A 72,089-nucleotide genomic window follows, 5' to 3' on the forward strand; every position below is an offset into this window, starting at 1 on the left:
ATTGTATAGAAAATTACATGTTAACATCGATAAGAAGAGGGAGGCAGATACGCATATTGCAATTACGTGAATCTGATTCTGCACATAGCTCTGACAAGCGATGCACTATTCTATGAATACAAGGTGCAGTAGCTGTTAGAAACAGGTTGATCGCTCGAATTCATCCTTCACCCTCCGTATCACAGTCCAATGGTATATGACATGAGCTTCATAATAACGGCAACATTTACAAGGTTACTAGTAAAGATGCGCATAATAATTTACGCTTCGCGCTCTTGAAGTATCACCAAACTTCATTTATCGATGAAAAGTCCCTTTGTAGTCAGGTACTACGGCTGTCCAAGGATAAATGTTCCACGAGTAGGTCTTCAGAGGACAATATTGTAGTACTAAGTTGCTGCACATGTGAACTTAAGCTGTACAGTCCTCTGTACAAGAGAAGAACCTCTGATCAACTCAGTGACTGTTTAGGTCTTCCGAGCAACGTATCTGATATACGTAGAAGGAGACAAGGACCTGCTCAGTTTACTTACTGTTTGTTCTTCACTCTGTGTGACACTCTATTATGTGACTGAAAAGTAAAATGCCTTTGGTTGATATTCATGAACACAGCAAGATATTGCGATTCTTCTTTTGATGGTCAGAGATGAGATCAACGTAAGTTCGAGCGAAAAGAACTAATAACCACAGTGACCCAAGACAAAAAGTTCTGTCAATATTTTGTTGACGGCTGTGAAGTTGAATCCGGGAATAACAACTGTTTTGCAAACTAGAAATATAAGAATGGGAAACCTTCAGGGGGACCTGACGTGTAAAGCATGCAATACGACTGGTAGCTACGCAGTCTTTTAATAGGAAAGGAAGCTATCCTTTACAAGAGCGGTTGTGCTGTTAGTATTAGAATCGGAATTTAAAAGAGCTTTGGAGTACTTACGGTCAAATAAGGCAGAAGGGATAGATAACATTCCATCAGAATTTCTAAAATCATTGGGGGAAGTGGCAACAAAACGCCGGCCGGTGTGGCTGTGCGGTTAAAGGCGCTTCAGTCTGGAACCGCGTGACCGCTACGGTCGCAGGTTCGAATCCTGCCTCGGGCATGGATGTGTGTGATGTCCTTCGGTTAGTTAGGTTTAATTAGTTCTAAGTTCTAGGCGACTGATGACCTCAGAAGTTAAGTCGCATAGTGCTCAGAGCCATTTGAACCATTTTATTTGGCAACAAAACGACTATTCACATTGGTGTGTAGAATATATGAGTCTGGCGATGCACAATCTGACGCCGGAGACGTCGACTAGGTACTGTATCCGTAAAACGACGTGACCAACAGTTGCTCGCAGAGGTTCCAGTAGAAACTGGACAACGTGTATTTGTTTATTCGCCTTCAGACCAGATAGGTATCGGACGAGTACCAGCGAACGCGCTCTTTTAGGTATCTCCAAATGCAAAAGTCATGTATATTCAGGTCAGGTGGTCTTGCAGGCCACGCATCTGATATACCACTGATGATAACACGTTCGTCGAAGGTTCCTTTAACTAGATCTTCCAACAGAAACGGGCTCTTCTAAAGCGGGACACAATGTTGTAGAAGGATGTCTCGATATCGTTCAGCACGGTATACCTGAAAGGACCTATGGGTGTGCTCTCTTCAAGGAAAAGCGGACCGTGAATGAAAGTGCTTGTGGATCCACACCACACAGTCACAAACGGCGTGTGCAGTGGCTCTTCAAGCACAACACGCGGTTCAGCAGCACTCCAGATTTGGCAGTTACGTGTATTCACTGCACCCTGTAGTGTAAAATGTGCCTCATCACACCACAGAATATGTCATCAACGTGGAATCATGGCAGAAACCGAAGAACAAATTCAGAACGTTGCCGCGAATCATGATATTTCAGTTTCTGTACCTTTTAGATCGTGTTTGGTCAGCAAGGTAAAATAGGCCTCTAAACTTTCCGTAATGTTGACAGTAGGATGGTCACTTCTTGTGATACTACATGAGCACTAATACTATCTGGGGCACTTGGTGATGGGTCACTTACAGCAACCTCAATCTCGTGAATAACTTCCATAGATATCGGAAGCCTGCTTCTTCTAGGTGTCACACCAAGCTCTACAGTGTTTTAAAATTTCATTATCGTCATCTGTAAATCATTTAATGATATCGGGCGTCTCCTCAGATTTTTCACTTGGCGATACTCTAAACGCGCGCTGTAATTGCTTCCGTTCACATAAAACAGTTTCAATAACAGGCGCAAGGTCTCTCTTCTTGACACACAAGTCTTCAGTCCGTAGATAACAGGTGGTCATAGTCAAAGTACGGCTACCCACTGAGGACCAGTGTGAATGACTGTGTGACATCCTTCATGTCATCTGACAAGCCATAACACGAGTGAACATTAGGCTGCTGCGTAGAGTTTTGATTAAATTTCAGAGAACAACTTTAAGTAATTGAAAATCTTCGCTTTCACGTAATGTAAGCGGTGTAAGCAGCGCACGACAGGAACGTCATCTGCAGGCAAGAATGTTATGTGTTTCATACTGAATCAACGTTTGAGTGATATCTCATGGTAATGGCGGGAGGCCATCGTGGTTTAAGTAGTATGTTTACAAAAACACGCGAGACATACACGTTCAGCTCGTGCTACAATACATATCTTGTGAACTTTAGAACGAACTCTGGCAAACTGTTGACGCTCATTGCCGCAATTCTTTGTCTCGGTCCCTTTTTGGCCGGCCTCTCCGACATGTCACTCAATGTTTGGTGTCTTTACCTAGGTTTGTTTCAAGGAAAAGCTCAAAGTTGAGTCATTTGCTGCGCTGCTGAAGGAACGTACTGCGTGTACACGAAGCGAAGTTGTTGAAGTAGTTTTTGGGAAACGGTTACATCTAGTATAAAAATAAAACAACGCAGATTACGGCTCCACGTGTTTTTTTACTAAGGAATTGTTCTCAAACAATCGCGGGGAAGCTATAGATCAAAAATACACTCCTGGAAATGGAAAAAAGAACACATTGACACCGGTGTGTCAGACCCACCATACTTGCTCCGGACACTGCGAGAGGGCTGTACAAGCAATGATCACACGCACGGCACAGCGGACACACCAGGAACCGCGGTGTCGGCCGTCGAATGGCGCTAGCTGCGCAGCATTTGTGCACCGCCGCCGTCAGTGTCAGCCAGTTTGCCGTGGCATACGGAGCTCCATCGCAGTCTTTAACACTGGTAGCATGCCGCGACAGCGTGGACGTGAACCGTATGTGCAGTTGACGGACTTTGAGCGAGGGCGTATAGTGGGCATGCGGGAGGCCGGGTGGACGTACCGCCGAATTGCTCAACACGTGGGGCGTGAGGTCTCCACAGTACATCGATGTTGTCGCCAGTGGTCGGCGGAAGGTGCACGTGCCCGTCGACCTGGAACCGGACCGCAGCGACGCACGGATGCACGCCAAGACCGTAGGATCCTACGCAGTGCCGCAGGGGACCGCACCGCCACTTCCCAGCAAATTAGGGACACTGTTGCTCCAGGGGTATCGGCGAGGACCATTCGCAACCGTCTCCATGAAGCTGGGCTACGGTCCCGCACACCGTTAGGCCGTCTTCCGCTCACGCCCCAACATCGTGCAGCACGCCTCCAGTGGTGTCGCGACAGGCGTGAATGGAGGGACGAATGGAGACGTGTCGTCTTCAGCGATGAGAGTCGCTTCTGCCTTGGTGCCAATGATGGTCGTATGCGTGTTTGGCGCCGTGCAGGTGAGCGCCACAATCAGGACTGCATACGACCGAGGCACACAGGGCCAACACCCAGCATCATGGTGTGGGGAGCGATCTCCTACACTGGCCGTACACCACTGGTGATCGTCGAGGGGACACTGAATAGTGCACGGTACATCCAAACCGTCATCGAACCCATCGTTCTACCATTCCTAGACCGGCAAGGGAACTTGAGTTCCAACAGGACAATGCACGTCCGCATGTATCCCGTATCACCCAACGTGCTCTAGAAGGTGTAAGTCAACTACCCTGGCCAGCAAAATCTCCGGATCTGTCCCCCATTGAGCATGTTTGGGACTGGATGAAGCGTCGTCTCACGCGGTCTGCACGTCCAGCACGAACGCTGGTCCAACTGAGGCGCCAGGTGGAAATGGCATGGCAAGCCGTTCCACAGGACTACATCCAGCATCTCTACGATCGTCTCCATGGGAGAATAGCAGCCTGCATTGCTGCGAAAGGTGGATATACACTGTACTAGTGCCGACATTGTGCATGCTCTGTTGCCTGTGTCTATGTGCCTGTGGTTCTGTCAGTGTGATCATGTGATGTATCTGACCCCAGGAATGTGTCAATAAAGTTTCCCCTTCCTGGGACAATGAATTCACGGTGTTCTTATTTCAATTCCCAGGAGTGTATTTTATTATTTCAAATTCCAAGTCTCATATCACAGCCTGATGATGAAGTGATTATCTTTCGTTATTGGTCGTACGTATTACGATATTTCGAAGTTGAATAACGTACTGCCCGTTATTCGAAGAATTTGCAGTGAATTTAGAGTGGAAATAGCGATTGCTGTTCCGAGGGACGCTGAAACTGGCAATCTGAAATTGTCGCCATATTCCGAAATGTGTATCGCCCAGGATTTGATCGCACGATCTTTCGTTTTCCAGCTACGCCTTTCACCACCGGAACATCACACAACACGCAAATTACATCCCAGCTTCTGCGTTCTTAAGGCACTGGTAAAGCCACTGTTCGCCAGGCATCTTAACTTCAATTCATTGTAATTCAGACAATTTGCACGAAATATATATATATATATATATATATATATATATATATATATATATATATATATATATATATATATATATATATATTCCTCGTGAGTCTATGAGTCTATCTTGTACGTATTAGTGGTTAGTCCGCATATCCAGATGGAGGCAAGCAAGCAACTGCAGTTTACATACATATAGAATATTAAAACAGATATTAGAATATGTGAGAATTTGGAAGTATCTTGGGACAGGTGCATCAAACGTGCCAACCTACCATATAGTTTATTGATAGATAACCCAGTAGTTACTAAAGCGTAATTCGTGAGAGAATTTTCGCTTTAAGAATAATTAATGTGCTGTGCTATGTGATGTCTTTCTCAATTTATGGGAATCACTTGACTCATCTACGCAGTACTGATCAAAATAAATTACTTGTTTACGGATGTCGTAGCATATACGGAGAGGACGGAAAGCATCATAGAATAAAGCAGACGGATAAAAGGCATCCGGTTAAAACAGGTGTTAAGTGCGTATAGCATGTATGATAAGATAGCCACTATTCGTAATATACTGCATAAATATATAATAAATAGGATATCTAGGCCTCTGACATTGTCTACAGACGACGCAGCTATCGGCCTACTCAGAGAGCTGGAGTTGGTGCGTAAACGAAACGAAACGAGAGACACCCGCAGAGCATAAATTCCGGAATAGAAACAAGCACAGATTCTCGTAAAATAAGTGTTAACAATGTGCGTACAAATTACCGAAAAGAAACTACGCTCACTATGCCACGCGGGTCATTGTAATGTCGCAGCGGTGAAATATATTCATAAATTTTACTAGCAACAACTTAACAGAGGACGAATAGGGAACTTTGTTCACCAAACTTCTGTTAAAATGCATTTCATTGGTTTCACGCGAAATGTATTGTTTAACTCAGTACTTTGCCATCGCAGCTGTTAGAGGCTGAGGTCTGTAAATTATTAAACGCCAAATTCAGTGCAGATATGTGATACACCAGACGGAAAATACTATTTATCTCTGAAATCTAATGAGGTGTAGTCAGTTTGGAACCGTTTGAAAAAATGTCTCTGCTGAAAATATAAACCAGCGTGAAAAATGTTGGAGTTACATCCGTTGTTGTCGTGGCCACTAGAGAATGTGGAATATCTCAGCTGCAAAGAAACGTGAAAGAACTCAGTAATGGTTTTGGTGGAGAAAGCATCTCGGATTCGGTTGATATGAACGACACAAACGCACTGCCTACAGGAGCAAGCAATTCTTGTAAAACATTTGACTTGTAGTTTCATTTTTTGTGTATGTGAGTAGAAATATTATCAACTATCTTTTTAATAATCACATAAACTGCGTGCAGTGTTAATAAATCTAGAAGCCGTATAATCATATGTGATATGGAAGTTTGGTGTTTTATTTGCCACTCATGGCTTACACTGCGGTATGAAATGTCATCATTTTTTAACGACGTAATTACCCTCCTTGTTGGAGACTATATTCAATACATGGAAGGTTATCTATCATTTAGGTAATTGTCATGTTCACTTTGTTTATATTATATAACTAGGATCGAAGAGCAGCAGAGGGGACTAAATTAATCATCCACTGAATGCTTTAATGTGAATTGATAATTCAGAACTTTCGTCTCTGGCTGCAAATGTTCCAAACTGCTGTCATATGCATATATAAAGAACATCTTCCACTTCGATGAAGTTAAAAGGTCGAGGAGAATGTTGAATCGTTCAGTCCTTCTGTGCCGTCAGCTTGTCCCACTTCTCTTAGTTACGGAAGGTATCTGATTAGGATCCCAGCTGCCTGAAGGCTACATCGTCGTTGAAGATCACGTATAGTCGAATATAAGCATGCGCTACCTGTTTTCTATTTGTGCTGCTAACCAGATACAAACCTATCGACGAGAAGGTGTGGAAAAACCGCTGTCTTGGACAGAAAGCGGACATTCAGTACTAAAACTGAACATCCGCCACCTGTGGCTTATGGGAATGTGGCCGTTGGGTCATTCTTCAGTGTTCAAACTTTACACCGCCTTCGCATTCACACTGGGCTTGTGGAGCGTTGTGGAGTCTCTGCTAGCAGTTTACTGCACTTTGGGGAAGCTTGAGGAAACCACTCTGCAGTTGATGATCACTTCGACATTGATCTGTGGCTTCATGAAGATGGTTCTCTTTGTGAGCGACCCACATAGTTACAACTCGATGGTACGGGATATGGCTGGTCTCATAGCGGGACAGGACGAAGATAGCTCCAAGGATGCTGCGCTGGCGGCAATCCTGCACGACTCTCGCAGACGTGCGTTCCGCATTACTATGGGAATGCTGCTGTTTATGCTCTCACAGTGCTTCATCTGGTATCCCATTCCCCTTGTTGTGCATGCAGAGGATCGGCGGCTGCCACTTTCGCAGCACGCATGGGACAACAACAGCAACTACTACGCACTCTCGTACACTGTCCAGTGCGTATGTGGCCTGTATGTGAGCCAGATCAGCTTCGCTCTGGACTGCCTGTTTGCGTCCATCTTGATCCTTGTAGTTGCTCAGCTGAAGATCCTCGGAGAACGTATTTTGAAGTTGAAGCAGGAAGTGATTCCAGTAGAGGCAAACGAAAATCCTCGTCGGTGGAATCAGACGCCGAGAGACAAACATTATGACGGAATGTACAGAAGATTGTGCGTTTGCATCGACAGCCACCAAAAGATTCTCAGGTACGTTAGTGGTTAATATGCATGTCAAAGATGGAACCCAAAATGCAGGTTTGCAATCCAAAGACAATCGTCCAATTTCACAAGATTATTTCTTGAACAACAGTGGAGATAGGAATTTGGCATGAATGTTAAGTAACGCATCGAAATTAAAAGATTTCGTTAACGCTAGCTGTGAGTTTCAAGCTCATGTAGTTCTACCTCGCTCAAATGTGCCTAATCGAGATGGAGGACGAAAACAACAAATGGAGTTTTGCACACTCGTTTATAACAAGTTTCACTCAATTACAACTGTGCACTATAATGTTCTTAGTAATGAGCTGCCTCAACGACGCATAGGACCGTAAGAGTCATTGCACTCCAAGGTCACGTTATTTGACGATATGTGATTTTTTTATGGGGAAATTGAGGAAAAATAGAACGCGTCCATAGCCTTCCCTGTCAGCTTACAATGCTACATAGTATCATCTATCGAGTCAGTAACTTCAGATATCTCGGAAAAGTATGGTTCTGAACTTACTTATCGTCTAAATGTTTGTCGTATGAAGGACGCAGTGACATTTGTGAAAGATGAATGAACACTTTGCTGCCAGAACAAACTGTAAAAATTACTCCAAGATTGCATCTGTAAGCTTCCAAAAGATATATCCTTGTGAAATCAGATGAAGCTTTTTGAAACCACAATATGTTGTACACTTGATCTATTCCCGTGAATGGACCGATTACAAAGAATATTTCAAAAACTAGGTAGTTATTCGTAAAATACAGGCTCACGGGGCCGGTATTTGCGTATTGCTTGGACGTGTTCGAACAGTTTCTTCTTCCATAGATCGAAGAGCAGGAGTTACCCATAATGTTCCTGCGTCATAGTGTACCGCCTCATTAGAATTTAAAATTGCGTGTTGACTCGATTGACACAGTTTCTTGGAGGTGGGTATACCATGATGTTGTCATAGCGTGGCCCCCGTGCTCTCAGGATATGGCTAATTAGACTAATTTTTGTGGACTTACGTTAAGGACTGCCTGTACGAGACACTAGTCAGTATTTCTACTATTCGTGCACGAATCAATGAAGCAATCGGAACTGTTGACGCTGGACAGCTGACTCTCACGTGGGCAGGGCACTGAATTTCCTGCACTACGGACAAAAAATTTGAGGGCTGCTAAACGTTCTACAAGGAACCACGATGCTGTATCAGTAAGAGTTTCCGAGTTATGGTATTATGAAATGATAGCCGAACTTCATGAATGCCTTGCATATTTCAAGTCAGTTGCTGCTGAACTTCGTTACTGACGAAACTAGTCGCACCACAACGACACACTTCAAGGTGGAAACATAATTGTGGACTAATATGCCGCGAAGAAAATTGTTACTTAGCAATATTTGTATAAAACTATACATCTATACTTCGCAGACCGCCTAATGGTGTCGGATAGACGATACGTTGTGCACCGGTATAATTTTCAGTAGGTCTCCGTGATAACTCGAATCCCTGTAATTTTACCTTCATGGTATTTTCGCGAGATATACCAAGCAGGAATCAGTACATCGGTTGTATGCTCTAGGAAAGGAGGCTCTTGGAAATTTTATTGTAAACCACACCGCAACGCACAGTCCACCTTTCGTATAGTCTGCTATGGAAGTGTAAGAGCAATGCCGCGACGCTTTCGCTCTTAGGAAACGATCATTTGGCGAAATGCGCTGCTCTTCCTTCGTTCTCCTCTATTTCCAGTGTCAGTTTAATTTAGGACGAGCTCCCTACTGATATATCTTGCTAGGCTATGTAGTATGCATTTGGGACTGACTCAAAAATCAAAATATGGTAAAGCGAATACTATCGTTGCTCTAGGCAGACGACGTTATCGTTCCATTTAGTACCGTCGCTTGCATCAACAGGTTATACCAGCTTGGTGTAAGAGCTTGAATTTGAGATCCCACCCAAGACAATTACTGTGGTAGGTCTTTTTAGAAGGATGCGGTGTATATGCTACCTATTGTCGTGTCACGCGAGGCTGTCCTCCATCTATAGTGACCGCGCCGTTGTCGTTTTTTACAGTAGCAAGTAGACAATTAATAGCCTACTTAGAAGCTACATTGCACCTAATAAGCTGTAAAATAATCATTTTCTTAACATTCGTACATCCATTTTTAAATTGGATGATCGTATAATTTTTATTAAAAATGAAACTCCTCCAACTGTACTTAAGATATCATATTTATTTGGCTACTAGTTTCAACATTGCGTCAATGCCATCTACAGGCCCTATATTCCTATACAACGCACCTTCCATAAAACAAACAATGTGAGACATCAGTAGTTTGTGAGCTATTGTACAAGATAAATATACTATAAACATATTATATAAAGAATGAATCCATTAAAAGTGGTTACATTACGTTCATTTTCACTAAGATGCAATTTACCTTGACATTAACAACTTATATGGTACAAACAAGTACAAATGAGTTTTTATATACACACCGCTATTTCCGTTATAGAGCAATACCAGACATTTGAATAAAAATGGGGGTATATATAAGTCTAGGTGACAAACCATTACTCTTAAAGATAATAATATAGGCGTGAAACAATACTAAAATTTTGTTACAAGCTAATATTAATACCCTAAACCCTACTTTGTATGCACAGTTTAACTAACAGGAAGGAAAATATGTATTGCCAGTCAGACATATGTAAGGTATGATTCCATTGTTTATAAATAGTGAAAGGTGGGAAAGGTGTCGCTTTGGACTCGGAGACTATATACGGCTCTGAGCACTATGGGACTTAACATCTATGGTCATCGGTCCCCTAGAACTTAGAAACACTTAAACCTAACTAACCTAAGGACATCACACAACACCCAGCCGTCACGAGGCAGAGAAAATCCCTGACCCCGCCGGGAATCGAACCCGGGAACCCGGGCGTGGGAAGCGAGAACGCTACCGCACGACCACTAGATGCGGGCTACTATATACGTTCCCTATATTCTTCTACTAATAGTTTCTCTTCCTGGATTTCGTGGTCCGTCCTTCTTTTCTCAAGCCCATCCGTCACTATCCTTCGCTCTTGTCAGTGGTCTTCCTCGGCCCCTTCTGTCCCCACCTTCCACCACTGTTCCCGTCAAACACGGATCTGGAGAATTCTACTCGTGCTAGCCTTTCCGCTTCCTTCCTAATCAGGTGTCCTGCGCGCATTAATCTTCTTTAGTTCGTCCTCCGGACAGTATTAGCTTGCGAGTTACTGGTTTTTTGGTATCCACCAGTCCTGAGACGGGGCGTCCCTATTGGGGCTAAATATTTTATTTAACAGCTTTCTGTAGACGACTAGCAGTTTTTGTAACTGTAAATGTTTAGACTCACACAGAGCTAGCGGGAGAGTTATAGTCTGGCACAGTCCAGTTTTAAAACTTGTCCTTATGGAAACGACTATAGTGCACATCACGCCCGGAAAGCCAAAATAGGCTCTCTTTGCCGCTGTGGTCCTTGTATTTTTCTGAATTTCCCTTCTACTCCGTTCACTAAAGAACCATACAAAATATTTCAATGTGTCCATCATTGGGTATTTTCAACACGACCATGTATTTTGTTTTCTGCTTGTTAATTTGCAACGCTGCTTTCCTTGCGATATGAGCTACGACTTCTCTTTGCTATCACTTATTAGAACAACATCGTCCGCATACAGAACCCGATTTATTGTGTGTCATTTCAGCTGGACTCCCATTTTTGTGTTCTCTGTCTATCGTTTTTTAACATAAATTAAAGAGTATCGTAGATAATACTTCTACTCTTCTAACACTAATTCTGGCTACAAGATGCTCTGGCACTCCTGTACTGATCTTCACTCTGAAATAGGTTTCCTCTAAACATATTTCTGCTAGACCTATAAACTTTTGTCGTAGCAAACTCTTTGAAATTGTTTGTGATTGTGCCCTGTTGCACGTTGTCATAACCTTTTTTGAAGTCAACTAAAACCACGTGGCTGTCGATGTAACTTTCCCAACACTGCTCCGCTGCCTGATTGAGCCTAAAACGCTGATCTGTATTTCTCTAGGGATGATGTCTGTTCTTTCGGAGGTGAATGTCAAAGAGAAAACACACCATCTCTATATAAAATATATACGCTAGAAGGCGTTGTGATATTTCAGAACATATCCTCAACAGTATCAGAATCCTTGCAGAAAGACAGACTGCGAACAAGTGGGTTAGTGAATGGGGGAACAGTATATGGTGTGCGCCGTGTGGACATCACGTTCAGAACTGGGACGTGCAAGGATATCTAGCGTAAAGTGGGAATACAGGGACGACACCCGGTCCGGCACAAATTATCACCTGTCGCCTCTGGAATTGTTTAATGCCCCACAGCAGCCAAGCGTCGGAGACCTCTAATTCAGGAAAATAAATAGTTGGACTGCTGATTCAGCAAATTTTTCATCCGTCGCCGCTGACTGCGTTCAATGTCCCACTGCTGCTAAATTTTGGAGGTTTCTTATTTCTTCTAAACCCGCATTGACAGTCGTCTGTAATTCCTTCTGCAACATTGTGTTCATTCTCTTCAGTAGATCATCTATTTATGTCATAATTTACGTACTTTCTAGATTACATCAAGGAATGTAATTTTTGTATAATTATTATAGAGCACCATTATTTTTAGTTTAGAGCCGAATCCTTCGGTTCTTCACTCGTCAGGTAGAGTCTAATATTTCCAAATCTTTTTTGTGATTACTTTTGCCAGTACCGGTCCTCCAGTTCTTATTCGTTCTCCTGCTATTTGGTCTTGGAAGAGAGCCTTATCGTTTTTACGTTTTCATTATTTGTTGTATTTCTTCTTCTTTAGGCGTTTTTACTTTCCTGTCCACTGACCTCACACATCACATGGAAGAGAATCATTGGGGTCATCACAGTTTAGTAATACTGCGAAGTACTCAGCCTATTGCATTGTACTTCAGTGTCATTCGTGAAAAACTTTCCCTTGTTTCTTTAATAAATTTTCCTGTCTCTTATATTTCCTATGTTACTTTTTGGTATATTTGTATTGTCCTGTGACGGATATAGCCCTTTTCCCCTTCTTCTATCGGCTCCTTGTAATATTTCCGTTCCTCCGGCCTCGATATAGTTGTCGTTTCCTTCCTTATTTTGTTACACCTGTCTTTTAGCTTCTGATCTCTCATACTATCTAACCTCATCTTCGTAGCCTACATCTCCTCTTCAAATTTTGCCTGCCATACTTGACTGAAATGGTTCAAATGGCTCTGAGCACTATGGGAATTAACATCTGAGGTCATCAGTCCCCTAGAACTTGGAACTATTTAAACCTAACCAACCTAAGGACACCACACACATCCAAGCCCGAAGCAGGATTCGAACCTGCGACCGTAGCGGTCTCGCGGTTTCAAACTGAAGCGCCTAGAACTGCTCGGCTACTCTGGCCGGCATACTTGATTGAACCACACCTCGTCTAACATCAGCGTTTGCCAAGAATTTCGGTAACTGTTTATTGTATCCCTTTCTTGACACCGGTCACTGCTCATACCCCGGTTTTCTGCCTTTTCCAGACATTTAATTAGAGTATCTGCTGCTGCTGACCCACATTTTCTACATCTCTCCGTCTCATTTTATCTGTTTATATCACAATTTGTAGCCTGCTTAGCATTTCTTCACACCTTCTTATATCTGACATTAATGTTACCTATCACCAATGAGCCGTGTGCGGCTCGTGTTCATTCCCTTTATTGTTTGTCATCTCTTACCGTACGGCAGCCTCGTTTTCTTATTCCATTTACTGGCGTCAATAACTTCCTGCCTTACCTGCCCGTGAGTGGCAACAGCAGCGCTTATCGATAAGTGCTCTGTCGTACTATCTCTGGAGCGACAGCTAGTACTTCCGGGTCGTCGTCAGTTTCTAGCTCAGTCGGGATTTGAGTTGGGGTTGAAGCGCCAGTGACGTGCGGGCAGCCAGTACTGGCCGACCGCTGCCGACACACATGTGCTGTCCAGCGGAAGGAAGTTGGAGCGGGACGATCGTTGTTTGGTCGTTCGGTTGCTCGGATCATCGGGCGACCTGTATTCGGTGTTTTGACCGTTCCTGGGTCTCGTCAGTTGGTCATCTTGCTGGACGTGGGTCGGTTCCTTCCTTCTGCTGAGACGTCGTGGCCAATAGGCAAGAGTTACCTCTGCATGGGTGGATCCGAGCCAGTGTGCCCGGGTCGCCGTGTCTCCCAATTCCGAACGGGCATCGAGTTGAGTCGGGTTGGAGCTGCAGTCAGCTTCGGACAGCCAAGATTCACCCGACCATTGCCGACACACCTAACTTCAGTGGAAACGACCTGGGTCGGTCGTTCGTCTCATCAGACGACATGTATCTGCACGCCGACCGCTTGTAGAAACACTCTGTGTGTCGAATTGATTCGTTCTTGTTGTTCCACAGTGATTGCTTTTACGATTGTTCGAGTTCTTGTGCAAGTGTGTTTACGTGGAACCGTGCGTAGCTTCTGTGATTTCCACTGAGCAGATGAATGCTGTGTGCGTACTTTAGTAGTCAGTCGGTCGATTGAAATAGAGCAGCGAGTGTGACGGGTGGAAGGGAATTGAGTAGGCTGTTAGTTGGTTCCTCAGCCGTCCCTTGATCGTGTTGCCACCCGATTGTTCAGTGTTATGCTTGGCTGCCTGTCTCACCTAAGCTGTTGTTAGAGTTTCCTCCCCAGGCCGATCCTTCGAACACTTCTGGGCACCAATGTTTGTTGTTTGTGATTGTCATTTTATTTGGTCGCAAGTACTGTGCCAGAACTTCAGCCGACTTCATGACAACTATTTTAAGATTAGGCCTTCAGCCGTGTTTTATTTTAAATTCTTGTTGCTCTGTATTTAGTGCTTCAGCCGCGTTTGTTTCTGAATCCGTGGCCTTCATATGTAAACCCTTGTCCAAAATTTTCTCTTTAATTATCTTGGATTCTTGAAACGGCCTTCAGAAGTGTTCTGTAAATGTTTACCTTAAGGTTGTCTTCAATTGTTCTTGAGTAATTATTTGGGCCTTCAACCGACAAGATACTTCAAGTTTTCTTAAGATTTTTTCTGTTGTACTGTGTAAAATCTGATCTCTAAAGCCTCTCTTTTATTATGTAAAAAAATTTCTATTCGGCTTTCAACCGAAGAATTAACTTCAATTTTCCTTAATATGACCTTTAGCCGAAATTTGTAAATGCTTGGCTTTTAAAGAATTTCCTTAGCTAATATGAAATATTATTTCGGCCTTTAGCCGAGAAGATATTGTAATTTTGCTTAAGTAAGGCCTTCAGACGTTACTCTAAATCCTGGTGTTTTAATCTTATTCTGGAGAAGTTACTTGGGCCCTGAGCCGTGAATTGATCCTTGTTGTTTTAAAGAGAAAACTGTGCATTGGTTTAAGCAATAAAGATGTGTGTGTTCTTTTATAACTAACGGTAATTGACCTTGACCCCTTTCCACAACCTGATTCGCTCTGTCCTGCGAAACCAGGTCTTTCCACAACCTGATCCGCTCTGTCCTGCGAAACCAGGATTTCAAACAGGAAATTATCACTGTCAAAGTCTGACCATCTGTAGGTTCTCGTATCTTGGACACCGTTTGCATACGCTTCTGGATACATATGTGGTCTGATAGTTTATGGTTTGCCAGTCTGGCGTCATCTATGTCCTTTATGTTATTTTTTATTCTGTTGCTTAATTGGTCAAGTGGATGCCTTTGTTACTGATCTCTTAATGAACACTTGAATTACCGGTCACCAGTTCGTAAATGTCTTCTTGACCAACCTTGACTTTAAAATTACTCAACATACCTTTGACATTAAGGACTGGCAACGAAGTACACACAAATTCCAATTTCGTGTAAAATTCAACCTTTATGAATCTCTCCATATCATCGCAGGATGAGTGTGCTTTAATCTTGGATAGAGAACTAAGCTGAGGTGAAAATATTATTGGGAGATACCGCACCAAACCACCTTTTGTCCGGCGCAGTGCAGCAACTCGCTGTTGCATGGACTCAACAAGCAACTAGAAGTCCCCTGCAGGAATATTTAGCCACGCTTCCTCAATAACCATCCACTATTGCGAATGTGTTGCTGGTGCAAGATTTTATGCACAGAATGACTTCCCTACTATGTCCCATAAATGTTCGATGGGGTTGAAGTCCGGCGACCTGATAGGCCAAACCGTTCACATCGTCCAGCATGTTCTTCAACCCAATCGTGAACAGTTAAGGCCCAGTGACATTCCACACTGCCGTCAATAAAAATTCGATTGCCTTTGAATGGCTGCTAATGGCCTCCAAGTACCAGAACTTAGCCACTTCCTGCCGATGATCGATTCCCTTTGACCAGAGAATCCAGTCCATTGTACGTAAACAAACCCCACACCATTATGAAGCCGCCACCAGCTTGCTCAGTGCTTTGTTGACAGCTTGGCTTCATGGCTTCATGCCGTCCATGCCACACTCGTACCCTACCATCGGGAGTCATCTGGCCTTTCCACGGTTCTGTAGTAGTCTTGGGTTCAACCGTTCTTGCCAGGAGCCGTGGATAGGGTTGCGGTCAATGTCGTGCTGTTAGGAAAGCGACTGGTCTGGCGTCGGTCATCTGCTGCCATAGCCCATTAACACCAAATATAAGGGACACGTTCGTCGTACGTCCAATATTTAATTCTGTACTTATTTCACGCAGTATTGTTTGTCTGTTAGCACTGACAGTTCTAAGCGAAAACCGCTGCTCTCAGTCGTTAAGTAAAGGCCGTTGGCCAATGATTTGTCCTTGGTGAGAGGTAACGCCTGAATTTGGGTATTCACGGCATGGTCTTGACACTGTGAGACCTCGGAATACAGATTTCTCTAACGATTTTTGAAATGGAATGTCCCACGCGTCTAGCTACTGTTCCGCCTTCAAAGTCTGCTAATCCCCGCCGTGCGTCGTAGTCAAGTCGAAAATATTTCCAGATGAATAACGTAAGGACAAATGACGGCTTCGCCAGTGAACTGCCCTTTTTTGTGTACTCGATACTACCGCCATCTGTATATGTGTATATTGCTATCCCATTACTTTTATCACATCAGAGTCTTATGGAAAAGAGTTGTAACGAAAGAGATTCTCTTGTTAATTTCCGAATCATGTACATAACCTGGCTTGTGTAGGCAGCTGATTTTCGAGGTTTCAAAAGAGAAGTCTAGTGTCGGATACCAGTGAGATAGTCCTGACTGCGAGGGGTAGACAATCCTGACCTACATATCTTATTTGCGAGAGGGGACAACCCTCTGCACAACATCCTACCTGGAAGACAAGTGCGATTTTATTTAGATGCCCATCCTGGAGGACTTACCTCCTCAACACCTTTTACGCAGTCCTGGCCAAACCCGACAGGAGTAGTTTATTTCCTCGGTATTAAGTATATACAGTGAGCGTTCCTCGAACTGCCACATAAGGAGGAGGCGGATGGGGAGATTATCGACAACTGAATCGCAATGTTGGTCAATTTTGTCGGATCCATTTCGTTAACGACGAGCTGCTTATGCAAAGAAGGGCTCCTCGCATAATTGCAGTGAATTAGACTCTACAGATTGTGTCGTGACAGCTCATGGAAAATCTGACTGAATGATTATCGGGAGGTAATGTATTTAAATTATTTAAAAAACTGCTTTCTGGAAGGAAACACCTTCTACATCCCGTAGATAACTTCAAGATAACATTACTATTAGCGATAGCCCCATTCCGTAGGTGTAGGAAACAGATGAAAGGTACGTTACAGACTACAAAAATCAACTTTTCGTCACTCCCCAGATAATATTAGATTATGGATCTCCACCTGAAGCGCCTCGTACGTCGAAGGTACACTATGTTATCAAAAGTATCCGGACACCCCCAAAAACATACGTTTTTCATATTAGGAAAATTGTGCTGCCACCTACTGCCCATACTTCATATCAGCGACCTCAGTAGTCATTAGACATCGTGAGAGAGCAGAACGGGGCGCTCCGCGGAACTCATGTACTTCGAACGTGGTCAGGTGATTGCGTGTCACTTGCGTCATACGTCTGTACGGGAGATTTCCACACTCCTAAACATCCCCAGGTCCACAGTTTCCGATGTGGTGGTGAAGTGTAAACGTGAAGTGACACGTACAACACAAAAGCGTACAGGCCGACCTCATCCTTTGACTGACAAGAGACCGTCGACAGTTTAAGGGGGTCGTAATGTGTAATAGGCAGATATCTATCCAGACAATTACACAGGAATTCCAAACTGCATCAGGATCCACTGCCAGTACTATGGCAGTTAGGCGGGAGGTGAGAAAACTTGGATTTCATGGTCGAGCTGCTGCTCATAGGCCACACATCACGCAGGTAAATGCCAAACGACGCCTCGCTTGGTGAAAGGAGCGTAAACACTGGAGGATTGAACAGTGGAAAAACGTTGTGCGGAGTGACGAATCACTGTACGCAATGTGGCGATCCGATGGCAGGGTGTGGATATGGCGAATGCCCGGTGAACGTCATCTGCCAGCATGTGTGGTGCCAACAGTAATTCAAATGGCTCTGAGCACTATGGGACTCAACTTCTAAGGTCATCAGTCCCTAAGAACTTTGAACTACTTAGCCGGCCGCGGTGGTCTATCGGTTCTAGGCGCTCAGTCCGGAGCCGCGCGGCTGCTACGGTCGCAGGTTCGAATCCTGCCTCAGGCATGGATGTTTGTGATGTCCTTAGGTTAGTTAGGTTTAAGTAGTTCTAAGTTCTAGGGGACTGATGACCTCAGATGTTAAGTCCCATAGTGCTCAGAGCCATTTGAACCATTTAGAACTACTTAAACCTAACTAACCTAAGGACATCACACACATCCATGCCCAAGGCAGGATTCGAACCTGCTACCGTAGCGGTCACGCGGTTCAGAACTGTAGCGCCTAAAACCGTTCGGTCACCAAGGCCGGCGGCAACAGTAATATTCGGAGGTGATGGTATTACGCTGCGGTCGTATTTTTCATGGAGGGGACTTGGCACCCCTTGTTTTTTTGTGCGGCGCTATCACAGCACAGACCTACATTGATGTTTTAAGCACCTTCTTGCTTTCCACTGTTGAAAGGCAATTCGGGGACGGCGACTGCATCTTTCACCACGATGGAGCCTCTGTTCATAGCGCACGGCCTGTGGCGGAGTGGTTACACGACAATAATATCCCTGTAATGGGCTGGCGCGCGCAGACGCCTGATCTGAATCCTATAGAACACCTTTGGGATGTTTTGGAACGCCGAATTTGTACCAGGCCTCACCGACAGACATCGATACCTCTCCTCAGTGCAGCTCTCCGTGAAGAATGGGCTGCCATTCCCCAAGAAACCTTCCGGAACCTGATTCAGCGTATGCCTGCGAGAGTGGAAGCTGACTTTAAAGCTAAGGGTGGGCCAACACCATGTTGAATTCCACTATTACTGATGGAGGGTGCCACGAACGTGTAAGTCATTTTCAGTCAGGTGCCCGGGTACTTTTGATCACATAGTGTATATTGTAGAGATTATTGACTATTACACATTTGACAGAGAACTATCACCTTTAGGTTAATTCCTACCCTCTCAGTTACTCTGCTAAACTGTTCAAAATTGATTAATCATCGTTTGTTTGGACCTGAGTGTTAATAACGTAGCTCAAATCCAACTATATAAATTGCGTCGCATGAAAGATCTAATAAAAAGTGCAAATAGATAATTTTCATATGTTTTCCTATGGTGATCCCTTAACGTAAGAAATATTATTTTGAATAAAGAATCACACTCTTTATGCTATTCTAGTCTGAAACGGTGCTAAATAATTTGTTTTGTATCAGAACTACGAGGGCGTGCTGAGAAGTAATGCCTCCGAAATTTTTATTCTGTCCCCAATAGGATCTATAATTTACCCCTTTCTCATTGTCAGCATATTACTCGGTCGAATTTCCCGCTTCCTTGAAGCAAGTTGCAGTCACTTGCCTCAAGAGGGCTCTTCATTGTAAGATGTAACATTTGGTGTGTAACGTAACTGTGTCGTTGCGTGAGAAAGAGCTTGTAATAAAAAATCTAACGGTAGAAAACTTCGTCAACGCATGGGGATCACCCTCTCCTACATACCTGGGAGCTGCGACATCAGCACCAGTGAGACGCCTTAAGTTTACTGTTACTGATCATCCTCCATACAGTCCCGAATTAGCCGCATCCGACATTCATCTGTTTCCAAAACTTAAAGAACATCTCTGTGGACCACTTTGATAGTGTCGGAGAGGTGCAAGCAGAGGGGAGGTTGTGGTTCCGTCAACGAAGTCAAACAGTGTCCAGTGACGGTATCAAAACCAGTGTTGGGAGAAATGCCTACGTCGCTACGTATACGTAGGTGTTAAGAATAAAGATGTAGAATGTTAATAACGCTTGTTTTATTTAAAAGGCTTTAAGCGTATTCACATAAAAGATTCTGGGGCATTACTGTTCAGTACGCGCTCGTAATAAAAATAATTTATTTGTTTATTTTCTACTGATCTGCGGCTTACCACTTGTTCTTCTTACATCTTCATCTACATGATTACTCTGCAATTCACAATTAAGTGCTTGGCAGAGGGTTTATCGAACCACAATCATACTATCTCTCTACCATTCCACTCCCGAACAGCACGCGGGAAAAACGAACACCTAAACCTTTCTGTTCGAGCTCTGATTTATCTTATTTTATTTTGATGATAATTCCTACCTATGTAGGCTGGGCTCAACAAAATATTTTCGCATTCGGAAGAGAAAGTTGGTGACTGAAATTTCGTAAATAGATCTCGCAGCAACGAAAAACGTCTTTCCTTTAATGACTTCCATCCTAACTCGCGTATCATATCTGCCACACTCTCTCCTCTATTACGTGATAATACAAAACTAGCTGCCCTTTTGTGCACCCTTTCGATGTCCCCCGTCAATCCCACCTGGTAAGTATCCCACACCGCGCAGCAATATTCTAACAGAGGACGAACGAGTGTAGTGTAAGCTGTCTCTTTAGTGGACTTGTTGCATCTTCTAAGTGTCCTGCCAATGAAACGCAACCTTTGGCTCGCCTTCCCCACAATATTATCTATGTGGTCTTTCCAACTGAAGTTGTTCGTAATTTTAACACCCAGGTACTTAGTTGAACTGACAGCCTTGAGAATTGTACTATTTACCGAGTAATCGAATTCCAACAGATTTCTTTTGGAACTCATGTGGATCACCTCATACATACAGCAAAATATATTTTATCTGGAGTTTTGTTTTACTGTATTACTTCCTTCAGAATGGTAAAAGCTAAACAGCACATCAGGTAATAAACCGTGTCTCCTTACACCAGTGAATCGAAACTCCATTTTCTATTTTTCGAAATTCTTATTTTTCTTTATTTCAATAGTTGAGTTTCGCAGTAAGGGTGGAATATACTTGGTGTATCAAAAAGGTTGGCGCAAACTTACACGGCTGAAAGTACACGATAACAGGAGTACAAACGTCAAGTAAACATGGGCTCTAAAACGCGTACCTTAAGAGCTTTGAGATAATATTGGTTTTCAATATTATGAAACAGATCTCTCCTACTGCATGCTCTTTGCTCTCCATATTTTGGGAAGTGCTAGTATGGGCCAAAACAAGAAAAAAATCTCAAGTAAATATGTGCTCTAAAATGCATACCCTAACAGCTATGAGTACCTGTTCATCTTCGGTACTTTGGAACACAACTCTTCTAATGAACAAGTGCTCAAAACTTTTAAGGTATGCATTTTAGAGCACATGTTTACTGGACATATTTTTCTTGTTTTGGCCCATACTACCACTTCCCAAAATATGGAAAGCAAAGGGCTTGCAGTAGAAGAGATCTGTTTCACAGTATTGAAAATCAAGAATATGTCATAGCTCGTTAGGTATGCGTTTTCGAGCCCATGTTTACTTGAGATTTGTGTTTCTATTATTGTATACTTTCAGCGGTGTAAGATTGCGCCATCCTTTTTGATACACCCTGTATAGACCCAAGTCCTTGCAAATATTGAGACTACCTAAAGCAAAGTGTTCCACCGAATTTCGATTCTGAATCAGATAAATCTTAAAACGTTTATGGAAGGTCTGAAAAAAATTAATTACATGGGGCAATTGTACATTGCACGACCCGGATACGCAAAATGAATCACAAATTTCAGGACACCAATTCTCTCCTTTTGTCTTGAGCGGACAAAACCGACCCTTCACAATGAGACATTGATATTTCCTTGTTTAGTTGATCCCATACATGTAGAGAGTAGTTCATTCCAGCAGATTCCAAAGAATCTGCAGGCGAAAAGTTTTTTCTTCAAATCTCAATCATGGATTTAAAATTCTGGTCACCTCGGAAACTGCTTGGCCTTATGCTTCACATTTGACCTTCAGCGCAGTAGTTTCGATGCTAAAAATTCTTTTCCTTGGCCTGTTACACCTCAAAGTAATATTCATACTTCATGTTCCCCATAAATGTGGAAACTCATTCATGACATACTGTGAACAGCTTTATTATTCTAGTGTTTAACAGCTAGGCTCTCCACTCAAGACAGCAGACTACGAAGTAAGACTCAGATTATGACGTTACATACCATTGTACTCGTAACTATGAATTGCGCCTTAAGCGCATGAAGAATGCTCAGAAGTGCAAGAGTGAAACCAGTTATTTAGTGATAGATTCGAAAATCTACACTGATGCACGTATTAGACTTGCGTTATGAGCGTATGGCCTTTCAAACTTCACCAGACGTCCAGAATCAATTGTTGGCATATTTTTAAACGTACACTAATACGTACTGTCTTATCGTTTTGCACGGTTTATTCTATTATCATTCAGTGGGTATTCTCGTATCTTCTGCAGCTTGTGACCCAGGACTTAAAAACCAATTCGTCAAGTAGGTCGGAGGAATAATTTCTGAAGAGGCTGAATACATTAAATGGTAGTCCAGTGTGGCCCTACAAATTGATTTTCCAGTTTTAAAGAAAACAATGGCCCAATTCCATTGACATTTCACTTAGCATTCACAATTACGTCCTTGTTGCAGGTTCATCACGCATGTACAAGACGCCATGAGCCCCATAGCAATGACGCAGTTTGCTAGCAGTGTTGTCATCGCATGTATGGGGCTATTTCAGGCGACATACGTAAGACCATCACTTTTAAATTAGGCATATGTGTTTCACTGTATGTGAACTACGTATTAACTTAAAGATTGTTATTTTGGTTTCTCCATGGCCATCTTACAAAATATATATACAGGGTGAGTCACCTAACATTACCGCTGGATATATTTCATAAACCACATCAAATACTGACGAACCGATTCCACAGACCGAACGCGAGGAGAGGGGCTAGTGTAATTGTTTAATACAAACCATACAAAAATGCACGGAAATATGTTTTTTAACACAAACCTACGTTTCTTAAAATGGAACCCCGTTAGTTTTGTTAGCACATCTGAACATACAAACAAATACGTAATCAGTGCCGTTTGTCTCATTTTAAAATGTTAATTACATCCGGAGATATTGTAACCTAAAGTTGACGCTTGAGTACCACTCCTCCGCTGTTCGATCGTGTGTATCGGAGAGCACCGAATTACTTAGGGATCCAAAGGGAACGGTGATGGACCATAGGTACGGAAGAGACTGGAACAGCACATTACGTCCACATGCTAACACCTTTTTATTGGTCTTTTTCACTGACGCACATGTACATTACCATGAGGGGTGAGGTACACGTACACAGGTGGTTTCCGTTTTAAATTACGGAGTGGAATAGACTGTGTCCCGACATGTCAGGCCAATAGATGTTCAATGTGGTGGCCATCATTTCCTGCACACAATTGCAATCTCTGGCGTAATGAATGTCGTACACGTCGCAGTACATCTGGTGTAATGTCGCCGCTGGCTGCCACAATACGTTGTTTCATATCCTCTGGGGTTGTAGGCACATCACGGTACACATTCTCCTTGAACATACCCCACAGAAAGAAGTACGGAGGTGTAAGATCAGGAGAACGGGCTGGCCAATTTATGCGTCCTCCACGTCCTATGAAACGCCCGTCGAACATCCTGACAAGGGTCAGCCTAGTGTTAATTGCGGAATGTGCAGCTGCACCATCATGCTGATACCACATACGTCGACGCGTTTCCAGTGGGACATTTTCGAGCAACGTTGGCAGATCATTCTGTAGAAACGCGATGTATGTTGCAGTGCTCTTCGATTCACACGATCGAACAGTGGAGGAGTGGTACTCAAACGTCAACTTTAGGTTGCAATATCTCCGGATGTAATTAACATTTTACAATGCAACAAACTGCACTGATTACGTATTTGTTTATATGTTCAGATGTGCTAACAAAACCAAAGGGGTTCCATTTAAAAAAACGTAGGTTTGTGTTAAAAAACATACTTCCGTGCATTTTTGTATGGTTTGTATTAAACAATTACACTAGCCCCTCTCCTCACGTGCGTTCTGTGGAATCGGTTCGTCAGTATTTGATGTGGTTTACGAAATATATCCAGCGGTAACGTTACGTGACTCACCCCGTATACGAAGGTTATTCGCAAAGTAGAGAACGATTGGTCGCGAAATGGAAAATACATTGAAAATCTGATGAAGCCTTGCACAGATGTGTTGGACACTGTGTCTAGTCCGCCCGTCGATTGCACAATGTCGTTCTTTTCAGTTCTGAGCTCACAGTAAGAACATTTCGCCTGAAGCTATGGAATCCACATAACGTAACTGTCATGTGGTTCGTTCTGCACGACAATTCTCGGCCGCACTCTGCAGGAGCAATGAAGATGCTCCTGCAGCGTTTTCGATGGGAAGTGTTTGATCACCCACAATACAGCCCGTAATTGGCTACCCCTGAGGTTCACCTCTGCTCGAATGAACAGCTGGCTATGAAGACAATATTTTGACACAGACAACGAGCTGCAGTCCAGAGTAGAAAAGTGTCGAAAGGCACTGGTGACTTTTTTCTGTAACGAGGGAATTGAAAAGTTGGTACAACGCTACGGTAGATGTCTAAGTCTGAGCGGCGACTGTGTACAGAAGTAGCTGGAAAGTGTAGCTAACCGTTGCAAATAAAACAGTTTTGATGTTCACTGTGGTTTCCATTTCGCCACCTATCATTCCTTACTTTCCGAATTGCCGTCGTATATAGCAAAATGCCACGATAAATGCCTATAAAAATTCTAAAAGTATCATTAGTGTGATGTAAATTACTCATCGTTCAGTCCCAAATAAAACTCTTGCTGGAACAGTTAACATCACTTTACGTCTAACAAAAAGGCAGGAGCATTATCTCAAGATAAATTGTACAGTCACTCGTTCATCATCTTGACGCCTCTCCACACTGAGAATACTGACTCCTGTAGGCATTGTAGCCACGTCACGCAAGAAGGAAAGTACGAGGGGGTACTGAAAAGTAGTGCCTCCGAATTTTTTATATTTTAAATAAAAAAGTTATTAACAATCTACATCTTTATTCTTCATGTCTACAAAATTGTTTCTCGACGTAGTCACACCTTTCTCGCAAAGAGAGACCAGCTTGTTGATAGAAAGTTTGTCATTGTTGAAGGAGCCACAGCCTCACCCCTTGTTCCACCGCTGTATCGCTATCAAAGTGAAGTCCTCGAAGGCGTTCTTTTAGTTTCGGAAACAGATGAAAATCAGATGCAGGCATGTCGGGACTGTATGGAGGATGATGGATCGATGACCGTGAACCCAAGGCGTCGAATTGTTGCAAATGTCGCAGTGCTGGTGTGTGGTCTGGCATTGTCGTGCTGAAGGAAAGGGTGTTACATGTGTGGACGAACTCTTAGAATTGTGCTTTCAGCTTTCGGAGCTGTTCCTTACTTACCAACATCATTACGGTACACACCGCCATGTTATATGCTGCAGTTTGGAGCCCTCTTGCAGCAGAGGGCTAAAATTTGCGTCGAAGAAACGGGAAAGTCTACGGAATAATATGCAGGACAGGTAAAACCTCAACCGATATTGAGAATACAATAAAAATTTCGGAGGCATTGCGTTTCATCACGACCTCGTATATAAGCGGAGCAGAGATGAATGGGAATTAAGTCTAAGGACGAAAAGATACGCCGATTGGGAAAATCAATGAGATAAGCTGCTTCGACAAGAGGCAGACTTTTGTAGCCCCGCATCTGGGAAGCAGCGTCTCGCTAATGGGAAAGCTCGTCGGTGCTTAGTGTACTAATGTGAATCTCTATGCAGAGTGCTAGGTCTATGACGAGACCACGAGCAGGCGACAGGTTGTTACGTTGAAGGACTACACTGATCAGCCAAAACATTACGACCACTGCCCACCACTGCCCACTGCACGGTTGGAGGCCTCATGATGACGTTGTGGGCACGCGAAGCAGTAATAAAAACATGTAAACTGATCAATAACGGATGGAGGATTACTCTGGCGAAGATATGCGCCGAAAATGGAGAAATCCACTGAGATAAGCGACTTTGCCATATACCAGATCATTATTACACAGAGCGTGTGAACGAGTATGTCGAAAACGGCGAAGCTGGTCGAATGTTCACTTGCTACTACCGTGACCATCTACAGAAAGTGGCAGAAGTGCAGTGAATATACAAATAGACGCCAAGTAGTCGGCCGCCCACGAGTCTTCACAGAACGTGGGGTTTGGAGGCTTGTCTCCTCTGTAAAGTAGGATAGATGGCGATCTGTGACATCTCCGCCGAAATAACACATTGCTGGTGGACGGACATGTGGTTCGGAATTCAACATTCAGCGCTCATTGTTGAGCATGGGACCGCGCAGCAAACGATCCTTAGGTGTTCACTCGTTGGACCAACGACATCGTTGATTGTGATTGTAGTGGGCTCGGGGTCGTCGAGACTGGACGGTGTATCACTGGAAATGACAGATGTAAGACGTTTCTGCTACATCAGGTCGGTGGTCGTCTCCACAAACACTATCATCCAGGCGAACTGCTGCTCGCAACCGCGCCACAGACGCAGGCTGGTATGAACAGTATTATGCTATGACAGAAACGCTCCTGCACTTGCATGGGACCTGTGGTAATGGTCGAATACATCGTGTCAGCTGCCGACCATATACATATCTACCTGCTTCATGTGTTCCGTGACGACGATGCCAACTATCAGCAGTATAATTGTCTGGTCTCGATGTCAGAATCGTACAGTAGTGGTTCGAGGAGCAAGATACTGAAAACACGTTAATGTCTTGGGCACCTTATTCGTCTGATGTGAATCCATTGGTTCGTCGCCGAGTCCCGATCGAGCGCCATCACCGTGTGCACAGATCAGCAGCCAGTAGTTTACGGGTATTACGTGATTTGAGTGTAGACAACTGCTGCCACATAGGTCTACCAACGAACTGTAGAGTCGCTGAAACGCAGAATCGATGATACATTGTGTTACAGAGATGGCCCAACAGGCCATTAAGCAGGTGGTCATAATGTTTTCACTCGTCAGTTGTGTCATCAACTTATTGAAACAGTGATTAGTAACTATTTCGTATTAGGATCAAAACCAGTTTACGGAGATGATGGTATTTGACAAATCCGCTTCATAATAGGTCCAGGTACGATTGATACGAAGACGAAGATGCGGCGGCCAAAACTTACTACAACGTAAAATTATGGTCAATATGCGCCCTAAAATCTCCCCTAAAGTAAACACCTGAATCAGTGATACACATATATTTAATTGTGTTTCATTTACAGGGAGAGGACATGAGTGTCGCACTGAAGTGCGCTTCTTACCTTCCCATTCCAGGAGGTCAGGTCTACCTCTATTGTTGGGCAGCTCACAGCGTGACTGAAGAAGTAAGTATGACGTCACAATTCGAATGGTAAAATGTTTTTTCTATTTATTCACGTATTGAATTCTGTACCCAAAACTGTTCTTTTCCATTTAGTGTGTCACGCTCGCTCCTCCCTTTCGAAAAGACTGCAGTTCTACTGCTACAGGAACTCTCTTTCTGCGACGCAATAGGAAGCTCTGATCTGTATATTATTCGTTTCTATGCCGTGACGCAACTTTTCTGAGTCCACCTCAATTTACTGTGTAGACTTCCAGCGAGATTAGCGTCATTGCTGAAGATAGTTGCCTCATGGAGTGAGCGGACATCGAGAGTCGGCCATTTCACATGTGGCTTCATTGCATTAGTATCTAATTGGACTCGATTTTGGTATGATTCAGTTCGGTCATGACACTGTCTTTGCTTCTCCCTCTTCAGTGACTCTTTTCAGCTTTCGACGCATTTTTATACGCTTGAGGCATGAAACGATTATATGAGTACCGAGTATGTCCTTATCAAGGCATTTTGGACGCTAAATAAGTCCCTTCATTTGTTCCACGTCTGATATGAGGCAGATCCTCTCTGTTTATTTGTTGCAGATTCATCTTAAGAAAAGTCTAGCATGCAAGATACAATATACGCATTGTGAGCACAGTTCGTACACTTTATATTTTCTAAATAACTTCATAGATACGTAAAATACAAATGTTGACTCTGTTAACAGCACTATGTTACTTCCGGACTTCAATGGACAGCTGCAGGATGTAAGATGTACTAAAGATAGATCACCACTTTGACTAAAGTTTCTTGCTGGTTTCTATTTGTTTCAGAGGGCTTCTAATCCGAAATTTTGAACTGAATTATTGGTAATTATCCCAGCCATTAAAAATATTTATTTAGACCATGACCAGTTTCGACCTTTATATTGAAGCCATTTGTTTGAATCGAGAACTGGCACTACAAATGCAACCAAACGTTGTAGTTAAGGATGTAATGAACAGTTAGAAACTGTACATAACAGAAATTTAGGAGTTTCGTCATGAAATAACCAAGATTACACATGAAAAGTACAATACAGAACAAGCAAAAATAAAATATATTGTGCAATGCGATTTGTTGAACCAAAGTCAAATGATTGTGATGCCTTAGCATTAAAAGGAGCTTTATTTTGACATCTTCGAAATTTTAAAGAAATGCTTGCTTTAACAGTGGACATTTTTGGTAGCTATTTAGAATTTATGAATTTTTGAGATAGTTGTGGTGCACTATGTATATAGGTCAAGCCCAACTTTACATTCTTTAGCGTAAGCGGGTAGAAGTTGAAACATGGGGAACAATAGTGGCAGCTAGCGTGCCGTTGACTCTACGTCTGCTGCTTAAAACATCTTGTTTGCTAACTCAGTTATGAAATTTCAATATGTCTTTGAGGAAGGATATTAAAAAAATGGTTCAAATGGCTCTGAGCACTATGGGAGTTAACGTCTGAGGTCATCAGTCCCCTGGAACTTAGAACTACTTAAACCTAACTAACCTAAGGACATCACACACATCCATGCCCTAAGCAGGATTCGAACCTGCGACCGCAGCGGTCTCGCGGTTCCATACTGTAGCGCCTAGAACCGCACGGCCACTCCGGCCGGCTAAAGATATCAATAACGAGTGTCATATAGCGAGAAAACTGTGTTGCCGTACCGTCGAATTGACCGTCTTTTCTCTTTATTCTTGCAGGTGTGCATCAATATCTGTGTCTTCATCCATGTCCATTTTATAACCGTTCTTCATTGTTTGAAGAATTACGAAGTTTTTTCAGTAGTGTGTAAAGGAATGTACTTTCTACGTTTCTCCATATTTCTAATGCGTGTTTCTTGTTGCGTGTCTTAAATTGACTTCCCGTTTGTTAGTTCTGGCTAACTTTAGCGTCAAAACAGTAGATTTCACATAAGTCACCGGTTTGTTTGTGCTGATGTTTTGTGTTGAAACACATAACAGTGAAGGTTGCCACGTGCACATCATGTTGTTTAAAAAGACTGCTTAGTTTAAATGAGACATGGTCGTGGAAAGGAAGCACACACGATGCGCTGTATCAAACAAAATTTCATCGTGTCATTTATAAAAAGTTTATTTGTATAGAAATGTCAGTTTCAGATAACACTAAAGAAATGACTGCAATGTAGAAGCCGATATTTTCGTGGACTAAAATGAAGAAGTTTTTAGCACCTAGACCTGTAATTCGTTAAGCCAGTGACCTTTTGTGTGATACAAATACTTCCTACACAGTATGCGAGTTGGGTGGCACTATTGTTTTGTGTTTGTGTAAACATCATGTTACAGTGGAATCGTTCTACACTGGTGTTCACAGGCAGCGTCGGTGTCCACGGCGGCATACAGCTGCTCCTGGGTGGAGGGCAGTGCGAGATTCAAGCACGCTCTGAGAATACTCATAGTCCGCGCACAGAAACCGCTGGTTCTCACCGCTGGACACCTCTACCCCATCAACAAAGGTGCCTTTCTCTCGGTAAGATATTGCCATTATCCCAAAGAGACGAAACAATCCATTTACGTCCTCTAAATTGTTTCTGAATAGTTAAACAAAATTGGGAGAATAGGAAAATGGAGATGAGCATAATAAATGTGAGTGACCGTCGACATTTAACGAAAGGACGTTGTACTACCTATATAACAAAGGAGTATTTCCTGATTTTTACTAACATCCGATTCACTGATAGCAAAAACATGTGCATCAGATCCTAAAGGGCACAGAGCTGACTATACTTCAACGAAAAGTGTGAGATTTGAGAATAATAACTTATCTTAACTTGCTGCTCGTGGATAGCAACGTCCATTCACCTCGTGCAAACAGGTTAGAGTAACTTCTCACAAAGAATGTAACCCAGCATTTACACTGCCTAGTGATATTTCCAGATAAGACTTCATCATTGAATGTTCGGGGTGAACTGGAGGAGGTGATTTGCAGACGGCCGGAAATACAACCCAGCTTCTCACAACAGCGCTACCTCAATAGGTGTGCACAGTGGTGAAAGAGATTAATGTGCATGAAAAGACTGAAATGCAGACATGAATTGTAATTGAGATATAGCTCGGTTTTATAGTCTTTATCAATAAAGTTATATCTTACGTCTGTGGAAATTCGAGGTTCATTAAAAATCTCGACGTACTATCGGTTGGGACAGTGACCAACACGGTCAGAAAAACGTGTTTGTTTTGGTCTACAATCGCACATTTATGTTGCCTATTGGCTGTACGTACCACCATCAGGCCATCCGCTGGGAGTCAATTGTAAAATTCGCTTCCGAAATAGGCGTGACAAACACTCACCTACTTGGAAAGTGAACTTGGGACTGTGCATCAGGGGATGGTAAGGTTATGGTGGGCTGCTGCTAAAACTGGTAGCCTCTAGGCATAAAAAACTAGCTATTCTAGGATGAAGCAAATATTTTTTTTCTGATTTTATGTCACTACTTTTGACATAGAAACATATATATTCGCAGCCCTAGCAGAAGGAGAAAGTGCATTTCGAGGTGAAGAAAATTTTATTCAGTGGTCACTATCGTCTGTTGTGTTAGGGAACTGCTTGTCATAGCGGAAGAGACCTGTGACCAATACAGGAGACAGATGTCAAGGCAGGTTGGTGCAAGAAACCTGCTGATAGGTGGTATACCGAAAGAAGCCATATTCAGACTATGCTCTCCATGGGGAAGTCACCACCAGGGTCTTGTGAAAAGTGAAATTGTGACACTACCACACCACGCCAGAGCGGCAGTACACCTGACATAGAGAGAAGACGGGGCCACCGAGAGGGTGATGTCACGAGTGCCCAACTACTATGCCTCACGTCCTCTTGTGCTGTAGGTAAAGCACTGACGTTTCAGAAATAGTGGTAGACCGAACTCACATAAATACTAGCTTGGTCAACAGGCATCAACAGTCACCACCATAAGCTAACACCAGAAGCCTATGGCACTGCACATCCCTAAATGGTTCATCAAGCTGTCACTCTCATCCAATGTTTTCACCATGGTGTAGAATAATAAGCACTACCAGTCACAACAGAAGGTGATTCTGCCCATGTTGAAGTCGTTTACATGTAAGTACACGTGTCAGTGTCAATGTTGGAGATCACTGTTTAAATACAAACCAGAATATCTAATCATGACTAAATAGACCTAACTGAAACAGCTGCAAGTTGGTAGAGGATATATTTTGTTAAGTATTGTAGTACTTACGTACATATGGAGAATACATGTCGTTTCCACATTCATTCATTACATTTTATACAAAAATATCTCAATTTTTAAAACATTAACTGTGTATTTTACATCATAGCAAATACAGGTGCTTCCATGTTAAGCCTTTGATGCAGTAGATGATAATAACTTCGGAAACACATAATCTCATCACATAAATAAATGTTTACGTAGGAAAACCGTGGTTATGGACAAAGACCATATATCTAAGAAGTTCAAAGCTGTTACACATACAGACACATAAGAGATATTACCGATTATGTAAATGAAATGGTTTCCTGAATATGGAATCACACTGTCGTTTAAATATATAGAATAGTTACTAGCAAATTATATAATGTTGTAATTATTGTCTTTTTTGAGTAACACTTTAATAGCACTTTTAGTTTGAAAAAAAAAGTCATTAAAGTTGTATAGAAATGACCTGTTTGGCAGGTCTGCTTCTTCATTTACAGTGAGGTGTGGTGAGGTGATGGTATGGATGTAAATTTCAAGCTCTACAAGAAGATTAATTTTCTCTAGTTTACTGACAGTGCATAGTATCTGTAGACTGTGTTTAATAGTTGTGACTGAGTGGCTCTGTTCTTCCTGAAGTGCTGAAAAAGTGGGTGTATCAAAGTTATTTAGCCGGAAAGAATCCATGTTATCCCCGTACCTTATAGTGAAACTCTTTCCTGTCTGGAAAGCGTAGAACTGGGGGAAATTGTCATATGAAAGTTTATTTATACCTGATTTGCTGTGACATTTCTGTTTGTCTTCCTGCAGTGAATGAGGCGCTGTTGTAGCTTATTGTTAGTGCTTAGGATATTTGAATACCACTGTTACGAAAAAGGTTAGGAATTTGCTATGCAAATTGGGATGAAAGAAGACACAAGAAAATGTATTTTTAATGTAGCAGTTTGATTTAGGAGGTGTGCATTGTTTCTTTTTGGTTGTGTTGTTAATTTCATCAGTTATGTCAGTGTTGTATCCTTTCCTGTGTGCAGTTCCCTTCATAATTTTAATTTCTTTTTGTTCATCAAGAGGAGTGAATGGGACATTGTGTATACGATTCAGCGTAGATCAGAAGAATGCCATTTTGTGTGGTTTTGGGTGACAGGAAGTGTTGTTTATGGCAACATCACTAGTCGGGAGTTTTCGGTATTTTTGAAAGACATGTTCGTTATTTACATTATAGGTCGTAATATCAGGAAAATCAATTATTTTATCTACTAGATGTTCTACTGTGAAACTATGTTGTTATGCAAATCCTTCAGCACTAACAACGGGTGGTTGGCAAAGATTACAAAGTTATATGATTTGCCAGTAACTGTTCCATATATTATAAAGTACAATGTGAGTTCCATAATCGTGTCCCTATTTCATTTTCATAATTTTTGATATGTGTTATATTTCTGTATGTATATAATCCTTGAAACCTTTAGACGGTTCAGACGAGGATGATTCAGACAGGTCAAGTTCAGATGAAAGCCTTAAGAATGCCCCCAGTATGATGGCAATAAATGCAGATGTGGAGCATTTAGGAAGAGCAGGGAGTATAGCACCAGAAAAGTCGTTATTATAATTCGAGGACCTAGTCTATCCTTCCCAACATTTACACCAAATTACGTAAGAATTCGTTAACCATTTTGGGGATACTGGCCTGTAGAACAGGAGGACAGGTTCTGTTGATCGATTTTGAGTTACTATAACAGTAAATATACATTTATTTGACCACACACCCTTAACAGTGACAGAGGAATTAAGGAAGAAGACTTTTGACGAAAATCGAAAAGTATATCTAAAATTGGCACCGTTGTAGAGAATAGACAAAAAAGTATTTATAAAGAAAAGTTAAAAGCCGAATTTAGAAATTCTTATTGAACTGCGAAATTAAAATTTTCAACGCACATAGCCGTAAAAATTGAGAACAATAGCTTCCCTTTTAGATAAAGCATTACTGTCTCCTGTTTCAGTAGGCTGCCATTAACATCCACCATGGTAGAAGAATATCTGTCCCTGTCTTCACAAACGTTGTACATGAAAGCTAACTAAGCAACGATTCATCCAAAACAATTCCGAATTAGCCACAGAATACAGTAATTCTTTATCAACATTAAGAACACGAATATAGTCATTCGTGCACTACAGTTTATCTCTGATAACACATTTAATTATAACTGTCTGCAGAATTTACAAAACTATTCAGCGGGCAGTCGCATTAACACAGTGTGGTATGAAATCTATAGCCAAAAACTAAAATAATAATTCATTCAGGCTAGTCAATTTAATGCAGTCAGTTATGGAACTATGTACTTCATCATCGTGTTTTTATGAGCATTTGCAAAGCAACAGCTTCAGTATCTAGAGGAGGCACTGTCTTTCTTAGTACAGCTGGGCCTATTCACATACTAGTCATAAAATACCATTCTGTGCTCTAAATGATAGAAAACACAGGCACCATAGCAACGTAACATCTGCGAGCCACATGTTGAACCAATGCTAGTGTCCACTCTGCCCACTGAGCAACAGGACAGCTGCGCTGGGGGTGGCTAACCACCAATGTCACAAGCCAGCACTCGACTCGCAGCAAACTTTGCGAGAGTTGCCAATTCTTGACAGTCAGCAAACTCACAGCTCGACTCACACTGCACCCCCTTTCCTTAAAACCACTGCTGGATGTTATACCCTTGGCCAGAGTGGGTATAACATCATTGTCCAGCGACTTACCGAAGTACAATAGTGCCAACCTTGGTGTAGAAGAATTAATAGCGCAACATTTGGCACACCAGCAATTGAACGATGGCACCAGTGTGGAAACCAGTATGTGGGGGACAGTTATCGCTACAGTACCAAAAAAATGACTAGATGGTAATATAAATATAGATACCGTTGTGATTTCATTACTTGAACAGAAGGGCGATTACATATGCGAATCCAATACGAAATACTATGGAAACCCTGGCTACCTTGAGAGAGTGTAGATACTTTTCCACAATAGATCTGAAGACTGGAGATCGTCAGTTAGAAGTGATACAACAAAATACTGCATTTGCAGATCCTTGGAGTCGTTATCAGTATAAACCAATGCTGTTTGGTTTAAAAAATGCACCAGCCACATTTCAGCGGTTGCTGGATGGAACATTTACGGATTTGAAGACGAGACAATGCGTTGTGTACCCTGATGATACTACTCTGTTTACAAAAGATGTAGAAGAACAGCTGAAGGAAAAGGTCATTTTCACACCTGACCATAAGCATTGGAAAGTGGTAATTTACCACTATAAGAAGTGACTGACTTAGGACATTTGATTATCCAGGGTGGAGTAAAAGTGGATCCGAGAGTAGTACATGCAATTTCCCAACACCACGATAAGTAAGGATTTACAATTCTAGCGATTAGCTGTTATTACAGTAAGTCTGTAATGGAATTTGCAGATACTGCTTAACCACTCAAGCATTTGTAGGAGAAGGATGTCAAGCTGCAATTGACAGCAGAACGTCAGTCCATGAGTCAGAAACTGAAGGAGGGAACAGCTAATCATGTGTTGATCTTCAGATTACGAAAAATATGTTACCACGTGTTCCTTGGACCCATACAGTGGTTGTACTCTTCATAAGAAAGTGTAAGGTAAGGCGCATCCAACTGCTTATGCTTCATGACGGTTGAATAAGGCTGAAATTATTTAATCTCTCACTGGAAAGGAGACGCTAAGCTTGATAAATGGTGTGACAATAAATGGTGTGACATACTTGTGATATTATATGTTGGTCAAGAAATTTATAGCACTGACTGATCATTGAATGGGGAACGGGGGGTTATGTTCTAGGGATTCATGGAACAGTTTTACACAGCGGGCATTCAAAATAAATGAATTTCACTTTGAAATCTTCACAAATTGTGTAGGATACATGATAATGCAGATGGGTTTGGCACAAAGATTGTTGTAATACGAGCAGTTGGTCATAGATTTGCAGAACAGAAGAGTAAACTAGGTGGTCATGCAAATTGCAAGCTATTCACAACACAGCCACAGTTTAATTTATTATGGTGTGATGTGCAGGATGTAATGTGCAGGATGAATGGCTTGCACCACATGTGGTAATGCCTGCTGCACTACAGGAAGAAGTATTAAAAGAAGCAGGTCTGGGAACCCTAGACTGGAGTGTAGCTCAACATTACAGTGGAGAAAAGGAAAGAAGATGTAGATCAGTATATAAAAGCCTGTGTCATGTGCACAATGAGCAGATGTAAGTGAACAACGAGTTTCCACTACAGATGTTTCCAGAGGCAACTAAGTCCTTCTGTATTACTTCCTACAGATATATCAAGATCTTTTAGTGAGACGCCAGTAGGAAATCGGTACATTACTATTATAGATCACTTCTTGCTGTATGTAGTAATGATCAAGCCAAAGTAGCACACGTAATGCTAAATAAATGGCTAGTGACATTCGGCGTTCCAATGACAATAATCATGGAAAAGGAAAGGAAAATTAAGTCAGACCTGATGAAGCAGTAATGTCACCTGCTACATATTAGTAAACTGCAATCCAGACTACTAAATCCACAACATAGACGAAGAATGAATTGTATTCATCACACCGCCGGTAGGAGGCTCAGCTATTATGTCAATAGCCATCACAATGACTGGATGTTTCCATACCATACTTAGTTTGAAAATAAATCACAGCACAGGACTATCGCTATAATAGTGTATAGAAGGAAAATGCCTCACCATTTGAGGTTATCAAACCAAAAATGGTTAAAAATGGGTAATTTCTATAAAACTTCACTAGAAGGTTGAAGGATGTGCGGAAGTGCGTACAAATGCGAATACCAATCCCTTGAATGTCGAGAAGGAATGGGCACCGTAATAACAAACTATAAGAATGTTTGGTAGGCAGTGGGAAACACCGACAAACAGATATACACTGAAAGGAAAGACAAAAACATTCTTCACTAGGTACCATGGTGGGTACCATGCTGTTGAGGTGACGTCGTCATTGAATGTAAAATTACAGTTCCCTGCATGCACGGCAGTTGCTCACATGGGGTGCCTTTGCACTTTCTAAGGAGTGCTGAAGCAGAAGCACTCACAGAAGCCACTCGCAGAATGCCATATTTTTTAACGGAGAATAATTGTTTTATTTTTAAATGTATTTGTGAGATTACGATAGCAAATAACGTTGGGTAACGTAACTGACTCTTGTATACAATCGGTAGTGTGGTAATGGGTATGTATCTTCGGCAATGAATAATCCAAATAGGGATGCCAGAGTATTTTCAGATTCCTTTCTCCAGATAGTATTACCAGAAACGTATATGACGAAATTGCTTAATTTTTTGAGAGATTGTGTCCATTCTCCATAAGAAATTTTGTGTACTGGGGTTTTTTTCGCGTGTGTGAAATTTTGTGACTGCGGTAATCAGAGCGTCCTCTATATACTTCGTGTGTACATCTTTTTCATGGTGGTTTTTTTCTATGGCAGGAATGTTTAGTGGGTTACATTGTCGTCTCTTATGGTGTGATTTTCTCTTGTGCTACAGTGCAGTGATGGGAATGTACGAGACTCATGGTGCAGTGCTTTTAAGCAATTTTTGTTTGGCGATTCGTGTGAGACAGCACGTTAAGGATTTTCCAATCATTATGGGTAGAGCAGAGTATTGGTTTGGAGGAATCCATGCTAACCGCAGTAATTCATCGCGAAAATTTTATTTGAGCTTGGGTATTTGTCCTGTGAGGAAAGGGAGTTGTCGACTCCTCATTTTGTTTTGCTTCATTTGGTAGTGTGCTTGAGAAGGTGTTTGCTTCATTGTAATTAAGACGTTCCTATGGTGACATGCATGGAAGTAACACACTGGGAATGGCTTATGTATAAGCCTTAACTAAGCTATCCAGATTACTGCGAAAGCATACGAGGTGCAATTATACCTAGGATGAGCAGGAGCAGAAGGATTCTCATGTGACAACCTGGTACGGAAACCTCATTTACAGAGGAGTGATACATTGGAGACATTCTGTAGTGTCGGCAGACTTGCCAACACTACGCACACTAATTGAAAGAGGCGGCCAAGATGCACGCGCTAACTCACGAAGGAAGGAGTGAGGTCTGAAACAGTAGACTTAATGAATGTGATAAAGAAAATACGTATCTTTGGAATATACTTAACTTTTAATGCTTCCTTTGGTACATCTCTCTTGATGAGACATCTGGAGATTGTGGCGATACAAGTGACTCTTTATATACAAGCTATTTAAGGCTAATGGCGCCTTGCTAAGTCGTAGCCATTAACTTAGCTGAAGGCTATTCTGTCTCTCGGCAAATGAGAGAAATGGCTTCGTCCGTATAGTCGCTAGCAACGTCGTCGTACAACTGGGGCGAGTTCTCGTACGTCTCTCGAGACCTGCCGTGTGGTGGCTCTCGGTCTGCGATCACACAGTGGCGACACGCGGGTCCGACATGTACTAATGGACCGCGGCCGATTTAAGCTACCACCTAGCAAGTGTGGTGTCTGGCAGTGACACCACACATTCCATGTATGAGTCCAAAGTGATTAATGTGAGCTATTATGATCAAGGTCAACCTTGTGGCACAGTACCACCAGAGCTGCAAGGCGATGGTTGAACTTCAGACCAACGTTTCAACACCCGGCTACAATAACCAGAACTACTGTCATGCATGTGGTACAACCAAGTTTAAAAATAGCAAAATCTTTGTCGTACTACCAGATAAACCATTGAATGTGCCCCGAGCCCAGAACTTAACCCACCTCAATGGCACCATGTATCCCGACATTATTCACTCACTGGGCGAACTCATAACAACTCTGATGGGACCCATTACTGCAGAGCAGATGCTCCAGGTTGTGCAACAGTACTAAACGATCAACGCCATATATTCGTGATGGTAAGTGTTTCAGTTTCGGCTACCATTATAGTCTTGATTCTACTTTGCGCAGATTGGTTTGAATCGAAAAACCATCCACGACCTGAACGTCCTTCACACTGGGTAAGCCAACTATATCAAATGTGGGAGGTATGGATTAGCTAGTAAACTGCCAATGGTTCAAGCTGAAGTGGACAAGGAAAATGTAAATTTCACATACGTTTGCTCAGGGAGTGAGAAATGTGTCGAGACCGCTTCCAAAATTATAGATAGGCTGTGATATGGTGGACTGTATCTTCTAAAGGGGGGGGGGGAGGGGAGGAAGAAGCATGTTATATGGAGATAACATCTTGGACCTACTGATAACAAACAGACCCGAACTTTTCGACTCTGTAAGTGCAGAACAGGGAATCAGTGATCATAAGGCCGTTGTAGCATCCCTGAATATGGAAGTTAATAGGAATATAAAAAAAGGGAGGAAGGTTTATCTGTTTAGCAAGAGTAATAGAAGGCAGATTTCAGACCACCTAACAGATCAAAACGAAAATTTCTGTTCCGACACTGACAATGTTGAGTGTTTATGGAAAAAGTTCAAGGCAATCGTAAAATGCGTTTTAGACAGGTACGTGCCGAGTAAAACTGTGAGGGACGGGAAAAACCCACCGTGGTACAACAACAAAGTTAGGAAACTACTGCGAAAGCAAAGAGAGCTTCACTCCAAGTTTAAACGCAGCCAAAACCTCTCAGACAAACAGAAGCTAAGCGATGTCAAAGTTAGCGTAAGGAGGGCTATGCGAGAAGCGTTCAGTGAATTCGAAAGTAAAATTCTATGTACAGACTTGACAGAAAATCCTAGGAAGTTCTGGTCTTACGTTAAATCAGTAAGTGGCTCGAAACAGCATATCCAGACACTCCGGGATGATGATGGCATTGAAACAGAGGATGACACGCGTAAAGCTGAAATACTAAACACCTTTTTCCAAAGCTGTTTCACAGAGGAAGACCGCACTGCAGTTCCTTCTCTAAATCCTCGCACAAACGAAAAAATGGCTGACATCGAAATAAGTGTCCGAGGAATAGAAAAGCAACTGGAATCACCCAACAGAGGAAAGTCCACTGGACCTGACGGGATACCAATTCGATTCTACACAGAGTACGCGAAAGAGCTTGCCCCCCTTCTAACAGCCGTGTACCGCAAGTCTCTAGAGGAACGGAGGGTTCCAAATGATTGGAAAAGAGCACAGGTAGTCCCAGTCTTCAAGAAGGGTCGTCGAGCAGATGCGCAAAACTATAGACCTATATCTCTGACGTCGATCTGTTGTAGAATTTTAGAACATGTTTTTTGCTCGAGTATCATGTCATTTTTGGAAACCCAGAATCTACTATGTAGGAATCAACATGGATTCCGGAAACAGCGATCGTGTGATACCCAACTCGCGTTATTTGTTCATGAGACCCATAAAATATTAGATACAGGCTCCCAGGTAGATGCTATTTTTCTTGACTTCCGGAAGGCGTTCGATACAGTTCCGCACTGTCGCCTGATAAACAAAGTAAGAGCCTACGGAATATCAGACCAGCTGTGTGGCTGGATTGAAGATTTTTTAGCAAACAGAACACAGCATGTTGTTATCAATGGAGAGACGTCTACAGACGTTAAGGTAACCTCTGGCGTGCCACAGGGGAGTGTTATGGGACCATTGCTTTTCACAATATATATAAGTGACCTAGTGGATGGTGTTGGAGGTTCCATGCGGCTTTTCGCGGATGATGCTGTGGTATACAGAGAAGTTGCAGCATTAGAAAATTGTAGCGAAATGCAGGAAGATCTGCAGCGGATAGGCACTTGGTGCAGGGAGTGGCAACTGTCCCTTAACATAGACAAATGTAATGTATTGCGAATACATAGAAAGAAGGATCCTTTATTGTATGATTATATGATAGCGGAACAGACACTGGTAGCAGTTACTTCTGTAAAATATCTGGGAGTATGCGTGCGGAACGATTTGAAGTGGAATGATCATATAAAATTAATTGTTGGTAAGGCGGGTACCAGGTTGAGATTCATTGGGAGAGTGCTTAGAAAATGTAGTCCATCAACAAAGGAGGTGGCTTACAAAACACTCGTTCGACCTATACTTGAGTATTGCTCATCAGTGTGGGATCCGTACCAGATCGGGTTGACGGAGGAGATAGAGAAGATCCAAAGAAGAGCGGCGCGTTTCGTCACAGGGTTATTTGGTAACCGTGATAGCGTTACGGAGATGTTTAATAAACTCAAGTGGCAGACTCTGCAAGAGAGGCGCTCTACATCGCGGTGTAGCTTGCTCGCCAGGTTTCGAGAGGATGCGTTTCTGGATGAGGTATCGAGTATATTGCTTCCCCCTACTTATACCTCCCGAGGAGATCACGAATGTAAAATTAGAGAGATTAGAGCGCGCACGGAGGCTTTCAGACAGTCGTTCTTCCCGCGAACCATACGCGACTGGAACAGGAAGGGGAGGTAATGACAGTGGCACGTAAAGTGCCCTCCGCCACACACCGTTGGGTGGATTGCGGAGTATGAATGTAGATGTAGAGTAGATGTAGATATCATTGTATAAGAGACGTGTGACCGACTGGGCAGGTAGATCTCAAGTCAGGGTAGCGCAAGAACCTCCTCTCCCTCCCCCCGTGGCAGAAGGTAGTGCGAAAGAAACTATATTCAGACTATGCTGTCACTGCAGAACTCAACACCTGTGTCTCCTCAAAAGTGAAGATGAAACACTGTCATGGCACATAGGCGCTGCAGGAGCACTGACACAGCGGAATGACTGTGCCACCAAGCCAGTGATGTGATTGCCCTAAGACAGTGCGTGGTGTCCCATCCTGCTTTCAGAAAAAGTGGCTGAACAAGTGTACATGAATACTTCCATTAGACACCAACAGGAGTCACCTAAGAGGGAAGGCATAGGCATAAGCCTGCATCAGTCTGTCACTGCCAGAGACTGCGTTCACTAGTGGCAAGTTTGGCATCCATGCCTAAGTACAAATGCTGCTGACTTGGGCCGGCCGCGGTGGTCTCGCGGTTCTAGGCGCGCAGTCCGGAACCATGCGACTGCTACGGTCGCAGGTTCGAATCCTGCCTCGGGCATGGATGTGTGTGATGTCCTTAGGTTAGTTAGGTTTAAGTAGTTCTAAGTTCTAGGGGACTTATGACAACAGATGTTGAGTCCCATAGTGCTCAGAGCCATTTAAACCATTTTTTTTTTTTTTTTTTTTTTTTTTTTTTTTTTTTTTTTTTGCTGGCTTGGTGCCTCACAGCTGGCTGACATATATCCACTATAAGCCACCTAGCTTGGGAGTCAGTAGTTTGTGATTGGGCCACTTAGCCAACCAGTCGCCACGGCCTTGTATGGATAAACGAGGCCCTATTCTCCACCAGTTCTTCGTCATGTGCAGGGAAATCCTCCTGTTATTTATCGCCTTCTGTGGGCAGCTTTCTTGGCTGCCAGCCCTGATGCTGCTGTCTGCACTGGGGTCCACTGCTCAACAGTGTTACTGCTTTCTGTACTGAGTTACGGAGCTGTCTAGCTAATATAACCAACACAGTGGAGCTGACTGCATAGTTGTTTCTGTGCTGTACCGCTGTAGTGCTGACCATGTAACCTCTTCGCTTGCTCGTCGAAATGTCACTGCCAACGGGTCTTGACAGGATGCTGATGCTGGTCTAATCACGCATCACTGACCAAGGCCAGCCAGTGCGAATGTGGTGCTCACCACCGTCTATTGCCACTGCAGCCTTCGTTATCTGGCTCCGAATAAATGAGTGACAGACAATGCTCATTTTATGAAAGGACGTCTGACATCTTCACGGTACTGAACCATCACACCACTGCAACCATACCCAGGGTGGCTCTACTCTGCACTAGCAGCCCTAGCAGCCCAACTCCTAGGTGCACCACAGACGTCGTCCACTACTGATTCCTTCACATCCTTACTCTCTGTAGAAGGGAGACTCACTGTTTATATAAGGGTATGACTGTCAATAATCCTAACTGATACAGTTTCACTACGCGAGCTCCTAGTTGATCTCCTGTAATGGGGTGTATCATATTCTCCAGGATTTTATAACCTTTCAATATTTTTTTACATAAATTTAACCCAAATACTGTGAGTCACGTTTCAGAGCACACGGCCATGCCATATGTAGCGTCCCATGAATTATGGGACGTTTATTTTTCCTGTCACTGGCCGGGTACATTTAGCATGAATCGCGTCGGGACACCTCTGTAGTGCACGGCATGTGACTGCCCGTGACACCACCGGTGGAGAAGAGGAAAGTACGGTGGAGTGGAAGTACTTGACAATGATCAATGAAGGAGAATACTACCAGGAATTTGAAGTATGTGAACAGATTCCTGGAGAAACGAAACTGGAAGTGTTGAGCATAAAACTGAGCAGACTACTGGATGCAGTGTCGGCGGTTGCGGTGGTTGCTGTCCTCATATGACATTGTACTGCTTGGAACAGTGGAGAGCTCTTGTCTTCACGAATCCAGAGAAAAAAGTTCAAGTCGGAGTGAAGAGTTGATTGCTACGAGGAATTTTGGATTATAGGAGGGTGTCTTAGGTTCAAATGGCTCTGAGCACTATGGGACGTAACTTCTGAGGTCATCAGTCCCCTAGAACTTAGAACTAATTAAACCTAACTAACCTAAGGACATCACACACATGCTTGCCCGAAGCAGGATTCGAACCTGCGACCGTAACGGTCGCGCGGTTCCATACTGCAGCGCCTTGAACCGCTCGGTCACCCAGGCCGGCAGAGTGTCTTAGGATTGACCTCTGTGAGGATGTATATACTGCATCAGAATTGGTCTGCTTCAATCACCTATTAATTAGATTTGTGAAACACAACGAGGCTGCTGTTCCGCGTGGGGTATTCAGCTGATACATTCTATTTGGTCGAGGTGTGTCTAGTGAGATTTTATTTGCCATTGGTGATGACATTCATTGTTCTACTGTTCTCCTCTTCAGGAGCAGTGTGTACATCTGGTGGTTTTACTATTCATTTTGTCTCTGTTGTATTGTCTGTCTAGTAATAAAATATGTCACATTTTGTTGGGTGCATTTTAGGATTTGGTTCTGGGCATTCTTATTGTCTCATTTTATTATGTTGTTTTATTTGTGTATATTCTATTGGAGCACGTTTTTCCAAAAATGGTTCAAATGGCTCTGAGCACTATGGGACTCAACTGCTGTGGTCATCAGTCCCCTAGAACTTAGAACTACTTAAACCTAACTAACCTAAGGACATCACACACATCCATGCCCGAGGCAGGATTCGAACCTGCGACTGTAGCAGTCGCATGGTTCCGGACTGCGCGCCTAGAACCGCGAGACCACCGCGGCCGGCCCCGTTTTTTCAAGTTGTATTATTTTGTATTATATTGTTCTGGGATTTTGTTAATCTCAGCACTGAATTCATGGTTGTGGCTTATTATGTGTTCTTTTTGGATAGTTTATAATGATACTTTAAACATTTTATGGCTGTGAGGTCAGCAACTGTGAATGCAATTATATAAAGTGTAATAGTCAGCCAACTGGTTGCACACAATTTTCTTAAAAATACCTATTTTTTAAAATATTGTGTACAATATTACATTTATACAGTTTATAATGATTAATAAATTGAATTACATTTGGATAAGGATTTAAACTCTAACAATATCTAGCCACATTCTACGCCCACTATCTACAGTGTCACAGTTGACAGCAGACCCTCTTTACTATCCACAAATGTCTGGATTATAGGCCCAACGTGCTTCGACCTCTATTCTAGTACAGCTGCCTCTCCAATGCTAACAGTGGCCACCACATCCTCCACCTACATGGAGCTGCTATTACATCAGTAACTAACTGAAATAGTTTCACTGACACACAAACAAAGTCGCCCATGTGCGGAAAAAAAACACATTATTCTTGAGAAATTCAACATTGAGATTAGTCGTTTTACTTGATTTTCAGATTGCTGACAATTTACCGGCACTTATACGTCACTAACATTGGAAAGATAAAATGAGATATTCACAGCTATCATCTGTCATAGGGCAAACCATTCAAAATAAAGAATTCTTCGTGGATCGTATTGCGAACTTCATATGCAGACCACATTAAAATAGCAGGTACATTTGGATGAACATTGTTAATAAGAACGCTGGAATACCTATAGTTGTTCGAATGTAAACCTTTACGAAATATATGCGTAGAAGTAGTGCTTGGTTTTCAAGACGCGCAGACCTCAGTTTCACCAGAAAAATATGGACGAGGAAGTCCGTCTTTACAGCCAACCGTAGATCATTAAAATATTGTGAAAATGGTGACGTTACTGAACTGAATGGCACAAGCATGTGTTGAAGCTCATCTTCATGTTCATTAATAACGTTGGCATAGGTACATCAGTTTGATTCGGTCATTACCATAATGGATATCATCAGCTTTGTAATAACATATGAGCTGTAGTAGCACCCAGTCCTCCTAAAGTTCCAGAAAATTGCTACTCAAATTTATTTTGTAGGACCCAAAGATTCCAACGAAAATTAATGTGCGTTCCACTAATTCAATTGAAGAATTCGTATATTTTATGTTAACAAAGCAATTACTGTAACACGAAAACTTCACTGGTTACTCGGCATAAGCAACCCACCCGTTATTTGGGAAAAACGTATAAATGACTCGTCGATGTCTCCTTTTATCTCGCAATTAAAGAAAATTGTCAGTCGGCGGGAGGAATTATACAATTAACGAAACGAATAGTTTAATGTAAAGATTTTGTTCTAATTTTACTTTTGCCACATTATCTGTTGATGTCTTTATATTTAAACAGTTGCAGACATTTCTTCTAATTTGAATCAGGGTGAGTGCGTTTTATAACAAGTTTCAAAGTTTTCCTAGGGATATATGTCCTCTAATGAATTAGAAGTATTCAGTGATGTAAGATACAAATTTTCATTGGATTTACGGGCGAGGAACGGCAAAGAGTATCATTCAACATCCTTTATAAATTCACGTTTATGAAGCCAAATATACTACTATTTCTAATTGAACAATCCAGTACATTATAACGCAGGTGTTCATAAGACTTACCTCACCCAGTGTTCTTCCCAAGAGCCACCACTCCCTGGCTTCTGTTTTCTCGGACCTTACCAGGAGAACATGTATGGTTCAGCATCTGATTGCTTCGTCGTGAGCAATTGGCACATGCATTACACGACCTGTGTAGGTAGCTGGAACAAAAATTGCTCGCCGTAATCTTATATGCACATTAGGTGTTTAAGAGCTTCCATTTCCGTTTGAGAACACTATGTTTGCATGTACTTTACAAAATATCTTTGACCACATTTGTTACATTATTACCTGTGTTTCTTTATTTCTTCGAAAAACACATATCGGGCATTTATGCAAATTTTAACTGTGTCAGTTCTTGATATATGACTTGCATTAACATTATGTTGCTCCATTCTCTTGGAACCTATATAGTATTATATAGCAAATCCTACAGTCGCTTGCACTTTGCAGCCACGGTTGCTATCGTATTATTATTGTGAATTGCTACTGAACGTCGGTACCCAGCGCAACTTACAACATGGCTCCCTTCATCAGCGGGAGCTTGAATCCATTCTTCTTTCTGAAACTTAATTTACAATATCTGCATTTCGCGTCACGGCGTTGTACAGTGACTCTCAAAATGGGAAATTCCCCCTTTCTAAAGCTGATCATTTTGATGACACATCACCCTTTGTGTATGTAATCGTTCCAGCATAAGTCAGAAAAGTTTTTCATGGTGTTCTTAAGATGATCCACCCCATAAGAGTTATTACAAATACGGAGACTTGTTATCACATTCTCTTATAATGTAAACTTTGAATGCTTTGAAACTTGTAAACCAGAGTATTAATAATAAATTTTAAGCAAACTGCAGTATTAGCATCATATTCCATGAGCATGTTTCATCTCTCTTCATCTCTGTTACAGCTGGTGAATGCGTCTTACTCCTACTACGCTCTGTTGGGCCAAATGAACAAGCGCTAGATGAAGGACTCGCGCAGCAAAGTTAAATGCATTGGACCTTATATGGATACTCTTACAGTAATGATTTCCATGTTCTTTGCAACTGTACATTTATGAAATAATTTCCTCGGAAAGATATGAAAAACATTTATAAAAATTAAATGTAACATACCTAAAGAACAAGTAAGATTCATTTTCACGTAAAATATAGTAAAAAGAGTTTGTATTCGTTTGTGTTTTCCTACGCCACAATTACTTACTTGCATAGCTGCAGTTATGTTGCACGTGATTATTACATTAAGCTTTATATGTGCATCAACTGGTATTAAACCTCTTGCAGAATGTAGGACATAAAATTTAAAATAATTCTCCAAATTTTAAACTGAATAGAAAGTGATTCCCAACTTCCACAAATATGTTATGCTCATTTATGCCCAACGCTCATATTTCTGTTACATAACGTGTAAATAAATAAATAAAAAACGAAAATAACTTTTGAGATATATTACAGCGTCTGTTTTATAACGTCGGCGCTAAGAGTTGACTGAATCATTATTACTCATTGTGAATTTAAGAGCGAGTCATTTGTGATAAGCTAGACAAATTTGCAAATGTTATAGAACAGCAGTGTACCAGACTTTCAAAACAGTTATTCTTGTAGGTGTTGCCAAGGCATTCAGTCCGAAGGTGGCATGTTGTAGCTTTGAAACAACGTCTTGCGTGTTCATGTCGATTTGAAGTCTTTCGGCCGCCTTTAATTCGTTAGCTTGGTGACGTTTCGCCAACTAGAAGTGTTGGCTGTCTGAAAGAACCGTTCACCGTTGGTGATGGCTGATAGCGTTATCGTGATGTAGATCCTCTATCGTCTTGTGGTAAAGCGCGCTGTAACGACCAACGCCTCCCTACAAGGGATAATCATGAAATTTCATCGTTATGTCAGAGAGTGGCATCGTATATCGTGCGCTGAAAGACACTTGGAGCTCTGCTCACATGTGCTACCGTTCGGCATTCACTACACTTTTGATGGGTAGCAAAAATGCCCGAAATATCTCGTCTTAAAATAAAACAGAAACTGAAACTGAAGGTAGGAAATCAGAAATACTTAAACTCGTTTCAAATGTTCCTTTACTGCTGAATTAAGGGGATGTGTTGTTCCTTGGATACTAAACCGAGAAAAACTCTGTACTTTCGGTTGTCTAGGGACTGATCTCAGAATCACAGGAAGGAGTGCGCAGTAGAGACTGCAATAAACAGCTTCCGCCATTTTATGCAGTTTTTGTTGTTGGTAGAGATAAAGTTGTGTTTTGCGCAGCATTGGTAGATTTTTCAGGTCTTGTACTTTTAAGGACTTACGATACATTCAAATGAACTGAGCTTATTCAATTCTTAAGGATTTAACCTGGTTTGGAAATGGGGATATATGCTGGTTGCCAATAGCTTCTGTTTGAAAATGTATTTAACTCGAAACTAGAATTTGGTAATATTACTGATTGATTTGTTTTCACATACATTTTATTTGTGTTTATCAGAGTAATAGCGTAACAGGCACTCAGTTCAATACAGTACTGTTACATTTTCCCAATTACAACGCTTTTTAATTTCAGTCTAATACTTGTTCCTAGGTACATGAGAGTGTTGTGCCTAGGAACGTGATTTATCTTTTCCAAATACTTTAATTTTTCGGAAAATATTTGTAATTTCACAAAAAGATTGCAGCACACGACAATTAAATGCCATAATTTCATGATGGAATAAGAAAATACGAAGATGAGGCACAACTCTGAAAAGTGGCAAAGCTACATCACTCTCCCCTACCGCTCCAGTTTTAGCATCACTGAAAATTATAGGTCATATAGGTATTAATATCAGTGGCATTCAAAAACAGCTCAAATCGCAAAAATTAAACAAGGCTCCATGGCCCTATCGGTCTCTGTAAGATTTTGAGCGTAGTTCCTCTTTTATCAATGTTGTTGTGTTCAGTCCTGAGACTGGTTTGATGCAGCTCTCCATGCTAGTCTATCCTGTGCAAGCTTCTTCATCTCCCAGTACTTACTGCAACCTACATCCTTCTGAATCTGCTTAGTGTATTCATCTCTTGGTCTCCCTCTACGATTTTAACCCCCCATGCTGCCCTCGAATGCTAAATTTGTGATCCATTGATGTCTCAGAACATGTCCTACCAACCGGTCCCTTCTTCTTGACAAGTTGGGAGACAAACTCCTCTTCTCCCCAATTCTATTCAATACCTCCTCATTAGTTATGTGATCTACCCATCTAATCTTCAGCATTCTTCTGTAGCACCACATTTCGAAAGCTTCTATTCTCTTCTTGTCCAAGCTATTTATCGTCCATGTTTCACTTCCATACATGGCTACACTCCATACAAATACTTTCAGAAACGACTTCCTGACACTCGATGTTAACAGATTTCTCTTCTTCACAAACGCTTTCCTTGCCATTGCCAGTCTAAATTTTATATCCTCTCTACTTCGACCATCATCAATTATTTTGCTCCCCAAATAGAAAAACTCCTTTACTACTTTAAGTGTCTCATATCCGTATCTAATTCCCTCAGCATCACCCGACTTAATTCGACTGCATTCCATTATCCTCGTTTTGCTTTCATTGATGTTCATCTTATATCCTCCTTTCAAGACTTCATTCCCTTCAACTGCTCTTCCAAGTCCTTTGCTGTCTCTGTCAGAATTACAATGTCATCGGCGAACCTCAAAGTTTTTATTTCTTCTCCAGGAAGTTTAATACCTACTCCGAATTTTTCTTTTGTTTCCTTTATTGCTTGCTCAACATACAGATTTAATAACATCGGGGACAGGCTACAACCCAGTCTCACTCCCTTCCCAACCGCTGCTTCCCTTTCATGCCCCTCGACACTTATAACTGCCATCTGGTTTCTGTACAAATTGTAAATAGCCTTCCGCTCCCTGTATTTTACCCCTGCCAACTTTAGAATTTGAAAGAGAGTATTCCAGTCAACACTGTCAAAAGATTTCTCTAAGTCCACAAATGCTAGAAACGTAGGTTTGCCTTTCCTTAATCTATTTTCTAAGATAAGTCGTAGGGTCAGTATTGCCTCACGTGTTCCAACATTTCTGCGGAATCCAATCTGATCTTCGCCGAGGTCGGCTTCTACCAGTTTTTCCATTCGTCTGTATAGAATTCGCGTTAGTATTTTGCAGCTGTGACTGATTAAACTGATACTTCGGTAATTTTCACATCTGGCAACACCTGCTTTCTTTGGGATTGGAATTATTATATTCTTCTTGAAGTCTGAGAGTATTTCGCCTGACTCATACATCTTGCCCACCAGATGGTAGAGTTTTGTCAGGACTGGCTCTCCCAAGGCCGTCAGTAGTTCCAATGGAATGTTGTCTACTCCCGGGGCCATGTTTCGACTCAGGTCTTTCAGTGCTCTGTCAAACTCTTCACGCAGTATCGTATCCCCCATTTCATCTTCATCTACATCCTCTTCCATTTCCATAATATTCTCCTCAAGTACATCGCACTTGTATAGACCCTCTATATACTCCTTCCACGTTTCTGCTTTCCCTTCTTTACGTAGAACTGGGTTTCCATCTGAACTCTTGATATTCATACAAGTGGCTCTCTTTTCTCCAAAGATCTCTTTAATTTTACTGTAGGCAGTATCTATCTTACCCCTCATGAGATAAGCCTCTACATCCTTACATTTGTCCTCTAGCCATCCCTGCTTAGCCATTTCGCACTTCCAGTCGATCTCATTTATATGACGCTTGTATTCCCTTTTGCCCGCTTCATTTACTGCGTTTTTATATTTTCTCCTTTCATCAATTAAATTCAATATTTCTTCTGTTACCCAAGGATTTCTACTAGCCCTCGTCTTTTTACCTACTTGATCCTCTGCTGCCTTCACTACTTCATCCCTCAGAGCTACCCATTTTTCTTCTACTGTATTTCTTTCCCCCATTCCTGTCAATTTTTCCCTTATGCTCTCCCTGCAACTCTGTACAACCTCTGGTTTAGTCAGTTTATCCAGGTCCCATCTCCTTAACTTCCCACCTTTCTGCAATTTCTTCAGTTTTAATCTACAGTTCATAACCAATAGATTGTGGTCAGAGTCCACATCTGCACCTGGAAATGTCTTACAATTTAAAACCTGGTTCCTAAATCTCTGTCTTACCATAATATATTATCCACAACTAGTGGATACAACCGGCGTTGTCCAGGTTATTTACTTCTAGCTGTGCGTCCAGGTTCGCACCAACTTGTGCCTAATGTTTCTGACGTCACATTTCCTGAACTATGTGTTGTACAGTGATGTGGTTTTGTAGGTACATTCAGTGGCATTTGTGGATATTGTTCGAAAATTGCGTTGTGAATGAAATTACTGGTAACGAACTAAGAAATTTAAACGTCATGTACTATGCGGCAGTTTCCCACCCGTCTCATTGTTCATAAAATCCTATAATTTTGGACTTACATTCAGCGGTATGTATGCACACAGTTAGCAATAAGGAAGTAATAAACTATTATGTCATGCCTCAAGCATCACTGCTACTGCATGAACAGCGGAAAAATGGTAGGCGATAAACAACTTGCCTTTCATAAATTATTTGTAGGGGTTCTTAGCCATAAAAAATTGTGGAAAGGGACTGAAATTATGTGAAAAGTTCGTTGCAAGTCGCTAAGAGCTCTCATTCTCAAATATTGTACAAATAAAATCTAGGAATTCATGCGTCGCAGGTTACACTTCTTATCACACTCCCTCAACCTATTTCAATAGTCGGTCGTTCTAACTCACACATCAGTTATCACCTCAGAATAAGGCATATGTGTACGAAGATCTGTTGCAATCTGTCCAAGGTTTAGGGGATGTGGAAGATGCGCACACACACACACACACACACACACACACACACACACACACACACACGTGTACTCTCTCCCTCTCTCTCTCCCTCCCTCTCTCTCTCTCTCTCTCTCTCTCTCTCTCTCTCTGTCTCTCTCTCTCTCTCTCTCACACACACACACACACACACACACACACACACACACACACACACACACTGATCGGCCAGTGTATTATGACCACCGACCTACAGTTGATGTAAGCTCGCCCACGTGACAGTAGCGTCAGCTGACGAGAAATGGTTGCTAGTCAGACACACGCACGGTTCATGTAGTGTTAGTGAGCCTGCTGTCCGTGTGTAGAATGGGGAAGGTAAGCGATCTATTTCAATTTGACGGAGAGCATAGAGGCTCGGCTGAAGCATTTAGGAAACTGCACGACTTGTCGGCTGTTCAAGGCGTGCTGTGACGAGTGATTTCAATACGTGGCGAAGCTGCGTCAAGACATCATGGGGTTGGGCGGCCACCCCTCACTACAGATGTGGAACGTCGTAAACTGGGGAGACCGGTAAAACAGCAACGGCGTCGAATGCTGGAGGAACTAAATTAGACGTTAATGCCGGGTGGAGTACAAATGTTTCTAAACACACAGTGCACTGAATGCTACTAACGATGGGCCTCCGCAGCTGACGAGCTGTGCATGTTCCAATGTTAGCCCGGCGACATCGGCAACTAGAACTGAAACTGGTACGTGACCATCGACACTGGACGTTGGCGGAGTGGCAGAACGTTGCATGATCTGAAGAGTCCTGATACCTTCTTCATAATGCCGATGGGAGGGCGCGATTCCGCCAAGTGAACAGCTCCTTGTAACCTGCACGGCGGGACGGAGGCCAACTGGCAGCGGCCCCGTGGGAATCATTCACCATGGGTCGAGTAGAGCTCGTGCAAGGCAGCATGACGGCCAAGGAATAACCTACGCTGGCCAGTGTGACCGAGCGGTTCTAGGCGCTTCAGTCTGGAACCGCGCGACCGCTACGGTCGCTGGTTCGAATCCTGCCTCGGGCATGGATGTGTGTGATGTCCTTAGGTTAGTTAGTTTTAATTAGTTCTAAGTTCTAGGGGACTGATGACCTCAGATTTTAAGTCCCATAGTGCTCAGAGCCATTTGAACCATTTTTTATTTTATTTTGAATAACGTACACTGGTTGCAGAGCACGCACACCCCTCTATGATTCTCATGTTTCCCGACAGCAGTGGCATTTTTCAGCAACATAATGCGTCATGCCACAAGGCCTGGAGGAATGCAGTAGCGAGTTACAGTTCATGTGCTGGCCCCCAACTCGCCAGATCCGAACCCGAACGAACACATCTGAGATTTAATTGAACTTAACGTCAGACGTCATGGAGCCGCTCCCCGGAATTTGCGGGAATTAGGTGAAACCTGTGTGCAGGTGAGGTGCCAACTCGCTCCGGCGACCTACCAAGGCCTCATTACGTCCATGCCAGGAAGCGTCGTCGCTGCTAACCGTGAGAAACGTGCATATACCGGCTATTAGGCATGTGATCATAATGTTCGTTCTAATCAGTGTACATTCATACAAAAATATTTGTAATATGTATGGATAACAAATCTCCCTCGAACAAAATACTGTGCACTTTGACTGAATGTAAGTCAGGGGTTACTCTGCGACAAGGATAGGAGAAGACAACCGCAAAACTACAGTTCAGTCTTACTGAACTCTATCTGTTTTAGAATCTCACACCATATTCTGAGTTCAAACACAGTCCAATATCTCTAAGAGAATTACTACTTTCAAGCCTACCACCATGGATTACGAGAACACAGATCATACGAAAGTCAGCATTCACATTTTCACATCACTCGTAAAAGGCGTGGATCAAGGGAGTAAGGTAGAAGCAGTATATCGTCAATTCCGAAGAGCATTTGAGTTGGTACCACATCGACAAAAGTAGGATCGTATAAGATATCAAAGGTATTTTGTATCTCGGTTGACAGTACCTTGCAAGGCATGGTGCAGCATATTACTTTGGACGTAGAATCGTCGTCGTAAGTCGAAATAACTTCAGGCATGCCCTGGGAAAGGGGCACTTGTTGTTAGTATTGGACATTAATGGTCTGACAGACAATGTCGCTACCAGCCTTAGTTTTTTAGCAGATGATACAGTTACTCATAACGAAGGATTATCTGAAAGGAGCTGTAGAAATATTCAATCGGATCTTGATAAAATTTCGACAGAAATTTACTTCACAAAACGAAAAAATGTTATGTTGTATGTGAATAGTATCACTGATTCATATCAGATCTATGTCATCTCTTACAACTAGCTGTGTGTAACAATTTGAGGAGACATGAAATGGAAAGATCCCACAGGCTGAGCAGTTGATAAGGAAGGTGACAACCTTAGCTTACTGGCAGGGTTCTGGGAAAATGCAGTCAGACTACAAATGGTACTGCTTACAAATCACATTTCTATAGCATCTGTGGATGCTCCTAAAGTACGTGCGACCCGAATCAAGTGGGATAATAGGGATGTACAAAGTGCACGAAAGGGGCAGCACGACTGGTCATCGGTTTATTTGCTCAAAAGCAGAGCGTCACGGAAACGTAGAAGATACTGAAATGGCAGACTCTTGAAGATAGAAGCAACTTATCCCACGAAAGGCTGTTTACAAAATTTCAGCAACCAGCATTAAGGGAAGAACGTGAAGGCATAAAGCTTGCTACCTATTGTTGTCGCTGGGACCGAGAAGACAAGATTCAAGTAATTACGTCGCGCACAGAGGCACTTCAGCAGTCATGCAAAGGTAAGTTCCCTCTGCCATGTACTTCACAGTGGTTTGCGGTGACTGTGTGCAGTTATAGATGTACTGTTCAAGACACTTGACCCTGCAAAAATGTACCCAATCTCACGTCAGATTCATTGGACTTTACAAACTGAACCAAGGATTGTCTCTTGCCCTACAGACATGACAAGTTTTTTCATTACAGTAGATTTATCTCATTTTATTCATTTCATTCTTGCCACGAGTATCGCACATTCCTGAATTCCGCGAGTGTTATCTGCGGTCTTTAGGGAGGTAGCAATGTGACAGCACTGTGCTAAAATGCAGGATGACCTTCAGAGTATAGGAAATCGTGCTGTGACTATGAATGTATCATGCATAAACAGGAGTAGAAGTGAGTTAATGTTCGATTATACTTTTTGCAAATAATAACAACAAATATCAGGAAGTAACCGCCGGGAAATAGCTAAACTGAAACTCTCACAAAATTTATTGCGTGGGATGCAGATCCCATGATGAGGAAACGTAATTTATCGACGAGACAACCGCTCGAGTGTTTCCTGAATTCTGCTAATCAATGTATGGTCTTTATCAGCGTGGGAATGTAGACAGTGAAGATCGGACGAAGATCGGAACGTTTCGTCACGAGTTCGTTAGGTAAGTGTGAGAAAGTAAAGGGGATGGCAGAAATATCCAAAACTCCAGTGTCAGACGCTACAAATGAGGCGATGTGTGCAAAGGAGGGGCTTACTGCTGAAATTTCGAGAGTGAACGCTCCTAGGAAAGTTGGACAGTATCTTACTTCTTCCTACATAAGTATTGCTAACTGTCTTCGATTAGAAAATTCGAGAAACTAGAGTACACGCGGAGGGTTGTCAACAGTCGACTTTCACAGGCACCGTTCTCCAATGGAACAGGGAAGTTGGGAGATGATAGTAGGCATCAACAGTATCCTCCGCTGCGCACCATGAGGAGCCTTATGGAGTACCAATGTGCATGTCATTATCTATTAAAACGCACTACCACAGACCCTACTACATTGCCGAGCAGTTGCATTCAGCATCCCTTTGATGTACTGAAACAAAAATATCAGTGACTGACGGCTGTAGAGGAAAGGACGTCATCAACTTGCATAAGAAATTAATTAACAAAACAAATGTTATGAACGGTCTAGATTGCACGTATTTTAGAATTATGACCGGTTTCGGGTTCATGAAAGCGGAATCGGTCACGATTTTATCTGTATGTGCAATCCAGATACAGTTCCTCCAAAAAGGAAACTGCGTTTTTTTGCGAAATTGATGAACGAATGGACGAAACGTGTAGTTGATCAACGCGGAACAAAAATTAATATATTTTCGTAGTATTGAGCTACTTGTCCACACGTATTGTGATATACATTGTCTTCACTAACAACTTTTAATTGTACGCACATCAAAAAAAGCTTTGCATCATCTCGGTTCCGAGAGTTCCGGAACCTGTACTGAAAATTTGAATAAAGATCAACATATTCCGGAACCTGTACAGATAATTTGAATAAAGATCAACATAAACATCATTTCCGCCCTTTTTATTGCTCGTGAAGACAACGCATTTCATTTGTACCACCATACAGTGAGACCTTCAGAGGTGGGGGTCCAGATTTCTGTACATCCCGGTACCTCTGATACCCAGAAGCATGACCTCATGTATTGATGCATGCCTGTATTCGTCGTGGCAAACTATCCACAAGTTCATCAAGGTACTATGGGTCCAGATTGTCCCACTCCTCAAAGGCGATTCGGCGTAGATCCCTCAGAGTGGTTGGTGGGTCACGTCGTCCATAATCAGACCTTTTCAATTTATCCCAGGTATGTTCGATAGGGTACATATCTGGAGAACGCGTTGGCCACTCTAGTCGAGCGATGTCGTTGTCCTGAAGGAAACCATTCAAAAGGTGTGCACGACGGGGGCGCGAATTATCGTCCAAGAAGATGAATGCCTCGCCAATATGCTGCAGATATGGTTGCACTATCGGAAGGAGAATGGCATTCAAGTATCGTACAGCCGTTACGGCGCCTTCCATGACCACCGGCGGCGTACGTCGGTCTCACATAATGCCACCCCGAAACAGCAGGGAACCTCCACCTTGCTGCACTCACTGTGTGTCTAAAGCGTTCAGCCTGACGGGATTACCTCCAAACACGTCTCTGACGATTGTCTGGTTGAAGTAATATGCGACACTCATCGGTGAAGAGAACGTGATGCTAATCCTGAGTCGTTCACTCGACATGTTGTTAGGAATATCTGTACTGTGCTGCATGGTGTCGTGGTTGCAAAGATGGACCTCGACATGGACGTTGGGAGTGAAGCTGCGCATCATGCAGCCTATTGCGCACGGTTTGAGTCGTAACACGACGTCCTGTGGCTGCACGTAAAGCATTATTCCACATGGTGGTGTTGCCGTCACGGTTCCTCCGAGCCATAATCCGTAGGTAGCCGATGGGTCATCCACTGCAGTAGTTGCCCTTGAGCAGCATGAGCGAGGCATGTCATCGTCAGCACTGTCTCTCTTCATCTCGTCCATATCCGAACAACATCGCATTGGTTCACTCCGAGAAACCTGGATACTTCCCTTGTTGTGAGCCCTTCGTGGCACAAAGTAACAATGCGTACGCGATCGAAACGCGGTATTGACCGTCTAGGTATGGTTGAATTATAGACAGCACGATCCGTGTACCTCCTTCCCAGTGGGATGACTGGAACTAATCTGCTGTCGGACCCCATCCGTCAAATAGACGCTGCTCATGCTAGGTTATTTACATCTTTGGGCGGGGTTAGTGACGCCTTTGAACAGTCAAGGGACTGTGTCTGTTATTCAGTATCCACAGTGAACGTCTATCTTCAGGGGTTCTGGGACCGGGGTGATGGAAAACTTTATTTTATATGTGTATATTTCATGCCCAAGGTAGTCATGTGTCCTCTTTAGCGGTTTCTATTTATATCAAGTGACTATAATGTGACCTTTTTTTTTAAAACAGAAGAAAAAGAATATAAAATGCCTGAAAACTAAAACCTAGAACAGATTATCTTCTATTTACCAGTACTTCTACTTACAAGTACCTCAGATAAAGTCGACCGTGCCAGAACGTGTTTTTAATTAGAGGGCGCCTGCCTAATGCGTTTTTTGTTAGGGAAACTCCCAGGATGCGTTTTTGATTAGAAGGGACACTGCAAGAATCGTTTGTATGCGATTGTAAGACTGTCGGAATACGCTAATGGCTAGGATATGAGACTGTCTAGTGGTAATTCGAAATAGAAACTGATTCTGTTGATGAGTTGTAGACTGGATGTGTTATTCTGTTGAATTGTGATTTGAAAAATTTTGTTAACACTTTAGTGTTACAAATAGTATGTTGACAGCATTAATTGACCGATAGAGTGAGAATTTGCAGCATTTATAAGGCAGTGCATTATCCTGTTGGAAGTTAACAAAACTGTGTAGCTACAAAATTTTGCTAGATCCAGAAGTGAACTTAAAAATGAAAGTGTACCTTCCTTTTGAATTAGACTAAGTTTTGTGCAGTGAAAGTTCAATATTTAAATTCAGTAATTATTATTTGTGATTTAATGCGCAGGTGACTGCCGCATTGCTGTTGGGTGTGGTGTATTCTGCTCCTACCATCGCTGACCAGCATTACAGAATTTGACTTAGAGAAGTTTTATGTTGCATTCTAGAACTCGTACACGACTGTGTATATTGTTTTGGAGGCGTGTCAAGTCATACGATCGCATGTTAAGTCGAAGTCAGGCGCATAAAAGGCGTGAAGCTCAAAGTCTGTTAGATAGATCGAAAATTATGGAAGGACATAGGCCAGGTAAAAGATAGGCGGTAGGTGACTTATAAAGGTCGAGCGTGTATTTCAGCAAGGATTCTTGTGTGAACAGTACGAGGTACAACGATATGTCACTTTATGAAACTGAGACAGATTGAAGGCACTCACATCAAGACGCTGATAGTGTGAACAGAGAAGAGACAGATCATGGAAGAGATGTAAATTCAGATGATGCTTGGTTGGAGGATCTCGAACCGAGGGTAGTTAAAATGAAACAATTGTCACATCACAGGACCAAACGAATGAGTGTCAGTGCACTTGCCCTCTATTCAAAACTTAAGGTAACGGTTCAGAATAGACGGATGAGAGAAAGATCGCATAAATTACAACTGGTAAAGATACAAACGTACCCGAAAATATATTTACAATGTTACAATATTTGGTAAAAGCCATGCAAAGTGTTCAAGCGAGTTTGTTGGCACAAAGACGTTAAACCGAAAGGGGGTTAGCACAGACGAATACAGGTATACGAAATTTAATTCAAAGGATGGATAAGCTTGGAAAGGAGTCAAAAGAAGTACTCATGTTAGATGCGTGCTGAAAAGACTTAACAATTAAAGAAGTTAGCGAAAATGTGGAGAGTTGCGAAAGTAGCAGCATGTCTGAGTGCACAAATGTACAGGTGACAAAAGAAGCGAAAAAGCGAGTACGCCGTTGCAGAGAGTGAGTACTGGCAAGGTGCAATCGAACGTACCAGTTGATCAGATTCCTGTAGAGACAGAATAGCGGGGAACACAACAAAATCATCCGATACGTTAAGTGCAAAATGTAACGTATGCTGGTAAAAGTTCACGAGAGGAGTGTCCAGTGCCGCAATAGTAGATCAGGTAACAGCAAGTTGCTACACGGAACAGTACAGGCGATACCAGAGTCTGATGCCACTGGCAAGAATGGATACTGATCCTGTCGTGGACAGTATGTGCCAAAATCCGACACTATTAACAATGACAGAGAAACCAGGACGTGTGGCTCAACTTGAGACGAATAACTATATACCTTACAACGGTTTAATACACATGTAGAAGACAACGGAAGCGTGCAATACCCAGTGGTGGTACAACGCTCAGACGTGAATGAAAGAGGTATCATTGAAGGGAGGAGTGGTCGTTGGGAACAAACACCATATGGTGCCAACACTAAATTTGACAATGAACACTTCCACACTGTAAATAAATTTCAACATTGCAAAGAAGATGGTAATTCCTTGCATTCAAGGACCTTTATCAATTTGATTCAGATTGGTTTACCAAAACATTGGCCATTATCGTACAAGTAACATTCCATTTGTGCACACCTGTGCGGCGCGATTGCAGAAATGATGCAAAGGATAGCTCAGAATTGTAGATCATACGTTTAAATCGCCATTTTTGTCACAATATTGGTCGCCTGAAGCACAAAACAGAATCCAATACGAACTGCTTCAGAAGAAATGTGTGATAATTCAAAAGAAAAGGGTTCAGTTAAATTTCTTGAGAACATGGTAAAGAAGAACCAATGATTAGATGATCCATTCAGTGATGGAGAAATAATCCAATTATGTACGATGAAACTGCCATTCAGATACCAACAATCATTAGTAGGTATAGAAGGAAATAATACATAGGGTTTAAAGTGATTCCTGCATGAATTAGACTTTATAATCAGCGAGGATAAGGCATGAAAGTGAAGAAATCAACAAGATAATAACGGTGACAGGCCAAGAACAGGTAATGGGAACAATGGCCATAGTAATTGGTCAAAGCAGAATTCCGGCAAGAATAATGGACGAAATGAGGGAAATTGGAATTCAGGTGTAAACGGTAATGGATACAACAGTCGATTTCACCGAAACAATAATAATGGCAGGAATGGGAACCGGCGAAATGGTGACAATAGACCAAATTGGTTGCCGCCACAGATTTAGAAAGTAAAAGAAATACAGAATCCGAGTACGTGAACTCGGCAATGGGAAAACTAATTACCTAAGGTTGTGATTAGTCCACGTGAGCCAGAAAAACGTCATAATTGACTTGCTGCAGAAGTGGGGGACCAGGAGGATAACTCACGACCCAGGAAAAATTGTGAAGTTAATAGTAAATAAATTAGTCGACTTACACATGATTCAGAACAAAAGAAACGAGTGATGGAGACAGAAGAGTTAGGATTGAGAGCACAGTAGCATATTGGGACACGTTTGGTTGGCATTCCACTGATGATGACGCAGAAGTCCGACCAATAGAAATAAAACAGACAGAGGATGATAAGAGATTACACTGTTCATACAAGATGTTTGATACAGAGAACAGAGTAGGTACAGTTAATGAGGATAACGAGCAATGAGGTGAAAGGCAAGTTGGAGTACAGCCCGATAGTAAATTGTATATACAGGGTGGTCCATCTGAAGTTTCGGATGTGATTATCTCGAAAACTACACATGAGGTAAAAATAGTGGGTAAGACAAGTTAGTAAGCACAAAGGGGGACCTCAAATGATACTACACGTCAACCCCAGCCCACACCCCTTTGGTGAGGCGGGGGGCAGCTTTCTACATCTTAAATGGAAACCCCCATTTTTGTAGCACATTCGGTTCTCCATATAAAAGTAGTCAAGTTTTCCCTGAAACATTTTTTTAAACCATTGACAGATGGCGCTGAAATCGAGAAACATTAAAATTGGTGAAGAATTCCGATTTATTTCAAATGATCCTAGACTGACGCATCAAATCGATACAAAATGTGCACCAAGTCTTTAATTACGGCTAATGAAGCTATTACTTTACAAAATGTATCCTACCCGCCACAGTTTTTGGCAAATGGCTCAAATGGCTCTGAGCACTGTGGGACTCAACTACTGTGGTCATAAGTCCCCTAGAACTTAGAACTACTTAAACCTAACTAACCTAAGGACAGCACACAACACCCAGCCATCACGAGGCAGAGAAAATCCCTGACCCCGCCGGGAATCGAACCCGGGAACCCGGGCGTGAGAAGCGAGAACGCTACCGCACGACCACGAGATGCGGGCGCCACAGTTTTTGATGGAGGGAGGTGGAATGATATTAAAATCTCGTTAGGAAACTCTTCACAATTGTATTACTCACCCGACTGTGGCGCTGCCATGGCCAAACTGAGAACAATGGCTCAGTATAAAGGTCGGTGCAATGTCATCAAACGTCATTTCACTTCCAGGTTGTGAACTGTAAACATCAACTGACGAAAGTAATTCTTTAGCCAAACAAGGATCATTATCCTCCTACCGAGATTGTTGATATGATGTTAATTTTAATAAATGGAAAGCACCAGTTTGCTTTTGTTCTACTATATTACTTTTATTGTTAACTGGATTTCGGCTTACTAGGCCATCTTCAGACGTTTACTGAGTATTATCACCAAAGAAGTTACAATGTTTGCAAACAACATTGGAGGAGAAGTAACACGTCTACATTGAAGTAGAAACGTACAGTAAGTAACATCTTTGACACTGTGGTGGTAATGCAATGAAAAAATAAAAATTGAACACTGCATAAATAACAATGGAGGAGACAGGAAAATGGCTCTAATGGTTCAAATGGCTCTGAGCACTATGGGACTCAATTTCTAAGGTCATTAGTCCCCTAGAACGTAGAACTAGTTAAACCTAACTAACCTAAGGACATCACACACATCCATCCCCGAGGCAGGATTCGAACCTGCGACCGTAGCGGTCTCGCGGTTCCAGTCTGCAGCACCTAGACATGGAAACATTTAACACGAAAGAGGAATAGCATGCCTACATAAGAGTTTCTATTAATAACCAAAACTAATAAAATATAAAATTAGTGCTAGACCAGGCTACATCAGGAGGTAAGAAACATTGAGAGTGATAACCAAACAAATTAAAAGAAGAGTGAATTATCAATGTAGCTACAGAATATACACACTTAAGCAATATCAATAAAATAAATAGAAATAAATAAATGCAGGAAAATGGAGGCTTTGAGGGATCCTACAGTTAATGCAATCTTTGAAAGTGTGGTGGTACTGCATTTTGACATTCACATTATACTCAATCCAGTGGCTGTGTAACATTTTCTATTAAATACATGAACAAAGTAAAATATGAACAATATTTGATGAGACAACTACAAGGGGTATTAAACATGGACATTAATACACGTACGCGTTAAAAGAAAGGCTTAACTATTGAAACTGCTGCCTATATGTAATACAAAGACAACTTCAGCAAAACAAAAGAACTAAATGAATACAGGGAAATAGGAATATGTAGAAAGAGACAGACATGGTCATATGAAGTTTAGGAGATGGGATGTGTTGAGACTGTGTTTGGTCATTTAGGATTAGATCTGGACTGTGAGCAAGATGTTTGTTAATTTCCTGGGCTTCCAGCAGGTTGAGTTTATGGCCTTTGTTTGCTAGGTGAGGTACATGGGAGACTGGTTGATAGTTGTGACCATCTTTCAGTACATGCACAGCAAATGCAAAGTGTGAATTCTGCAACCTCCAGCTGCGTTCATGTTCAGCCAGCCTAGATGCTATGTCTCTGCCTGACTGACCAATATAAAATTTGTCACAATAAGAACAGATGATTTTTGCTAATAATTGGATCTTATCTTTGCTAATAAAAACACACTGGGCTGTTGTGTCCCTGAAATAGTAGGAAAGCCTATACTTGCAGGATATCCTGTTAACATGTTAATTTTAGGTGAATTACATAACAATTAAGCTGCAGCTGCGCAATTGTGTGCGGATCGTTTCCCAGACAGACGACATCCAAGTGAAAACATAATTCGAAATTACACTCAATGAGCTCAAAATGGATACATGCACCATCCACCTCGTCATCGCAGTTACAATGAAAATGACGCTCGTACCCTTACCGTTCTCGCCTTTGTTCAACTGGATCCCGACATTAGTAGCCTTGCGATTCAGAGACAAACTGGAATACTGAAATCAACTGTAATGAGGATTTTGAAGGCACATAAATGTCATACGTATCATATCACACTGACACAGTCACTAACGCCGAAAGATATGCAAATACGCGTGCACTTCTGCCAATGGGCCTTGGAAATGATAAGAGGTCACATTGATTTTTTTAGATACTTTATGTTCTCCGATGAAGCCATATTCAAAAACAATGGCAAAATTAATCGTCATGATTGTCATTAGTGGTTCCCTGTCAATCCACAGTGGCACAGACCCGTTGAGAATCAACACAAATGGTGGTTAATGGTCTGGTGTGGAATTTCTAACGGTTACTTGATAGGACAGTATTTGCTTGACCGAAATGTTACTGGGAATCTTATTTACAACTTCTCTGTGATGAATTGTGGGAGCTAATGCAAAATGTTGATTCAGAAACTAGGCAACGAATGTGGTTCCAGCACGACGAAGCAGTTCCCCATAATGCAAAAAGTGTGTGAAACGTTTTAAATTTATGGTACCCTGGTCGGTGGATTGGACACGGCGGACCAATTCAATGGCCTCCGTGTTCACCAGACCTAACATCTTATTTTTTTCTTGTGGGGTTATTTAAAAAATATTGTTTATGAAATACAACCCACAACCTGAAACGAAATGGGGCAACGCATTCGAAGAGTGTGTGCAGCCATACCACGGGATGTGCTGCTCAAAATTGTGAACAACTTTCGCAGACGATTGACTTTATGCATTGAAGCAAGTGGGGATAATTTTGAACAATTTCTTCGTGGGTCATTTCATTAATTAACACCCCAAATCATGAGAGGCAAGAGTGCAACCTGGTTGGTAGGTACTCAGAGAGCGCCCAGGATAAGGCTATGATTGTGTATGAGGCCATAAACAGTTACTGTGAGTTGCACAAGCTTATTTTTCTAAGAACCACTTACTTACACATTGCTTTAAAAATCACAAGCAAACAATACGGCTGAAGGCCTAGTCAAAGAACTTGAGATTCTTTCTGGGATGAAGGCCCTAAACCACACCAAAAGCAAGAACAGCTGAAGGCCACGCTTAGAAAACAAAAGCAATTAAAAATAGAAGGTAAAATTCTTTTTTCCTTTTAAAAAAACAAGCAATTGAAAACAATTAGCGGCTAAAGGCCTACACTACACATCTGACGGACAACTATAATTAAAACACGTTAATAAACAATTTATCCAACCAAAAATTTTCCTTCTAAACTTATAACAGGACAGCCGAACGCCTAATTAAAGAAATATTAACGTATTGCACAGCTGAAGGCCACATACAAATTTGAAACAATGGCTGAAGGCCTAAACAACAAGTCAGACAAACAATTAAAACTAAACCCCTTACTTCTAGTTAAAATTTTCGTTTAAAAATACACACAGCTAAAGGCATTATTAAAAGGGGTTGCCGTTAATCCTCAGCTGAAGGCCACACATAACACGTCGAACAACTAACGGCTTAGGGCCCGGATTACAAACAGTTTCAGATAGTACAAATATTAAGGAAATTTTTAAAAATAAAAACAATCTTCAAAATTTTAAAAATACACAGATGAAGGCCTCACACAGTTCTTCAAACTAAAATGAAAGTCTCAATCTATAGCAAACAGAACAAGTGGTGCCCAGAAGTAGTCCAATTGTCAGCCTGAGAAAGTACCTGAAATGTAAGGCGAGGTGAGACAAGCAGACAAGAATTGAAGTTAAATAATCGGATGGCAACTCAAACTAGGGACAGTCCAAGGACCGACCAACTATTTAACCAATTTCCCTCCATCCGACCAATGGCACAACGATGGAAAATATTGGCCGAGAATGAGGACACAAACAGCATTACGTCTTCAGAAATTGGCGTCTAAAGACATCCAAGGGAAGAAAAACCACTCTAAGCAAAATATGAACCAAACAACTTAAAAGGCTGCCGAACTACACGCAGTGCTGGACAGCATCAACACAACAAGGAAAGGCACCCTGCCGGAAAGCTACACTAACGACCAGGGCAGACAACTGGAACGTTAACGGCCACAGGAGAGAAAATACCGCTGGTGCACTTCACTGGCAAGTAACAGTCATTTTAATAATTAATCACAATATAGGAAGACGGCTGCAAGATTTCGCCAACTCCAACACATCATATGTTGCTGCTAGCCTGAACGGCCCAGGGCACAACAACCCGCAAGTGAACGTAGAGATGTCACAACAGTTACAGTTTCATAATAGGTTAACTGATCACCTAACTTCAGCGACCAGGTTCTGTGGGCAACGAACTCTGCAGCTCTTGCAGCTAGTGCCTCACGATCCGACAGCGCGTACACGCCGCCAGCGGTCCTAGCCTGGCACCGCGCCTTGGAGACTTTCTCTTTCTCGCTGCTCCGCCCCAACCGATTGACCACATCCAGCATGCAGACAGTATTAAAATAACTGCTCAGTCAAAACTACACAAGCTACACACGGTTCCGCGAAAACTGTTCAACCATCAACTCTAAAAATACTAAAACCAGTCACTGTGAAACAACTAGGAGGAATCACAAGTCGATACACACAGAGAACCCAGAAGCGGTCTTCAACCAAATACGTGTCGTCCGATAAGACGACCGACCAAACAACCAACCTAGGTCGTCCCCACTGAAGTCATGTGTGCCGGCAACGGTCGGGCGAGTCATGGCTGTCCGGACCTCACTGCTGCTCCGTCCCCACTGAACTCCCGACACACGACGACCCGGAAATACTAGCGGTCACTTCAAAGATAGTATGACAGTGCCCTTATCGATAAACGCTGCTGCTGCCACTCACGGGCAGGCAAGCCAGCAACTTAGTGACGCAAGTAAATCGAATAATAAACGAGACGGCAGTACTGCAAAGACTACTCGCACTAATGAAGCACCCCAACACGTGAGAGGCAAGATGACTCACACTAATGAAGCACCCCAACATGTGAGAGGCAAGGGGACTCACACTAATGAAGCCCCCCAACATGAGAGAGGCAAGGGAACTCACACTAATAAAGCACCCCATGGGAACATCATTCTACTATGTACATGTCGTTCCTGGATAACGCTAAAAGTAGGATACAGTACATTTTGTACAAAAATAGCTTAATGTGGCCTAACGAAAGCATTGGTGCACATTTTTTATCGTTTTAGTGAGTCTTTCTCGGATAATTCTAAATAAATCGGAGTTCTTCTCCAGTTTTAATCTTTCTCGATTTCAGCGCCATCTGTCCATAGTTTACAAAATGTTTCAGACGAAACTTGATTACTTTTTATGGAGAATCCGAATCTGCAATAAAAAATGCGGGTTTCCATTTAAGATATAAAAGTTGCCCCCCGCCCCACCCAAGTGGGCAGGAGCTGGAGGTCACGTGTAGTATCATTTGATGTTCACCTTTGAGCTTACGAACTTGTCTTACCACTATTTTTACCCGATGAATAGTTTTCGGGATAATCTCATCCGAAACTTCAGATGGACCACGCTGTATACAATTCAGAGGACTATTGTGGGATAGTGCGAGCATACACGGAAGATTATAGCGGAATTATATCAGCAAAGACTAGGGAAACCATTCAAAAAAAAGGAGATGAAGTAATCGATGTACCGATATGACGAGGAATCGTGTTTAAGAATACAGATATTTATAGAATTATTTATGACTCGATTGAAGAAGCGCTAATGATAGAGGATCAGCGAAATCTATCTCTCGAGGTACACCCAGTAATCAGGCTCAAATTGGTAGCACAACTGCAAATGCAATTACTGACAGCTGGAGTGATATGGCAGACATTTGGGAACAGGTGCTTAATCAATGCAACACTGAAGATGAATTTCTGGTGTTTAAGACGCGAAAATCGAAAGTACCAATCGTTGGTCATGATCCAAAGGCTTTAGGCATCAGGCATAAATGGAAGGAAAAAAAAACTGGAAAGTCATTGAGGATATACCATGTGCCGGCCATGGTGGCCGAGCGGTTCTAGGAGCTTCAGTCGGGAACCGCGAGACTGCTACGGTCGCGGGTTAGAATCCTGCCTCGGGCATGGATGTATGTGATGTTCTTAGGTAAGTTAGGTTTAGGTAGTTCTAAGTTCTAGGGGACTGATGACCTCCGATGTTAAGTCCCATAGTGCTCAGAGCCATTTGAACCATATACCATGTAATCCAATTAAAAGCATATGAGAGATAGATTGTGAGATACAGAGTTCAAAAGATTGACTCAGCCGAGGTATATAAGTGGTGTTCCAGTTTACATGATACTAATAGAGTTTGTATCTGCAGGTCACCTATATTTCTAATTACAGGTATAGAAGTAGAAAAAAAATCCTTGAAGTACTGGATTGGAAATTATATATTTGTGTAAAGGTGATGACAAAACAAAGATAAATGAGACGCGAAATATGCCCAAGGGGTACAGGTATTCGTATAATTTTTTAGTATACTGCTGAGATAATTTGATGAGCATATATGAATTAATCAGAAAGGGGAACATAAGCAGCAGAGAAGAGACTGCATGGGGCAAACAAGAATCATGAGAAAAATAAGAAGAAAACGAAACATCTGTAGATATAATTTTTATCTTTCTCTGCATGAAAAAACGATGTTTGCAGTCCAAGAAATAAATACGAACTGCATGTGACAACTAACGTTTTCAATGTACATCACCATTATTGTATACTTTGACTTTCTCTAAGAAGTTGAGGAAACTTGGCTTAAGATTAAGCACAAATTTCATCTGTGTAAAGTAAAATAGAATTTCATTAAAATAATTGTTAAACAAGGCCAAGGCCCATTTTAAAGTTCTAGAGCAGTTATGACGGAAAAACTGCAATTAGCTTATCATAGATTAGAAAATTTTTTATAAAATGAGTTGACATGGATTACAGCAGCTTGGCGTCACAAGTCGATGACGATCCATACGTCAACATGAACGTCCCGCATCAGATGAGATGGCAGAGTAATGGCGAGGGGGAAAGGCGGACGGAGTGAGAGGAGAGGCGTTTGAGTTTGCTGCTCCGTCCCTACAGTAGCAAAAAAATGGTTCAAATGGCTCTGAGCACTATGGGACTCAACTGCTGTGGTCATAAGTCCCCTAGAACTTAGAACTACTTAAACCTAACTAACCTAAGGACAGCACACAACACCCAGCCATCACGAGGCAGAGAAAATCCCTGACCCCGCCGGGAATCGAACCCGGAAACCCGGGCGTGGGAAGCGAGAACGCTACCGCACGACCACGAGATGCGGGCCCTACAGTAGCAGATAGTTTAAAGTATACTACAGAGCAAATTAGCAGAAATGTTCATCCACAAAGATGGAACGAAAAGGTAGGCAGACGCTGGAGCAGCAAATGTAATTTAGAAGATCCGGTCAGCAGTTTTCCCGTCCGACAAGGCAGCCTGGAGCTACAAAAATATCACTATGAGAGGCGTATCTACGACGGGAGAGTGCTGTTGAAAGAATAGCATCTCGAGGAACATCATGGTAATTAATGTCAATACCAAGTATCAGAAGTATAAATAAAAGTAGTACTGGAAGATGCACTGGGGGCGACTGTTTTGACAACAAACCACATCATCCCTTACCACATTGTTAACCTCAGGAGCTCCTGAAAAACAATAATTATAAATCATAGAAATTCTAATTACCATATCCCTGCCCAGAGAAAAAACAAGATATAAGCAAGAAGAAAGGAAGAAGCGGGAAATACAGAAACGACAAAGTAGACGACAAGCAAGAAAGAAGATGAGCTAGGAGAATGAAGAACATACTCTCCCATATTCCATCCTTACTTACAACCATTACTATGAAACCAGGATTAGCATGCAACCCTGAAATGCTCAACTGGACGTCAAATCCGCCTTAATAGTATCTTATCCTATGGGGAATTAGTACAACAGAGACTAAAAAATGTTCAAATGTGTGTGAATTCCTAAGAGACCAAACTGCTGAGGCCCTCGGTCCCTAGACTTGCACACTACTTAAACTAACTTTTGCTAAGAACAAAATTTACGCCCATGGCCGAGGGAGGACTCGAACCTCCTGCGGGAGGGGCCACGCGATCGGTGACACAACGCCTCAAACCGATAGGCCACTCCGAGCGGCGAGAGTCCAAAATTATGTAACAACACTGATATGGCATAACGACAGATTCGATGGGTTGACAAAGCCATATATCAATGAGGCATGTACAGTTTACGTGACTGCTCTGTGGCGTTGATCTCCTAATAAACGTAACAGTCATACGACTATATATGGAGCTCCGACGACACACTCTCGTATTACTCATTCTTGGCCGAATCCCTCCTATCGTCTACATTGCATCGCACACCCGGTTCGGAAAACTTCGACATCAACATTAATGGAAGATGAGAAAACTGTGTAAAAGCTATGTAGAACTTTATATCGTGCTGTATCCTCAGAAAAAAGAAACTTAATAATGTTCAACTCTGGCGAGTTTGGTGGCCATCGAAAGTGTTTAAACTCCGAAGAGGGTTTCTGGAAACACTCTGGGGAAATTCTGGACGTGTGGGGTGTCGCATTGTCCCGGTTCGTTCAAATGGCTCTGAGCACTATGGGACTTAACTTCTGAGGTCATCAGTCCCCTAGAACTTATAACTACTTATACCTAACTAACCTAAGGACATCACACACATCCATGCCAGAAGCAGGATTCGAACTTGCGACCGTAGCTATCGCGCGGTTCCAGACTGTAGCCCCTAGAACAGCTCGGCCACTCCGGCCCGCCGCATTGTCCTGCTGGAATTGTAGAAAAATGGTTCAAATGCCTCTAAGCACAATGGGACTTATGAGCTCATCAGTCCCCTAGGCTTAGAACTAGTTAAACCTAACTAACCTAAGAACATCAAACACATCCATGCCCGAGGCAGGATTCGTTCCTGCGACCGTAGTAGCAGCACGGTTCCGGACTGAAGCGCCTAGAACCGCTCGGCCACAACGGCTGACTGGAATTGTCCAAGTACGTCGTAATACGCAATGGACATGAATGGATACAGGTGATTAGACAGGATGCCTAAGTACTTTTCACCTGCCAGAGTCGTACCTAGAAGTGTCAGGGGTCCCATATCACACGCCCCACACCACTACACAGCCTCCACCAGTTTCAGCAGGCCCCTGATGACTGCAGGGTCCATGGATTCATGACGCTGTTGTCACGCCCGTAGACGTTCATTCGCTCAATACGATTTGAAACGAAACTCGTCCGACCAGGGAACATGTTTCCAGTCATCAACAGTCCAATGTCGGTGTTGACAGGCCAAGGAGAGGGGTAAAGCTTTGTGTCGTGCTGTCATCAAGAGTACAACAGTGGGCCTTCGGTTTCAAAAGCCCGCATCTATGATATTTCGTTGAATGTTTCACAGGCTGACACTTGTTGATGGCACAGCAATGAAATTTGCTGCAATTTGCGAAAGGGCTGCATTTCTACCACACTGAACGATTCTCTTCAGTCGTCGCTGATCCCGTACTTGCAGAATCTTTCTCTTGCAGCAGCGATGTTGGAGATTTGATGTTTTACCCGATTCCTGATACTCACGGCACACTCATGAAGTGGTCCTAAGGTAAAATCCCCACTTCATCGCTATCTGGAAGACGCTGTGTCCCAATGTTGGTGCGGCGACTCTAACGCCACTTTCACACTCCCATAAGTCTTGATAACCTCCCATAGCAGCAGCAGTAACCGATCTGCGCCAGACACCTCTTACTTCCGACCGGAGCGCCGTATTCTGCCTGTTTACGTATCTCTGTATTTGAATACACATGCCTATACCAGTTTCTTTGGTGCTTCAGTGTGTAATCAGAGTCTTCATCTGCTCCTGGGTATACCTTACAATTCAGTATCTAATTTCGCAACCTCCGCCTGACCTTGATGTAATCTAACTGGAATCTTCCCACAATCTCCGGCCTTTTCCAAGTGTCCTCCTTCTCTTGTTATTCTTGAATAGAGTAATCGCTATTACTAACTGATATATATTGCAGAACTCATTCCCTTTTCTTTCTCATACGTACCACCAAGCCCGTACTCTCCTGTAACCCATGCTTTTACGCCTTCCACTACAATCGCATCACAATCCCCCATGACTATTAAATTATCATGTTTCTCTTCGTTCCTTATTATCTGTTCAATATCGTCACATACTTTCTCTATATCCTCATTTTCTACCCGCGACGTCGGTAGGTACATTGATGATCCAAAACATTATGATCACACGTTTAATATCGCATAGATCCACTTTACAAACCCAGTACAGCAGCGCTCTGCTTGGCATGGATTCTACAAGCCCTTGACTAGTTTAAAAAAGTATGTACAGCCAGATGCCTACTCACAGGTCACTAAATTTCCGAAAAATTACGGGATGGTTTTTTTTTCAAATCAAATGGTTCAAATGGCTCTGAGCCCTATGGGACTTACCATCTGTGGTCATCAGTCCCCTAGAACCTAGAACTACGTAAACCTAACTAACCTAAGGCCATCACACACATCCGCGCCTGAGGCAGGATTCGAACCTGCGACCGTAGCAGTCGCGCGGTTCCGGACTGAGCGCCTAGAATGGTTATTTGTGCCCACGCAGCTGGCGTCCGATATGTGTTCCAATGAGTACATACCAGGGGCATTTGTTGGCTAAGACATCAATGTGAGTTTACTATCATGCCCCTCAAACCACACTAGCAGGATTCTGGCCATGTGTCGCGGAGGGTTGTCCTGCTGGAAGATATCATCAGAGAAGACTTCAACCATAATGTTCAAGTATTTCACTACAGCAATGGTGTCTTCGAGAACTACCGTAGGTCCCTTAGAAGCCCAACTCAGTGTACTCCTTAGTATAGTTCTGCCTTCACCGGCCTGTATATATGCGCAGTGCACTTTACCAGCTGTCATTCGCCTGGCTCACGGCGTATGACACAACCAGTGATCTGATATAAGAAGAAATGCAATTCATTTGACGTATCTATTGATCCAGGGTAAAGACTCAATCGTGTTGTGCCTACTGCAGTGGTAATTGACTATGTCGTCGAGTCAGCAGGAGGAAACATAAGGGTCCTGTGATCTGCAGCTCCATGTTCAAAAATTGCGTTTGAACAGCGTGCTCCGAAACACTTGTGCTTGCACC

General features: G+C 42.4%; 1 protein-coding gene across 1 annotated transcript; it reads left to right on the top strand.

Moving 5' to 3' along the window:
• The first annotated feature begins 6,650 nt into the window (after positions 1 to 6,650).
• On the top strand, positions 6,651 to 46,575 carry LOC126204117 (odorant receptor Or2-like). The gene is made up of 5 exons (XM_049938532.1): positions 6,651 to 7,507; positions 22,565 to 22,664; positions 27,256 to 27,357; positions 29,692 to 29,847; positions 46,482 to 46,575. The coding sequence occupies exons 1-5, from the start codon at positions 6,651 to 6,653 to the stop codon at positions 46,536 to 46,538; spliced, it is 1,272 nt and encodes a 423-aa protein (XP_049794489.1). The 3' UTR covers positions 46,539 to 46,575.
• Positions 46,576 to 72,089: the final 25,514 nt, after the last annotated feature.

The sequence above is a fragment of the Schistocerca nitens genome, chromosome 9, assembly GCF_023898315.1.
Source record: "Schistocerca nitens isolate TAMUIC-IGC-003100 chromosome 9, iqSchNite1.1, whole genome shotgun sequence".
Lineage (NCBI taxonomy): Eukaryota > Metazoa > Arthropoda > Insecta > Orthoptera > Acrididae > Schistocerca > Schistocerca nitens.

What these genes read in the sequence shown, in the direction of transcription:
- LOC126204117 (XM_049938532.1), top strand. Translation starts at nt 6,651, where the DNA reads ATGCGCTACCTGTTTTCTATTTGTGCTGCTAACCAGATACAAACCTAT. An exon ending in AGCCACCAAAAGATTCTCAG is followed by an intron (nt 7,508 to 22,564) that starts GTACGTTAGTGG and finishes TCCTTGTTGCAG; the next exon opens with GTTCATCACGCATGTACAAG. An exon ending in CTCACAGCGTGACTGAAGAA is followed by an intron (nt 27,358 to 29,691) that starts GTAAGTATGACG and finishes TGGTGTTCACAG; the next exon opens with GCAGCGTCGGTGTCCACGGC.